Raw genomic sequence first — 72089 nt, forward strand, 5'->3', positions numbered from 1 at the left:
AAGGAAACCTGGGACTGACCAGCATGTCTGGCCATAAGGTCAACCCATCTCTGCATCCGTGGCTCAGTCTGTGGAGGTAAACCAAGTGAAACATACTATGGCTGCATCAGCGGGATCTTTTCCAAGGAAAAAGCAGTCAAAATAGAACCATAACCAAAGTTCTTCAATCTTCTGTTTTTTACCTTGGTCAGTTGTTCTTTCATCACAGAGAGTACTGCATCACACCAGTTGAACACCTTTGGTTCAAGGCATTCCAAGGCATACTACATATAAGACCTGTTCGCCACATGAAGAGCCGCACTACCAGCTAGTCTAGCAAAAGTGAACAGAATGGTCCTCCAAGACCTGTTAGTTACATCTTGGATATTGATCTTTCCGTCCTTACTCGGCTGAGATCCCTCTCTGCAGTACCGACGAATATAATCTCTCATATATTCATCCCCACGGGCCAAACCTAATAATGAGATAGGGGCACCACGCCTCGATAAGCCAGTCAAAATAGATGTCCACGACAATCAAAGGGATGGATTTGCCCCTAATCTGGAACACCTGGTTGGTAGGATCCCATGCATCGAGAAAATATTGCAACAAGTTGATTTGTTGTCTCATGCTAGAGATGCGGAAAAACTTGAACAGGCCACAGTTTTGCAGTGCATTTACCGTAACCAAATCATGTAAAGCAAGCATGTCCTCTTCCTCATGCTCACGTTCTCACCATGTAATAGGCATTTGCTCCAATGAATCTCTGAAAAAAAACAAGAGAAGAGTTAGGATCCTGATTTGGTGAAAAATAGGAAAAAATTTCCATGAAAAACTGTGCACAAGTTTCCCTCCTTGCGCCCATCGCACCCCCAGTAGTGTACTGGGTGGGATGCATGCTGACTGGCCAATGGCCAAGCCAACATGCATCACACCTTTCGATATAGGAAAGGTGTGATGGAGCCAGGGCGAATAGTTCAAACCCCAGGGGCTCAGAAAAACTAGGAAACATGCTCAGAATTCAAAAAGGGGAGAATGAAACTGAAGAGCTCAGGTTTAGCTCTTACCTGGTCCAGACGACGCCAAGAATCGTCCACAGAATCTCCTGAAATTAGCTAGTGAAAATCAAGGGGGAAAGCACCTCCAAAGCTCCAACAAACCAAAGTTCAAATGAAATCGTAAAATGAGAGGTAAAAACCACTTTTAAATTATTTTTCACGTAATTCAAGTAAAATATTAGTGTTTTGACTCATTTTTCAAGCATATATTATTCTTTTCTAACTAGTTTGATCAAGCAATTGAATAGGTAGTACAACCTTTGAAGGAACAAAGTTGTCAATGGTAAAATGAAGGTAATCAATGACCATTATATTGAGCAGTTTTTTATGTGGAGTTCAAGCTCGTTAAAAATTAAACATAAGCAGTGAGCAAATGTTTCCGCCAGAGTTTAAGCTCATTCATTAAAAAATGAACCAATTTCTGGTAAATAACCATCGTGAATTCATTATCATCAGCCTTTGAAGCCTTGGTCATGTTCTCATCATCACCTCCACTCTGTATTGGCCGATCATTCACCTCCATTTGATTGTTTACCCTTTTTGAGGAACAGCTGCGAAGAGTGATCCTATTAGCCATCCTTATGACACTACCATGATTGGAAAATTCCAAACCTTACCTAGAATTAGCTGCTACCCGAATTTATCACTCGTTCCTCAAAAAACGAGTCTCCTTTAAGCCCTTTTCATCTGACTCATAAAATATAAAAAGATTGCCGAGTAATTGGCCTCTCCAACTCGTTAAAGTGACCGGAAGTGCTATCCCTCCTTTAGATTTTAATATTTTTGGACCTGAGGGATTATTACACAAAACGATCGAGCACTTGTTTGTTCGGCTCGTTAAAATTACCGAAAATTCATCCCTTTTGTATTATTTTATACTTTTTCAGACTTAAGGGATTATATGACGAAAAAGGAGTGTTGGAGTTTTCTTTACGTCCCTTTCAGACTCTCTAAAATTGAAAAGGACCAAGTTATCTTTGTCGTTAAACTCGTTAAAACCGAATAGCGAAAAACTTGTCCATACAGACAAGAACGAGTTTCACTATCGCTAGGCTCGTTAAAACATAGCGATGGGTTTGCCCGAAGGGCAAATTATAGAACAAGAATATGTTATCCTCCTCAAGCTTGACAAAAATAAAGAGGTACTTGTTAGCACCTAAATCTGCCCTAGGCTGAAGGAAGGCAAAATTTAGGGTAACCACAAACAACGCTCAGTCTGGTAGCTAGCCCTTCCAGAACAGGAGACGGCTCTCTCCAAGTCACGCTCAGTGAATAGATAAACGAAACGGTCTGAGATGACTTACAGTGGAATATTGATCTTAGGCTAGTAAGTGAATATGGATAAACGAAACAATTTTTTATGAATGACTAAGTTTCTGGGAAGGTATGGGACCAACGAACAGCAATGAACAGAGAATTTAATACAAAGGCATAGATTACTTTGTGAGGCAAGATAGGCGGAAAGTGTAGCAATTTAGTTTGAAATAAGGCAGAATTGAGAGATTTCTTAGGAGAGTGAAAAGGGCATACGTTCATAAATCCTTTTCAACAGAAGAAGAACACTGAACATGGAATTTTCCCACATGCAGAGCAATAAAATTGAATTCTTCCTTATCTAACTCAGAAAATTTCACTGGAAATGAATATGAATTGAACTATGAACATTACAAAATACATATGAAACATAAGAGACACATTTACTACACTTGCAACCACATGAATCTCATGAAACAAAGCCGCTGCCTTTCATTAATTCTCTGTCAAAAATATACAGTGAAGAAACAGAGTTTATTTCCCACATTCTCCCAGAAGTTACTAGCCAACCAACCCTTTGCAAATGGTTTGCATACAATATATAGAAAGTGCCATGAAGAGATAGAACGCCCAAGGGTTGGGGAGTTACTCGAATCATTACAAAATGGAGATGAAGAGCCAACCATCAGCTATAGGTGCAGCATTACAAACATGACAAATGGCTTGGGTGACCATTTACCTTCTTTTGCCACTTGGATAGAAGCCAATCTGGAGAGAAAATACTTTAAATGCCACCTTAGGTGCCAAAAAAACTGAAATGTAGATGAGCGGGCCCACTTGGAGAAGTCGCGAATCGAAATTTCACGAAACGGAGGCAAATTTGGCATTTTTTCCTATATGCACCGTGCCACTTTGGAGCTTGTTTTGAGGCACTTTCAAGAGTCCAAAATGTACCCAAGTGTGCTTGTTGGAAATCCTGTCCTGTCTAGTTTCTAACCCAAGTGGAATTTCTAAATTTGGTTCTCATTTTCCCCTCCAAATCTTCATTCTCCCAAGACTGCTTCCTGTGTGTCAAAATAGGGGCAGAGAGGTCATTTTTTGGGTGTTTTTGACCTCCCGGAGACTCAGATCTTGGCCAAATTTCTTGTCCAAGCACCAGTAGTCGTGATTTTTCATGTTGAATCCAAAAATGCAAACCATTCTTCATTTGGAGCTCCCAATTTTTAGCACCGTGCCACAGGGAGAAAAAACTTGTGTTTTGACCAAAAAATTGCCATGTGACCAAAATTGACCCAAATTTCTTGAAATTTGGGCTAGAGGTTCTCTAAGAGTCACTATGCTGGGCCATAGAAGCTTCAGCCAAGATTCGAAGCTGATATTTCTCTTTTACCTCTTTTGCCTCTTTTGCTGCTTTTCTCAATTTTGCCTTCAAGCTCCTTATCCAGGCCTTTGCACTCATACCTCACAACAGAAGTACTTCATGATCAATTTCATGAGTGGAGCATACTCATATTTCAAATATTTGAATGGAAAGACTCTTGTGAGATGACTCAAGAATTTGGCCTTAATGTAAGGCTCATAGTGTTGCCTATCCACCTTCTTCTTCTTATGCCACTGTTCTCCAACATTTGGTATGCCTGTTGCCACTGAGATAGTTTCGGGTGTCAATGTGAAGTTGACCCCGGCCAAGATAGACTATCCTCCATGTAGGTGAAGCAAAAAAATACGGGCCAACTCATGATGAACTCTAACATTAGCTACCCTTTGACAAAATTCAAAACATGCTAGGCGTTGGAAACATGACATGGCAAGAGGGCATGCTTGTAATTCAGTGAGGGTAGTGGGCTCATCCCTTACATGTTTGCCACTCTTGTGATGTCTCCTGGCAGCCTGCTCTTCTGAGGATGAGTCACTTTGTGTCTCCATCTCATACTCTGATGAATGCTGTGATGCCATGACTGCTGTGTGTACTGTATTTAGGTTGCCCTTTGATGATGGTGTGAAGCTAGGTGTTGTTTGTGATATCTGCCACCAAGGGGAACAATGAAAAAAGGGAGTGTTAGGAGGGGGATAATATGATGGGAATAAGGGTCATGGGGAGAAGTTTTGTTTAGGGATATATAGGAGGGTTTGGGGATTTGATAGGGTAGGGTTTTGGGGTTTTGATAAGGTAGGGTTTTGGGGTGTATATTTGACAAATAAGAGGAGGGGAAAGAGAATAGGTTTTGGTAGTGTTTTAGGGTAGGGATAATAGGAAAAATGAGAAAGGGAGGATAGGGAAAAATGGAGAGGAGGGAAAAGATGAGAGGTAAAAGAGGAGCCTTGGCATCAATACCACAATTTTTCAACCCTAGCAACAACGGCTTTGGTGTCTTTAGGTGGTAGGGTTTAAGAGTTTCTGTGCAACCATAAGCTGCCATGAACTATCATCATACTAACATAAAAATGGATGAAACACTGAGATATTGACCCCACCTAGCAAATTCAAGGGATTGAAGGCAATTGGTTGCAAATTCTGAGCAAAATCGGTCTTGGCAGCTCTATGCGCCGTGCCTTCCATGTGCGCCGCGCCAGTGTAAATTTACACTGGAAATTTTCTCCCAGTGCACCGCGCTCTCTATGTGCGTTGCGCCCTTTTCCAGGTGACTTTTGGAGGCCTTTCCGGTGTCCAAATTAGGCAAAAGATAGATCGTTGGAAATTTATTTGAGACTAATTTCTAACCCAACCATATTTTTTCAATTTGGAGTTCATTTGTCCTATCAAAGATCAAATCTCCCAAGACTGGTCAAAATGTGCCAAATGAGGCTGCCTAAAGGCAGAGTGTTGTTACAATCAACTTTTGATGGCCTTCCTCAACTCCAAATTGAGCTCATGATAGCCCATTGGAAAGATATTTGTGTCTAGTTATCATTTGGCTCATCAAACAAGTAATTTGGCCAACTGAGCTAGAAGAAAACTTGATTTTCCCAAGGTCACTTCAGAGGTGCATCAACTCTCCCAAGGCGATTGTATTTTTGACATTTCTCGAAAACCATGACACCTGTGTAAAAAGTGAACGAGGTTTTTCTTCCTTGGAATTTTTTGGACAAAAAATTCTCTCAGTTTTCAAAAAGTCATTTTTGATTGCTCAGAAACACCATTTTAGTGAAACCTATCCCGATGTGTGGAACAAGGGATTTGTAGAAATGAAGCGAAATGAAGGGGATAAGCGGCTTCTAAATTCTTGGGAAAATTATTGGAAGTAGGGATGGATGTTAAGAAGTAGGGGAAAGTGGAATTTGAAATATTGAGTGAGGGGAAGGGGTCCAAAAAGGCAAAACACAGGTACAACCTAGAAAATTGCCAGGTTGTAGCAAGAAACTGGGTTTGTGCGAAAATGAGGAATTTGGGGGATCTCAATTATGGGAAGTGTTTGATAAGGTACTTTAAGGATAGGGGAAGGTGTATGAATTTCAGGATACAATTTTTTCCCGATGATTTGACCGTCCAAGAGAGATTGCCTTCAAAACCCTAGGAGAGGGAAATGACCATACCTAGGCGCAACTGGAGCATGAACAAGGTGTAAAATGACCCAGTGGAACTTGACATGATAATGAAAACCCTTTGAATGATGGTACACTCAACTGAATGGTGACATGGACCGAAATTTGGACAGCTTTGACAGGAATAAAAGAAAACCCTAGATCTAATTCCATGTGACCAAATTTTGCTTGAAGACTCATTGAAATGACAAAATTTGACCTCGACACTTTAAAATCACTTTGTAAGAGCATGTTTGATCTCTACAGAGGACTGAAAAGACCGACTCTAACATTGGCTCCAATGGGGGATGGTAGCTCCTTGGAGGTGCCAAGAACAACAGATCTCTCGAAGAGCTAGACAATGCCTTCGTCCATTGGGCTATGGACTCATTATTTCGACAAACATCACAAGACATCGACTCATTTATTAACTAAAACTTGATTGAAACTGACTCAATGCAAACTGACATGACTGAAAAAACTTCACTCTAACAAAAGGAAACGACCCATGACTGACTTAACTAAAACAAGAACTCACAAAACTTTTTCAATGGCAGCAGTCCATCAAGATCTGAGGGTTCCAAATCATGATGACGGCCACCTGTGTACTAATGCAATATGTACAATCATGTGTAATGTGTCTTCCAATGTAACCAATTAAGTAGATGCACTGCTGACTGATTCTCCTGATCAGATCTCTTGGTCAACAGTACATACTTGTAACTGGGTATCCAAAAACATAATTGACCATGATCCCCTTCATCACTGAATACTGCAATAATCACCTTCACTGTTGACTGCAACAAATCTGCCATTGGATCCTGAAAAACATGAAGTTTTTTCTCCTACTGAAAAAACAAGGTATCTTTCTCTCTTGATTTTGGTCTTTCTTCATAAATAAGAGGATGATCCTGGTCTTCAAAAAATTCTGAACAAATAGGTGAGTAGATTTCCTCTTCAAAGAACATTTCAAAACATGAGACATATGAGGCAGAGTCTGAAAGGGAATCCTGAATGGTCTGGTCTGCTAAAGTTTGAATATATTGTTGGTCATCTTCATATGATATGACAACCATATTGTCTTTGCATTAATCAATCATGAGAAAAGAAACCTCAAGTTATTCTTGGAACCCAACACATTCATTTATATCATCTACCATAAATTCACCCAGATCTTTTTCACTTACTTGAACAAAGATCTCATCTCGCTGTTCATAGAGGGAATGAGCTACCTCCTCATGAAGGTCTAGTTCTGGTGAGATAAGGTCAGTTAGGTCTGTACCTCTGTTTTCTCCATTTGAGGCAGCCTCAACCATGCAACTCTCTTTTTCCTCCTCACCATCTGTCTCTTGATCTGATTTATCATCCCCATTATCTGAGATTGGAACATCATTTTCTTGCATATCATCTTTTATTTCCACCAGATCTGAAACAAAACTTCTTCTTTCATCATTTCCAGCCATATGGAAATCTTCAGCCTGCTGATCTATAAAGTTGCCCACAGGACTGTCGTCCTTTTCAGAAGAGGAAAAATTTCCACCATCACCTTCTTGACCGGGTGCACACTGCAGATCTGTGTTAACTTGAGTTGGAACATGACTGTTCAAGAGTTGATCCATTTCATCTTCAAACAAAGGAGATATGGCTTTTCATTTTCTCTTGCATGAACAATGATTTTCTTCAATATTTTCAAGTGGAGGAGTGTACAAATTTTCCTCAGACTACTGATCCATTTCATGTAATTCCTGTTGACTGTCAAGATGCAAAATTCCTTCATCTTCCACCGTACTACAATCTTGATTCTGCTGCAAATTTTCGTGATCATCTTCATGCTGCTGAAATGGGTTTTCACACAGGGCTTCCATGATCTCATCATCCATAAAATTATCATCCTCATAGTATTTTTCAAGGCTTTCAATAAAAGTAGAAGCATGTTTGCAACAGTCGTGAACTAGATTTAATGATGGATAAGATTCTTGATATCTTTCAATGAACAAGGCATGAAAATCCTTTAAACAATAAATAGAAGCAGGCAACAAAATTTCATACCAAGATTGGGCTTCACCTTCTAGAGTGGCCATGAATATCTTCATTAAGCAACCTTCAGGAAAATCAACCTTCAACTTGCGAATATGCATGTGAAATCGAACTAGATGTAAAGCAGTGTCCTTCTTACCATCATCTTTAAACGTAGGCAAATTCTTTGACCAATCTACTTTCGTAATCTTATTTGGAAAGCCTGGAATGTGATATCGGCTCATGGGAGCGTATCTTCTTGCAACCCGATCCATCTTGAAAATCTCAAAGCTACTGACCTCTCTGCAGTGGAGTCATCATGAAGCACCGATTGCTGGATTCTTCAATGAATGGAGTCACCAGGTGAATGATTTCAGCCTTCTTATGTCCCTTCGTTTTTCACCATAAACAATCAGCTCTGAACTTGAGATATGTACTGGGGAAAAAAAATATTCAAGCAAACCATTTTCGTCCCAAGTATGGTTGCCGCTATGTTAGCACCTAAATCTGCCCTAGGCTGAAGGAAGGCAAAATTCAGGGTAACCACAAACCATGCTTAGTTTGGTAGCTAGCCCTACCAGAACAGGAGAGGGCTCTCTCCGAGTCACGCTCAGTGAATAGATAAACAAAACGGTCTGAGATGACTTATAGTGGAATATTGGTCTTAGGCTAGTAAGTGAATATGGATACAAGACACAATTTTTTATGAATGACTGAGATTCTGGGAAGGTATGGGACCAACGGATAGCGATGAACAGAGAATTTAATACAAAGGCACAGAGATTACTTCGTGAGGGAAGATAGGTGGAAAGTGTAGCAATTTAGTTTGAAATAACGCAAAATGGAGAGATTGCTTAGGAGAGTGAAAATGGCATACATTCATGAATCCTTTTCAACATAAGAAGAACACTGAACATGAAATTTTCCCACAGGCAGAGCAATAAAATTGAATTCTACCTTATCTAACTCAGAAAATTTCACTGGAAATGGATATGAATTGAACTATGAACATTAAAAAATACATATGAAACATAACATAAACATTTACTACACCCACAACACATGAATCTCATGAAACAGAGCCGCTGCCTTTCATTAATTCTCTGTAAAAAATATACAGTGAAGAAACAGAGTTTATTTCCCACAGTCTCCTAGAAGTTACCAGCCAACCAACCCTTTGCAAATGGTTTGCATACAATATATAGAATGTGCCATGAAGAGATAGAACGCCCAAGGGTTGGGGAGTTACTCGAATCATTACAAAATGGATATGAAGAGCCAACCATCAGCTACAGGTGCAGCGTTACAAACATGACAAATGGCTTGGGTGATCGTTTGCCTTCTTTCGCCACTTGGATAGAAGCCAATATGGAGAGAAAATACTTTAAATTCCACCTTAGGTGCCAAAAAAACTGAAACGTAAATGAGCGGGCCCACTTGGAGAAGTGACGAATCGAAATTTCGCGAAACGGAGGCAAATTTGGCATTTTTTCCTATATGTGTCGCACCCTTTTCTGTGTGCACCACACCACTTTGGAGCCTATTTTGAGGCACTTTCAGGAGTCCAAAATGTGCCCAAGTGTGCTTTTTGGAAATCCTATCCTATCTACTTTCTAACCCAAGTGGAATTTCTGAATTTGGTGCTCATTTGTGCCTTCAAATCTTCATTCTCCCAACACTGCTTCCTGTGTGTCAAAATAGGGGTAGAGAGGTCATTTTTTGGGCGTTTTTGACCTTTTGGAGACTCAGATCTTGCCCAAATTTCTTCTCCAAGCACCAGTAGTCATGATTTTTCATGCTAAATACAAAAATGCAAACCATTCTTCATTTGGAGCTCCCAATTTTTAGCACCGCGCCACTGGAGAAAAAACCTGTGTTTTGACCAAAAAATTACCATGTGACCAAAATTGCCCCAAATTTCTTGAAATTTGGGCTGGAGGTTCTCTAAGAGGAACTATGCTGGGCCACAGAAGCTTCAGCCAAGATTCAAAGCTGATCTTTCTCTTTTGCCTCTTTTGCGTCTTTTGTTGCTTTGCTCAATTTTGCCTTCAAGCTCCTTATCCGGGCCTTTGCACTCATACCTCACAACTGAAGTACTTCATGATCTATTTCATGAGTGGAGCATACTCATCTTTAAAATATCTAAATGGAAAGACTCTTGTGAGTTGACTCAAGAATCTGGCCTTAATGTAAGGCTCATAGTGTTGCCTATCCACCTTCTTCTTCTTATGCCACTGTTCTCCAACATTTGGTATGCTTGTTGCCACTGAGATAGTTTTGGGTGTCAATGTGAAGTTGACCCTGGCCAATATAGACTGACCTCCATGTAGGTGAAGCACAAAAATATGGGCCAACTCATGATGAACTCTAACATTAGCCACCCTTTGACAAAATTCAAAACATGCTAGGTGCTGGAAACATGACATGGCAAGAGGGCATGCTTGTAATTCAATGAGGGTAGTGGGCTCATCCCTAACATGTTTGCCACTATTGTGATGTCTCCTGGGAGCCTGCTCCTTCGAGGATGAGTCACTTTGTGTCTCCATCTCATACTCTGATGAATGTTGTGATGCCATGACTGCTGTGTGTACCGTATTTAGGCTGCCCTTTGACGATGGTGTGAAGCTAGGTGTTGTTTGTGATATCTGCCACCAAGGGGAACAATGAAAAAAGGGAGTGTTAGGAGGGGGATAATATGATGGGAATAAGCGTCATGGGGAGATGTTTTGTTTAGGGATATATAGGAGGGTTTGGGGATTTGATAGGGTATGGTTTTTGGGTTTTAATAAGGTAGGGTTTTGGGGTGTATATTTAACAAATAAGAGGAGGGGAAAGAGAATAGGGTTTGGTAGTGTTTTAGGGTAGGGATAATAGGAAAAATGAGAAAGGGAGGATAGGGAAAAATGGAGAGGAGGGAAAAGATGAGAGGTGAAAGAGGAGCCTTGGCATCAACACCACAATTTTGCAACCCTAGCAACAATGGCTTTGGTGTTTTTAGGTGGTAGGGTTTAAGAGTTTTTGTGCAACCATAAGCCGCCATGAACTATCATCATACTAACATAAAAATGGATGAAACACTGAGAGATTGACCCCACCTAGAAAATGCAAGGGATTGAAGGCAACTGGTTGCAAATTCTGAGAAAAATCAGCCTTGGCAGCTCTATGCACCGCACCTTCCATGTGCGCCGCGCCAATGTAAATTTACACTGGAAATTTTCTCCCAGTGCACCACGCTCTCTATGTGCATCTCGCCATTTTCCAGGTGACTTTTGGAGGCCGTCCCAATGTCCAAATTTGGAAAAAGATAGCTTTTTGGAAATTTATTTGAGTCTACTTTCCAACCCATCATGAAATTTTCAATTTGGAGTTCATTTTCCCTATCAAAAATCAAATCTCCCAAGACTGGTCAAAATGTGCCAAATGAGGCTGCCTAAAGGCAGAGTGTTGTTATAGTCAACTTTTCAATGCCTTCCTCAACTCCAAATTAAGCTCATGATAGCTCATTGTAAATCTCTCTGTGTTGTGTTATCATTTGGCTCATCAAGCAAGTCATTTGGCCAACCGAGCTAGGAGAAAAGTTGATTTTCCCAAGGTAACTTTAGAGGTGCATCAATTCTCCAGAGGCGATTGTATTTTTGACATTTCTCCAAAACCATGACACCTGTGTAAAACGTGAAGGAGTTTTTTCTTCCTTGGCATGTTGTGGACAAAAGCCTCCCTCTGTTTTCAAAAATTCATCTTTTATTGCTCCGAAACATCGTTTGAGTGAAACCTATCTCGATGTGTGGAACAAGCGATTTGTCGAAATGAAGCGAAATGAAGGGGATAAGCGGCTTCTAAATTCTTGGGAAAATTATTGGAAGTGGGGAGGGATGTGAAGAAGCAGGGAAAAGTGGAATTTCAAATATTGAGTGAGGGGAAGGGGTCCAAAAAGGCAAAACACAGGTCCAACCTAGAAAATTGCCAGGTTGTAGCAAGAAACTAGGGTTTGTGCGAAAATGAGGAATTTGGGGGATCTCAGTGATGGGAAGTGTTTGATAAGGTACTTCAAGGATAGGGGAAGGTGTATGAACTTTAGGATACAAGTTTTTCCGGTGATTTGACCATCCAAGAGAAATTTCCTTCAAAACCCTAGGAGAGGGAAATGACCTTACCTAGGCGCAACTGAAGCATGAACAAGGTGTAAAATGACCCAGTGGAACTTGACATGATAATGAAAACCCTATGAATTATGGTACACTCAGCTGAATGGTGACATGGACTAACATTTGGACAACTTTGACAGGAAGAAAAGCAAACCCTAGATCTAATGCCTAGTGACCAAATTTTGCTCGAAGACTCACTGAAATGACAAAATTTGACCTCGACACTTTAAAATAACTTTGTAAGAGCATGTTTGATCTCTTCCAGAGGACTGACAAGATCGACTCTAACAGTACTAGTCAGCAATGACTGGCGAAAAATTGGGAAGGAAACTTGAAGAAACTTTATTGGTAGCAAGTCGCTCTTGAACATGACACTTTCGCTCCGCATCCAAGTCGGGTTGGGTTGTTCCGTTCACTGGTCATATACCCATTGGTCCATCACACCATCCACATTTGGGGTTAATGCTACCAATCCATCATGTCAGTGCCGCTGATATGTTAAAGAGAAGTCGCTTAGAGAATTCACCTGTGTCTCATCCACTGCAATACATTTACACTCCATTCTTTCATGACTGCCACCCTGAACCTTATATCATCAGATCATTTTCACCTCCATTAAAACCATTTGCTTCATTCTTTGTCATAGATGTGGGATTCACTAAGGCCCTCCTATGACGAATCACTTCTTGTTGACATCAGCTTATTATCCAGGAAGTCGATCTAGGAACAACCCTTTCAGTACTTTGAAGCTTGCATGCCTCAATGGCAAGTTTCTCACTTCCGGCGACAGGTTTACATCAATGGCCTTTGACCGAAAGATTTTGTGTGGTGTTCAATGCCAAGTCCCTTATTCACACCACGTGAATTGTATGGTAGTGCCTTGAGGGTCATCATCATTATCGGTGATTCCTCTCACACCTGTTAATAGCTTACATCATGGGTTGGTAATCAGGTGATGTCTTTCCATGTTCGACTCCAGAACATCTCTCACATGGATCGACTTGTACTTCGAGTGAAGATCGAATGAGATTGAAGACCCCAGATCTAGTTTCATCCATTCGGGCTGCGATATATATTCAGGAGAATAAAGACATCAATTGTACATCATTGCTACACAGGAAGGGATGATGGCTCTACCAGAATCATCAGTCTGCACTCAGACGATTATCTGTCTTATGTACATAAAAATGAATTTATAAAGCTGAGCATGGGAATGCCCGCCTCAGCTGGATCATGAAAATTATGAAGATAATGTATTGTATTGTATCTTATTACAGGTCGCCTTCCAGCTCAAGAAGAACTTTATATCCTCATGATAAAGCATTTCACCCGAAATCAAAAGATTAACAACCTCATGCTTCAGGGGGCAACTGTTATAAAAAAATTTGGGCACTGCAACCCCAATAAAACATGTCCAGAAACCAAGGGCTCCTAAGTCCCTAGAAGTTTTGTTCCATCCCCTAAAAGAACAAGGTCAGCTGATTACATCATCTTCGAGAAGTTCTCCATGAAAAACTACTCAGAACTAGTCAAAACTGGACCATCTCACATGCTCTATGGTCAAAGTGTGCTGCATCCCACCTAAATGCACACGGGAGGTGTGATGCATATTGAAAAGCCCTTCTATGGGGTGTGATGGGCGAGAGTGGACAAATGGAAGAGTCAATTTGCAAGGTGGATGTTCATGGAATCTTCCAGAAACTTCTCCTGTGACACTTACCTCTCTGCATTCGCCCAGGGATGAGTAAGAGATCATCAATCTCCAAGTGGAATCAAGAACTATCAGAGAGAGGACACTAATCAAATCTCAGAAGATGACTCACCCCCCTTGCAAACATCTATATATGGATCCCTCATCCCAGAGATCCAGGGGCTAGAATTCTGTATCTTGTAAGGAAGTGTTGCTGGTTTCTTGGTGTAACATCATAGTGTTGGCTGATCTAAGCTTGTCATGAGGTGAAGAAGGGCTTTCTTGCTGAGAGGATGATGTTGGGTCAGAAAAATTGGTTGTAATCCTCTTTTCTATTCTTGATATTAATAAATCTATTCAATTTTTCCTCCACATTCTTGTATGATTGATGATATATGCATTTGTGTGGTCAATATATATCTGGTCCTATATTGTTTATGATAGTAGATCTCTGTTCTTGGATAGTGTTATGCTACTTTGATTCCACAGGTGCTCTTTGAAGACGGGTAGATGAGGAAGCGAGTGGCGAAGATCTATCAGAAGGGAGAGGAATCAAGAAAGGAACCAAGCGCAAGATAGAGGTTGGTCTCCTTTGTTCCCCTCTTATCTACTTCTCATAAAGGAAAACGAAAGTAGTTTTAGTTTGTTTGTTTCTAAGATAGCTACCAGTCTTAGTGGGACTAGCAGCTCTGCATAGACACTAGATTTCCCGATAACAGTGTGGAAAGCATGGATCACCTAACCACGTTTGTGAGTCGGTGGCTGTCGAAAGCCGAAAAGAAGTACTCAACTACTAAGAACGAAGGGATGGCAATGGTGTACGCACTCTAGAAATACTGACACTATTTACTTGGCGGGCACTTCAAGATGTATACAGATCATTACACATTGAAATACCTGGTGAAAAAGCCTGTGTTGGGGGGGCACATATGCAAATGGCTGTTACTATTTCAAGAATATGACTTTGAGGTCATCGTAAATCCGAGACTCCTAAATGCAAGACCAGATCACTTATCATGAATTGAGATAGGCGAGGAGCCAATGAATTTGGATGAGGGACTACCGGATGCACAACTCTTTGTTGTGTGCATCACGGATGACCACTTACAAGATATAATCCATTTTTTAACCAAAGAGACTGCACTGAAGGAATATTCAGTCTAACAAAAGAAGGAATTGTTGGTGTGCACAACTCATTTTTCTGTCATCGCGGGGCACCTCTACAAAATGGGAAACAATGAGATATTGCGAAGATATGTACCTGAATTTGAATGAGGACAGATCGTCATGGAAGCAAATGGGGGGGCTACAGGAGGACACTATGCAGGACATGTGATTGCAGAGAAGATTCTTCGCGCTGGGGTCTAGTGGCCAACCCTGCACCAAGATTCGAAAGCACACTGTCGGGCCTACGACATATGTCAAAGGATTGGAAAACCATCACGAAGGGATGAGATGCCACTCAATCCACAGATGATTCTACAACCATTCAAAAAATGGTAAATCGACTTTGTGGGACCCATCAAACCTCAGGGAATGACTGGTGCGCACTACATCATCACTGCGACAGAGTACCTAACTTGATGGGTGGAAGCACAGTGGGTTAAGGACTGCATGGCTTCCACAGCTATGAAATTTTTGTTCGACAACATGTTGACATGGTTTGGTTGCCCGAAAATATTAATGAGTGCCCATCAAATGTACTTCCTGAATGAAACCATCAGTGCACTCATCGGGGAGTCCCAGGTGTATCATCAGCAAAGTACACCGTACCATCCGCAAGCTAATGGGATAGTAGAAGAATTCAACAAAATTTTGGATACTACGCTGACCAAAGTATGTAATGTGTTGTGAAACGACTGGGACCTATGCATACCTGTCGTATTATGGGCATGCAAAACCATGTGCAAAAAATTCATGGGTCACACACCCTTCATATTAGTCTATGGCACAGAAGCAGTCATGCCAATGGAATACATTGCACCCAGTTTGCGAATAGCAGCACTTATAGGCATGTCAAACTGTGAATCCTTGGAAGAGAGGCTCACGCAATTGGAAGAACTCGAGGAAGAATGATTTCTGGCAGGATTTCATCAACAGGTACTGAAACGGTGTGAGAAAGCCTGGCACGACCACCATATCAAGTTGCACAGCTTCAAGGTAAGCAATTTAGTGCTGTTCTATGATAGCAAGTTTGAAAAATTTCCCAGGAAATTCAGAATGCATTGGTTGGGACCATATGTGGTAAAAGAGGTCACAGACGAAGGCGTGGTCCATCTAGTCAAACTTAATGGAGAACCCTTCCCAGGAAAAGTAAATGGCAGCCACCTAAAGCCCTACACGGGAGGGGGGCCGACTGTTTGATTAACCGACCAAAGCACATTCTTCGCAACCCGAGTAGTTGGACAAGGGTGCGGGGCTATAAATACAAGTACTAGAAGCCGACACCTAAGAGGTGTCCTGAAGATCTTCTTGGAGAATGTTGTTAGAGATGCAATAACATACACAAAACGCACTAGGAGAAACACTGTCACTGCAGAAATGGAACAGATCTAGCCGACAACAGCACGGTATGTTGTGGACCTTCATGCCGCATAGGCCCCGTTGGATGGACTTCACACAAAGATCAGTACACCAACAGAGTGACTCAAGACGAGTCACGATGATTATGTTGGGGGCTTGTTGGGTAGCGTATCCCTCCATAGCAAGTTTTTGGGGCTTAAAGCCCATGTTTTGGTCAATGTAATGTAAAGACCCTGTGAAATGCGGGCACGGAGCGTGAGTGTCTAGGGTTGTTCACCCTAAAATAATGTAATTTAATGTAAGGTGTGTTGGCCTACCCATGGTCTGCAGACCATGGGATTGTATAAATAGAGTGAGGCTCTAAGGGTAGAGTCTTAGTTTTTTTGGTTCACAAGTAATGGCTAGATGCGAAGGCATAGTTAGAGGATAGAAGTGGATCTGAAGGCATTAGGTTGTAGTAGTAGGTAGAGGCTCTGTAGCTAAGTGCGTAGATGCCTGGTAGAGTCTACAGTTGAGTGCGCAGACCCCTGCAGCTGAGTGTGTAGGGAGGAGTCAGGTCTTCATCGGACTGAACTTGAGAAGGTTGATTAATAAAGATAAGTTGATTCAGAATATTGTGCATCTATTGGTAGATTTGGAATTTTATGAGATGTTTATATTTATGCATGTATATGTGTTTTGGTTATGTGCACTGATCTAAAAGTAAATAAGTAATAAGAATATTGGGCTCGCACAAAATAAGTTAAAGCATTAATAAATTAGCACAGTAAGAATCGGGATCAGGATAATATTGTATTTCCAAAGGTGTGCACAGGTTGCAAAGGATAGAAAGCTGCACGGGGAAACACAGCGCACTGGTTGGGATTGCACACTTTCAGAACCTTCATCAAGACATCCGTAGGGTGTGGAAACCTGGTTCCAGCACCCTCCCATACTACTTCAGGTGAGACCTCAGTCTACACTTTGTAGACTGTTGCCAAAAGGGCCAGTAGTACTGGGATTTTCTTGGCTAAACTCACTGCTAAACCTGGGTTAGGCCCCACATAGCCAACAATGAGTATGAAAGGTTTTTCATTGACAAGGTTGGCATCAATCATGTATTGTCCTTGTTTTGCCAACTCTAAGAGGAGGACTGTGCATAATGGACTTATTATTGTAAATAATTGTAAATATTGGATTATCTTGAACTACATGGGATTGAATTGGTTGCCTCAACCACAAATATTTAAAGCAACTATGTGTTTTTCAATTAGACCTTTGTCCTCAAGGAGTCTCTATTGTTGCTTGATCATGATAGAGTTCAATGACAGCTCTGACTTCCTACTTTTTACAAGCCCATCCAAGCCCAGTTTTAAACTTCGATGCTCTCATACCACTCTATAACATACTCGACTCCTCAGGTTACCATTAGGGGAATGGGGTAATTTCTCTATTATCCAATCCATGGAAAAATATGTTCTCCTCCTCTTATCATCCTTCTAACAATTTCTAGATTACTGAACAGGGGTCACAAATCAACCACTAACAGTCCATTGACTAATTGTTTATAAGTTTCTTTAGATCTCTATCCAAACCTCTATGGATAGTCCACCAAAATCAACTCTTCATGTCAATCCATTCTTCATATGGCACATTTATTCTGCTCAATCTTCTTCTAGGATCCACCCTCCTTTGGATATGATATATCCACACATACTTCTGCAAACCATCTTCCAGATCTTCAGTCTATATTGTAGAGATAAACCTCACTCTAATGGTCAAAACCCCTCTTCTTCTACACATATTTGTCACAGTATTAAGGGCATACCTTATGGGTTAAACATGTTAGGAAATTTCCCTAACTATGGAATTTTACTTCTATTCTAGTTTCTTTAGAACAAAATCTATCCACCCATAGAAAAAAACAACTCTTTCCTCCATAAGGGACTCGGCCTAACTCATATAGATCCATATAGTCTGGGCATTTCTTTGGCCAAATCTTGACATTAACTTCAAATCTATATGATCCTCAAATTAGGGTTACCTCAGGAAATATTACACATGCAACTACTTATGTTCTAGCTTTAAATTCTGGTGTGGGTTGTCCTGCATTTGTGTTTTTCTTTATCACAGAACTTATAGACTACTAACCACCACAAGAAAGGACCTAATCCTCTCTGCTATTTCAAAATTTATTGTGTCCTTCACACAAAGACACCATTGAAAGCACATGCCTAAATTCTCATGAACAAACTCTCCTCGGATCGATTTTCAAAAGAGAACCAAAAATATGCCATCCTACTTCCTAGTTCAAACCCATTAAGGTATGTGGCATTCTTTGGAGCTCTCACGTGATGATCTTGCTCTTGGTGGATGATCATGGCCACCCTTTAGCAGCCCTTACTCAGCCCTCTAACTTGACCTAATTTAGGACTACATCTCTCCTAGTATGCTTAATCAAATGAGATCTGTCTCACTTGATGTTCTTTCCTTCATCATAAAGCCTCCTTAAATAACTTTTCCTATGCCTCTTAGGAACCCTATAGAACTTACGGGTTTTATCCACTCACACCTTAGGAAATATTAATTTTCATTTTTAATTTTCTTTTATATTTTAAACCCCATCTTGGGCCCAAAACTCCTTCATTTGGGTTCTTTTCCCACAAATCCTTTTGTGACCAAACACACACAAATTGATCTCAATAGGCTTGTGGAGTACCTCCCAAGCTACACAATTCAAAAACATAGTCTTATTGTAGTATTCGTAACCCAGTCAAGTGAGGACTTGGTTGGGTTCCCAAGTTGTAAATTAAGGGTAGTTGTGAGGGCATGATAGAAAGTCAGGGTCAGGGTATGCCAAGGAATGAAAAGGTGTGCTAACACATGCGATACAATGTTAGTTCATGTTGAGGAGTGTTAAGGAGTGGCGAGGAAACAAAAGGGAGAACTAGGTCAAAATGCATCGGAAGGAACGAATAAGAGTTTGTTCCAGGGAGTATCAATGAAATCAAGTGTGCCAAGGATGAAGTGTTAGGAGAAGTCTAGAATAGGATTTGCTAGAGGAAAGACTACAATTGTGATAAATGGCTCGACATAGGAGTTTCAGACAAAGGGAGACTTTTTGCTGGGCACAACACCATTTTTCCTTTAGAAACTAATTTTATATGAGATGTGGCACACTTTGGTTGAATACTAATGTTTTAAAATATTCTAGATAATTGCATATTGTATGTTGCTGTGTATAATTTTTGGGGCACTTGGCTTTTTTTAGCTTATATCTTGTGTGTCTTGTTCATGTTGTGGTTATTGCAATCTCTTAGTGAATGCTCTATTGTTTATATGAACTGGACATACATGTGAAATATTGCATGTGTAAGCTATGTTTCTTAGTTTTCTTATGGCCATGGCTATATGTAATCCTTTTTTTTGGTAATTATTTAAGTGGGACAAGTTGAGTTGGTGTCGAAATTTAATGTGTAGATTCCAAACTAGTCATGAAATTTACTAGATCACAAGGCTTTAAGTTACACTACTCATCTGCAGAAATGAAATCAATATCAAGAACACAAATAATTAAAATGTATCATGATTCAAAACACATACATGGATATTTATCTAGGGGAACACAACTACTCGAAAAACCTTACTATCTATATTGCATTAATAAAAGAATAGAGAAGAAATATAATGCTTGCTCAAGCTTGAGCAACCTTTGCACTAGTATAACTTATTTCACTGCCTCAAAGGTTCACCCGAGCCAACACTTAGCCAATTTATCATCCTTCCAAGCTCTTATTTCCTGGCATTTCTCCCTTCGGAGTTAGGCCCCTATTAATTAGGAAATTCACCAATTTGGTTTGCGCAATTTCTTTAGACCCTTCTTTGACTGCATGCAACACCTTTACAACTTGGAAGAGTTTACAACTGATAGTACACTTCCCTTGAAATCCAAAATCAACTTGGGAACCCAAATTCTCTACATGCATGAGTTAATTTGGGTTGATTGATCAGTTTAACTGGATGACCACTTAATGTGAAAAAATTTACACACCCTTAATTGAACCTCCACTAGTTCTACTAATAGTGAGAACTAGTTACACTGACAATAACTCAAATTAACTGAAATAGATTGCTACAAGTTAGGAATCATTCATGTAGAACTGAACTAGTGTCCCCAACTCAAATTTACTGAGTTAAATTATTGACAAGACCCATTTCACCTTAGTTAACTCCCTCAAAGTATTTTACTGAAATTGAAATTCGAACTTCTCCTAATTTAATCAAGGAAAAAATAAATTAGGAATTTCTTGCTACGTTTTCAACAATCCCTCTCACCAAGAAATGGATTATCAGATACCCCAATCCTAATTCTATGGAACTCAAATTTTCCTCTTGAAAAATCCTTTGTCAAAATATCTTCATCCTATTCCTTTATGATAATGTACTATAACAACACAAACCACCTCTACACAAAATCTTGTAGATGGTGATACTGGATGTTGATATGCTTGAATTGGTCATGAAATAATCAATTCTCAGAGAGTTTGATACAAGTCTGTTTGTCATAGTAAATAACTATAGGATCCCTCTATTGAAAAAATATCCCAACATGAATCTTTCTCATTCAGATAGCCTCACATGCTACTTGACTTTCATCCATTTATTCTACTTCTATTGAGTTGAGTGGCACAAATATTTGCTTGTTGTTGTACCAAGAAATTGCTATTGACCCAGCACTAATAATTCCTCCTGAAGTGCTCTTCATTTTTGATGGATTCTGCACCAAATCTGTATCCGTGAAGCCTTGCATCTTCACTCTCTCTATCTATATGTACCAAATACCAAACTGAGTAGTGACTATGAGGTATCTCAATGCATGCCTTGTTGGCTTCCAATACATTTTGGTTGGATTAACCTTGGCTTAACTAAGTTGGTTAATTGCAAAACACATGTATGGTCACGTGTTCACCAAATACATAAGTGAACCCACAAGCTGCCTATAAATGGGAGCTTCCACTTCCTCACTTGAAGTGGCATCCTCTTTCCTCTAGTTACCTGCTAAAGGAGTGTCCATGGGTTTGCTACTCTCCATGCAAAACTTCCTTCGTATCTCATTTGCATACTTTCCCTAAGATACAAGAAATTACCCATCTCCTTGCCATACTTCCAAATTGAGGAAATATTGCATGAGTCTCATTTCCTTCATCTCCAACTCTCTTTCAAGGTAGTCATTGCAAGATATGATCAAGTTCTCATTACCAGTAAGGATAAAGTCATAGACATATGAGAAAATAATAAATAATTTACCTTCTACCAAAATGTGATAAAGATTTTCATTTGCTTCACTTTTGGTGAAGCCAAAATCATTGAGATATCTATCAATCTTGGTATACCAAGCACGGGGTCATGCTTGAGTCCATACAATGCTTGTTTGAGTCTTCACACATGCGACTCTCTGTCAAAGGTCTAAAAACCCTATAGCTTCTCAATAAACACCTCCTCCTCAATAAGTCCATCGAGGAATGTTGTCTTCACACCCATTTGGTGGATCTTCCACCCTATCTGTGTTGACATTGATAGAATTGACTTCATGTATGTGTACCTTAATACTGGATCAAACATCTCCTCATCGTTAATTCCCTCCAGCACAAAGGATCCATTGGCCACAAATTTTGCCTTGTGCTTCTCTATGCTCCCATCTGCTGCATGCTTTACCTTGTAAAGCTATCTTGAACTAGCTAGTGGTTTGTCTGTTAGTATTAGGACCACATCACAAACAATTATTCTCACAATGTAATCATATTCCTCTACCATAGAATCAACCAATACATGTTGTTGCACTAGTTTTTCGAATGAAGATGGTTATGTCTCAAATCGCTCACCCATCAGAGCCATGTACCCAGTGTATCGATCTGGTTACCTCCTCTACCTATGTTGTGGTGTGGGTGCTACCACATTCTCTCTAACATCTTGCAATAATTTATCAGCTACCCTGGTCTTCTTCTACCTTATTTGTAAGTCTCTTCTTGAGTGGATGTCTCCACTCTCTGCTCCTATGCTTGTCACTACTCCACAAAATCCTAATGTTCTTCCTTTGGAGACAAAAGGTTTTGATCAGGCTGCAACTGAAGCTCCCTCTCAAGAGAACACCTCATTTCCTTATCCTCATCAAACTTCACATCCTGTTTGACCACTGTCATCCCGAGGGACGGAAATTACACCTAATAGTTGTGAGGTGTATCAGTGTACCCCACAAATATGCCCAACTCTGTTGTCATCTCTATATTTTTTATTGCTTTCTTGGGAACATGATATTAAATTGATGATCCAAAGATCCCAAAATGTTACACATCTCATTTCTTCCTTGAAAAAGTTTCCTTTGGTAACTCATGCCAAGAATATTGCGAGGACTCATGTTCTGCAAATAAACCATTGTATTGCATGCTTCAACCCACAAATGTAGAGGTAGTCTTTGGTCATGCAACATCACATGTTCTTATCCCACAATACTTTTGTTCTTCCTCTCAACCACTCCATTCAATTGTGGGTTATGAGGTGTTGTCAACTCTCATCGAATTCCTTCCTTTGTACAAAAAATTTTAAACTCATTCGTCACGTACTCACCACCGTTATCGCTCATGAGAGCCTTCACTTTCTTGCCAGTATCTTTCTCAACAAGTTCTTTAAACTCAACAAATTTGGAGAATTTCTGGTCTTTCTTCTACATGAAGTATATCTAGAACTTCTGTGAGAAATCATCCACAAATATAACATAATACTTATGCTTGGCAGTGGAGGTTGTCGAGAAAGGTCCAGATACATCTAAGTGGATCCATTAAGGGATTTCATGCATGCTATTGTCTTGATCATCGAAGGTTGATTTTTTTTACTTCCCCAATGTACAACCTTTACATCTATCCTAACACTCTAGTGCCCCACTAGGAAGGCGTGTAGAAATCTGTTGGATGATCTTCAAAGTGCCATGATACAAATGGCCAAGTATTTTATGCCATAATTCACCGAAATCTTAGATCTGCACCTTCTCTGCTTTTATTCTCAATGTAACATAGTCTTCCACATATAATTTGTAGAGGTTCTTCACTTGAACCTCAATTTTCTTCACTTGTCTCATGGCGATGTGTCTCAAGAAAGCATTTCTCTTGTAGAATATTACATCTTACCCATAGTCTTCCAACACTACGATGGTAACTAAATTCTTTTTCAAACTCGATACATACATCACATCCTTGAGCTTGAGAGGGGAGCCAAAATCCCTCTAAAAAATAAGAGTACCAATGTTTTTTGCATTATACCTTCCATCATCTCCCATCTCAATGTGCATCTGGAGATCCTTTTCCTCTAAGTCATTGAAAAATTCTTTGTTGCCTATCATGTGGAATGAGTCACCGTTGTCGATATACCACATGCTACCCATCAATGTGCTTTTCATGGATGCAATGAGAGTAAAATCAAGTTCTAAATGTGAAGAAAAGGATTCACCCACTTCTCCTCCTACATTTTTTTTCCTGCTTTCTTGTGTGGACATTTCATAGCATAGTGTCCCAGTTCATGATAATGAAAGCATTTGATTTTGGACAAGTCTTCCTTCTTGTCACCTTAACCCAATTCTACTTTGAATTGGGATTTCTTCCCTTTACCATTCTTTTCCTTTTTGGCCAAGGAACAATTCTCCTAATCATCACCCTTGGATGAGGTTTTGTCTTTGGTGTTCCACCTTGTCTTCTTCTGTTCCAAATCAGACTAAAGTCATTCCCAATTTGGTATGTTATCCCCCCCATTGACTGAATCCTGGTATTTATGCCACCTCTGGGAAAGTCCTAGAAGTGCTAGGATCATGATATCATGCTCTGCTACAATAACACCAACTTCACCAAGTTCATCACAACATTGTGTGACCCTTCTGAGGTACTATTGAATTGTGTCGCCCTTTTGCATCTTGAAATTCCAAAGCTTTTGCATCTTGAAGGCCTACCACATTGCATATGGAGTCTCTTTCCCATGGATATTTGACACAATATGGTTTTGACTCCCTCTAATATGGTTCTCCTCGCCTTTCCTACACACTTCTTCCATTCTATTAGATCTTGAGCATCAGATGTTGGACACTTCGAGATATCATTATCTTTGTATTCCTTCACCCCATTATCTTCCAACATTTCCTCCATCTTGTCCTTCCAAGAAACTTAATTTGAGCTACCCTCAAAGGAATACTCGAGCCTTAGTCCATATAAATCCATCATGCTAGCTCTGAAGAATTGATCTTGCAAATTCAATCCACCTACAAAGACAAATTCGAATTTTCTTCTCTATTGTGACTCCTACTCTGATACCATGTAGAAATTTAATGTGTAGATTCAAAATTTCTCAAGAAATTTACTAGAACAAAAGACTTGAATATACTCTACTCATTTGCAAAAAGAAAATCATGATCAAGAACACAAATCATTAACATGCATTAAGATTTAACACACATACAAAGATATTTATCTAGCAGAAAGAAACTGCTTGAAACCCCTTACTATATGTATTGCATTAATAAAATAATAGGTAAGAAATACAATTCTTTCTCAATCCTAAGTAACCTCTACACTAGTATAATCTATCTCGCTCCCTCACAAACTGACTCAAGCCAACACTTATCCAATTTCTCAACCTACCAAGCTCCTATTTCCTTGCATCATTCCCTTGGGAATTAGGCCCCTATTAATTAGGAAATTCACCAATTTGGACTACGAAATTCCTTTGGGCCCTTCTTTGACTGCATGCACCACCTTTACAACTTAGCATAATTTAGAACTATTATTAAACTACCTTTGATCTCCAATGTCAATTGGGTAACTCGATTTTTTTAGCATGCATGAGTTAATTTAGGTTGATTCATCAGTTTAACTAGATGGTCACTCAATGTGAAAAAAGTTATACACCCTTGATTGAACCTCCACTAGTTCTACTAACAGTGAGAACTAGTTACACTGGCAATAACCCAAATTAACTAAAATAGATTGCTACAAATTAGCAATCAATCATGTAGAACTGAACTGAAGTGTCTCCAACTCAAACTTACTCAGTTAATTGAGTGACAAGACCCATGTCACCTGAGTTAACTACCTCGAAGTATTTTGCTGAAATTGAAATTCGAATTTTTCCTATTTTAATGAAGGCAAAATTAAATTAGGAATTTTTTGTTGCATTTTCAGCAACTTGGACATGAGTGACCTAAGATGAGTTATAGGAAATTCTTAGGTGAATGGGGCACAATCTACTTTTAATAGGTGAAATCCGTCAAGTTGTTGCGGTTGAAGCAAGCTAATGTCACATGAACTATAGTACCCAAGGACATGTTTGGGTTCCCAAGTCATAAAAAAATGTGAGACTAGCTGTGAGGTCCTAAGTGCCAACTCATGCTAGGGAATGCTATGTCATGGTAACATGTTCCCTAGTATGTTTGAAGTGCTAAGGCATGCTAATATGTGCAAAGGTGTGACAATGTGTTGTAGGTATTGTCAAGACAACAAAAGGGAGAAACATGTTAAACTACAATGCAATGAACACATAAGAGGGTTAATAAGTCATCAATTTTCCTTTTCTAAGAGGGCCATGCTAGGCACACCAACACTAGATTCTAATAGGTGCCAAATGCCAAGTATTAGTGCATTGTATTTTCCAATAATTGTTCTCAAATAAATTTAATATTAAAGCATGCCAAAGAATACCAAGGCATCTCAACACATACCAGACATGCTAAGACCTTCCAAGTGCCAACATGTGCCAAGTGCCAAACTATGTCAGGGAGTGTTATGCATGCTATGAAGTGGAAGGGAATGTCGAAGAGTTATAAGGTGTTCCATAGAGTTCCAATGCATACTGAGTGTTAGGGAGTACAAGGACAACACAAGGGAGCAGTAGGTAAAAATGCATGTAAGCGAATGAATATAAGGGTGTGTTAGGGAGTGTCAATAATTGCTAGTTGTCATTCTAAGGAGGGAGTGACAAGGTATGATAAGAACTAGTAAGGCATGCTAGGGAATATCATGGCATCCCAAGAAGTGCGAAAGTGTGCTAGGGAGTTCCAAGGTTTTTTGACATGTGCAAAATAGTGCCAAGGCATGCCAAGATATGTAAGGTGCTAAGTCATGCTAGGATGTGCAAGGTGTGAGGGTATGCCAATATGTGTCAAGGAGTGTCAAGGCAACAAAAGGAATAACCAAGGTAAAATGAAAGGAAATGAACACATAAGAGGGTTAATAAGTCAGGACTTTATCCTTTTCAAAAGGGGCAGGCTTGACACACTAATAATAGTTTCTAATAGATGCCAAATACCAAGGTTTACCAAGTTCTAATGTATGTCAATAAATGCCAAGGTGTTCTAGGGAATGGCAGGGACTACAGGGCATTTCAACACATGGTAGGAGAGTGTTATGATCTTATATGGCATGCCAACATGTTCTTGGGCATCCATGTCATGGAAATATGTTCTAGGAACAAATATGTCCCAAGATGTGCGAGGTAGCAAGGAATGTTAGTGTGTGCCAAATCATGTTAAGGTGTGCCAGGACTATTCAGGAGTGCTAGGTCTCTCTCATTAATAGAATTGGCATAACTTGATTATTTATTAAATAATATAGTTCCTACACACACTCATGGAACTTTATCGAAAGGGAATTTGGTAGATAATAAACTTGATAGAGATGAATCATGGTTTGACTCATAGGAAAACCATATTCTCATTACTTGAGGGAAATGATACACACTAATTACTTCTTACCAAATTGACTAACTCTAACCACTATGGTCTTGGACACATAATGAAAAAGACTCCACAGAAAATGTCTTAAATCATTATCGTTTGATAAAAAATATAGTAATAGGCACATAGCATCATCAAAAACTCATTGGAATGATCAATGATGACGAACATTTTTTTATCATCACCAAAAGTAACCAAAAATAGCATTTGTGAGGGTCAATAAAAGATCGTTATTAGAGTTGTCACCAAAGAGAGAATTAACGATGGGCCTTTAATGACCCTCACCAAAAGTTGCATTAAAAATGGCTTTGGTGATAATCCTGAAAGGACCATGGCTATATACACTTACAACAATGTTTTTTTACAAACTGTCACCATATGTGACATTGGTGACAAACCCTAAAAGTTTGTCATAGGAATGAAACTCACCAATGAGCCCTTTTGTTGTAGTGTACATATATATAAACATTAGCATTAAACAATCATGATTTTTGATGACCCTATCAGACAATGCCATACATGCATGCATATATATATATATATATATATATATATATATATATATATATATATATATATATATATATATATATATATGTATATATATGTATATATATGTATATATATGTATGTATATGTATGTATATGTATGTATGTATATGTATGTGTATATATATATATATATATACATACATATACATACATATATACATATATATATACATATACATATATATAGATAGATAGATATAGACATGGGCATAATCATTATCACAACATCATTATAAAATATCATAAGGTCAAGGTTAAGATAACTCCCTTTATCCGCGCACAACATGCACAACATTGACAACAACAGTTCCTAACTTAGCCAAGGCATATGATGCCTCAAATCCATTTACTTTACCTTTCCTAATTATTTTTCTCATGATTGTCCTACCACCATCTATTTACATCAATGACACAACCAATCCAACTAGATTTCATAGTTTGGCCTTCATCATCCCTTCTACATGCATCAAGCTTCATCAAGGTTGTACACCACCTATTAGGTTTCCTTCAGCTCTTCCTGAGCTCCATTAACTTCCCCTTTACCAACCAATTCCCAAGACACTCAAAACATAAAGGAAAGAACAAGAACCAAACAATAAGAAAACCATGAAATGCCAATAGTGACAATACAACAAAAAAAGTGGTAGGGCCTTGCACTAGATGCAATCAACACCCATAAATGAAGCTCAAAAAAATCAGAAAATACCGAAGGCGCACAACTCCAAAAAAATACCATGAATCAAACCCATGTGTTCCCAATTCCTAAAACGGAAATTCAACCTCAGCCTTCTTCAAGATTTCATGGCAGGCTCTTTTTCCATGCAACCCCTACATCATATTTTCATAAACATATAATTGTCATTGTATAAATAAATATAATAATAGACTAGTTACCTTACGTTGTTGTACCTAACACACTTACCTGTAGCTAAACTCGTACATATATAATCTCTCAAGGTACTTTATTCCCTTGAAAAATGCATCCATCACTGAAAACCAACTTAATATATTTGTTAAATACATGTTTAGGAATATAACACATATCCAAATAATATCATACAAGATATAGGTTAAGAATACTCCCTGTTTTCAAAGCATTCATTTGTTTGTAATTGAAGTTCCCAAACATATCCAAGGGAATTCTCACCCAATTCCTTTCTTTTACCTTTACCTTCTTGCAACTAAGTCTTACTATGCACTGCCACATCACCTAATGGATAGTTATATAAAAGAATCAACTATTACCTTGTCATGATAATACCAAGCATGCTTCCCTATAATTGTTTACACATGTCATCCACATGTTCCAAGGATCAAAACATCACGTCTATTAATTGAAATAAACCTTTTCCAAGATTCAAAACTGTGTCATAATCAAATAACAGTCATTACTCATACTACTACAACTATCACCTACTTACACTCAAGCACATATTAGTTGTCTCAACACATATTTGTTAATGAAACTGTCTTAAGGAAATATTATTCCTTCATGCAATCTTATAGACACATACTCATATCATGGAATTAATAAAGTACTCAGACAATAGATAGATGACATAATAGAAACCAAACACTCAAAAAATAAACAATATAATCAAACATTCAAACACTAGGTAGACTACATAAGCAAACACATACCTTAATGTATCTCAGGGGTGGTTATCTTCTCTGCACAATCAATCTATATTAACATGATATAAATTCATAACACATAAAATAAAACATAAATAATCTCACGATATCCATGAAACTAACTATCTAACATGTTCACATCATAATCTCATAAACAATTGTCATTCATGCATAACAATCACATATGCACAGTCAGTCTAGATTAGTACAACACAATATCACAAATATGTCAGCTCATATCTGAATATGATAATCATAACCATCTATGGAAGACAATGTATATTAGAATGGTACATATAAAATCAATAAATCAATGCAATAACCATACTCATCATGGATATGACCAAAATGCATACAATAACAAGTTACTATCATTCATGACTATCCAAGGCATATGCATATAACTACACTAATTAACTAATATATATCATACATGTAACCACAACAACCATAGACTAACAAACATGTACATGACCCTAATGATTATAAAAACCATTAACTAACATACCTACATACCTACCACATAAACCTCTATGACAATCTATTCTTACCTTGAGGTATAGTGTTGCAACCTCCCTTTGATGATTTGCATCTCCTACTCTATCTTAGCCAACACATTAGAATCATAGAAACCAAAAACATCATGACAACACAACTACATACAATGACCACACAATGCATGTTTGACCTACTATACATGCATATTATAACCATGACAATGCATGCAGAACGACATATAGACACCGGCATGTATAATAAATGCATATAAAACTGATATGCATTCATGAGTAAAGAATCCCAACAACAAAATCATCAACTCCTACATGGAAAAAGAATTGTAACATTGACCGCTACCCATATATACATAACAATCATATATGTAAACTACATGCATGCATGACAATCAACATTCCACCCATCCAGTCTAAGTGTTGAACCATGCCCTGATACACTCTGTAACTCCCTCTTCCCATATTTACCCAAGTTACCAGCCTACTGGGGTAAAATGTGATGAAGAGTTACTATGATATGATTCAACCTCCTAGATCACCTTAAGGAAGTGGAATCTACAACCCAAAACTCTTAATGACTTTCCTATTAGGTACTATCAGACCCCCAAGGGTTAAACCACCCTTCTAGGAGCCCTAATGTTGAATTAAATCTCTTTTTTCAACATCTTGATCTCCTAGATTCTAGGACAACACTGCTTGATTTGGACAAAAACCCTCCAGTCACATGCATGATTCCTACAATGGAGTGACTAGAGTCCTTTTCACCTTATTTTGTTCCTGCGTCCATGGGATTTAAGCCACTTTTTCAGGCTAGATCTAGACCTCTTCCCAGAACTTATTGAAACTTTCCAGAACCATGAATGATAAAAGGACAAAGCCTTCCATACAAATCTTAGACAAGAACTTGACCTAACAAGGCCTAGTCAACATTACTTCAAACATACGATGAACATGAAATCTGCAGGTCATAAATACACATCTGAACATAGGGGTATAATACTTATTTGAAAATCACTAGGAACGTCTAGTTCCTTCTCATAATAGATCCAACAAAATCTATTAGTTCATATATTTATTTTACATTCATTTGCTAATTAAAACATGATGACAACCATACATCAAGTATGTCATAAAACATACTCATAACTAGCATATAACCAACATAAATAACAAGGATATAACAGCCATAAGAATCACATATGAACTAGTACATTTACAAATGAATACCAAGGAGAAGGAGCTCTTATTAATGAATGCATAGGCCAACCAGGCCTAGACTTCCACGAACCACCTGACCATAGATTGGGCTAAACCAAATCTTTCTTTCAACCAATCACCCTTGTCTCATATTCCAAGCATGAATGTGGGACTCACAACAAAACCAATCCAGGTGTCTTCAAGATTTACTACAATCCTCACTAGATCACCAGGCCCTAAGCCAGCATGGATTCCTCCAGATTTCTCCACCCACAATGTGAGGAATATTCCTACCTCCTAGTCTTTGGGATTTACCGTATATTCTGCCATTCACTAGTCAAGGGTTTTGAGGCCTAATCGAGACTCCACCCTCCAGGCTTTACCATATATCCCTCCATTCACTGGTTGAGTACTCCTAGGCCTAATCAAGGGCACACTCCTCTAGGTTTTACAATATATCCCTTCATTCACTCATTGATGATTCCTAGGCCCACCGAGGTACACAAAATCTGCCATTACCGCAATCCCACCTTCTCCAGTCGAGGGATTTATAGGTCTTGTTTTCTTCTTTAGAGACCACCTCACTTAGTTTCAAAACCATTTGGAAATCCACCTTAACCAAATAAAAGAGAACCAATCACAACATGGCTATCCATAAATGGAAAGGCAAGGCAAAAAATCATTGTCACACCTCACAAAGCTCATGCCATTGACAAAAAGAGAACCAAATACAGACATGCATGTCCCACACATGCCAAATCTAGCAAGGAAATCACACACGGAAATAAATATCTACAATTAATCATGATATAACCTCTTGATCATACCCTTCCTTACTCGATATTTGCTTCCATTTTCCTTCTTTTTCCTTCCTTTTCTTTCCTTGATCCAATGTTAGAGTGCTCAAAGAATACTCTAAGTGTCCAAGCATATGCGAGAGTAGAAGAGAGATAGCTCTACCTAAAATCTATCAGAACGATTTTGAAATGATCCTCAAAAGCCTTTTTATTAATCAGGCCTATATTTTATTCATTTTCCATTATTTTCCTTCAATTTCCTCCTCACATGCAACCTGTGACCTTTCACGTTCATTTTCTTCTAATTTATTTTATTTTCATAAATATAATGCCAATTAATACCTCATGCCTTTCCAAATCCTTTGCCTTTACCTTTGCCAACTTCCTTTAGCCATAATGATTGAAATGAACACCCACTAGGATGTCTTTCCCAACATTCAGCTTGGAATACGTGTCCCATGACCTTGGTTATTATTTTACCTTTATTAAGCTTATTAAATAGATTTTTAACTAGGGCTATTACACAATAGTTATCTTTTGTTGTTGTGTGTTGTCCTTCTTGTGAGCTAAAGTAGTCTTAGATGAAATTTGTTCCCTTTGGATATTTCCATCCACAAATGTTTTACTTAGCATCATGGTGGGAAGGAATTTTTATGATGACTAGGTTGCGAACAAGTCTTGCAATGAAAAGAAGTGTTCCATATTCCACTAGTTGCAAATAAACCCTACCCATCCACTCGGGAAGGATTTTTTAGGAAACTCTTCACTGAGATCCAATTCAACACATACGTGAACAAACATAACAATTCCTTTTACAATCCTTTTAGTGTATATTTTGATGAAGTGGCCTAGTGAGTTTCCTATGTTGGCTAGGATATTTTGTTGCATTAAATGAATGGATAGGTTAGAAAGCCTTACCCATAATAGAGTTACCAAAGCTTTCATGGAATGAGGGTTAAAAGAGAAAACCCATATTTGAAATGAGATATCAAAATGACCCAAAAACTAGGGTCTCTGATCAAAAAGCTTTTTCCACTCTAGATTTTTGAAGAGCACAAATATGAATCCTTTTGAACAAAAATGTCATTTTCTATTTTTACACCAGTGCTAGGGCACCCATTCCATAAGAGTAGACATAGATGGCCAAAAACCATTGAAATGTTAAATAATCACTTTTTGTTTACAATCAACAACCAATAAGTGGGACACAATGCTATCCACTTTAAGAGATGGGATTTCCTCTACATTATCCACAACAAATGTTGGCCTTAAGAGATCATTGGGGTTCAGAGGTGCAAGCCCTTACTTTAGGACATATTTAAAATATTTATGTTGGGAGGAGGATCCACCCTTCTTAATCTTGATACTATATGAGTAAATACATCCTTTGATATGCCATACTCACCGAGGGATTTCAGATCCTGAAGCTACCTTCAACCATGTAGGAGCCAAATACTTCCATATGGGATTCCCCTCTAATCTTCTATCCTTACTACAAGTGAGGATATGAGATAAGTGGTCTTTTGACCTATAGACATAAGGATCCTGATGAGGTCGGTCTCAAAAAAACCATAAAATATGTTATTACTAGGGTAATAACCCCATCTTAGGTGTAGACAGAACCCTGCAACAGAAAATATTTCCCTCAGATTGTCTCTGTCAAATAGTTAGAAATATTGGCAAGAATTTTTTCTATGAGATAGCTAATACTAATAGAGATAGACACATAGGGATAAAATACGAGTCGTCGCAATGATTGAAACCCTAGTTGCAATGAAAAATTATCAAATTTATTATTTAAATACTTATTATAAAATAATTATTATAAAACAATTATTTTTTCTTCTTGTATATTACAAAAGAGATATAATTATTAAACTATGATATTCGAGAAAAATAATTATCATTATTACATTAGTATTAGAGAAATGTTAGTAATACATTTTTTTATTAAGTATTTTCCAAGTTGAAATTCAGAAACAATTACTATGAAGACATAACCTAAATAAATGAAATAACATTCAATGTATCAGTTGTAACTATAGGAACCTAGCTCAATAATTAAGGATTATGAAGTTGTGAGAATCTCTTTTTCAGGTATTTCAAATGGATGGAAAATCAATACGCTTTAAAATAATTTTGATAGCCACCATAGTTATTTATTGGACATAAGTTATTTTTTCAACATAATTAAATTTTATATCATATTGCTTATTTTTTACAATTTAATTAAAAAAAATATATATATATATATATATATATATAATGAAATTCGAAAAAGATTATTACGAAGACATTACCTAAATAAATAAACTAATATACAATGTATTAGTTGTAACTATAGGAACCTAGGTCAAGCATTAAGGATTATGAAGTAGTGAGAATCTTTTTTTCAAGTATTTCAAATAGATGGAAAATGGGTATGCTTTAAAATAATTTTGATAGCCACAATAGTTATTTATTGGACATAAGTTATTTTGTCAACATAATTAAATTTTATATGATATTGCTTATTTTTTATAATTCAAAATATATATATATATATATATATATATATATTTGTGTTTATTTAATAGATTTGAATGGAATATTTCAAGGCATGTTAGAAGATTGTTTTTAGTTCTACTTTAGTTGATGTTTAAGCTTAAATAGTTCTTATCAAATGAATAACTATTATTGTGTTTGGGAATTGAGCTATCTTCCATTTGGATATTCTACAAAAGAGTGGGGAAGTTATATTTTTTTCCTTCACGTATGTATTTGTGTGTGTCTTGACCCAAGTGTGTGAAGCATTCCATTGAATTTCTTTACTAATTACAGTTCGAAATAATATTTTAATATCTTAATATTGATCCACTAATCTTGTGACAAGGCTTATTGCATTATTTTTTTAACAACCTTGGGCCTATACAATCTTTCTAGTGCACCCAATTGTTGGTTCCCATGCTGTATAACCTTCATATTATACTCTCTTCTATTGAAACTATACTTTATTACACTAGTAATTATGTTCATGTAGTCTATCCTTGGCACTTCACTATGCCCTATTGCTCTATTTCTTAGTCCATACAAGTCCAACATTTGGACCCTGTCCTGAGAGATTCATATCTGTGATGTATCTCTAGCCTTCCATGCTTAGTATTTGAACCACAACTCTAATAGAACTTCTAACATAAAAAACCTATTTAATTCATGATTAAAGATGTAGGATATCCATATCTAACCTCCTTGGTCACCTTAAAGAAGTGAGGGTATCAAAATTTTATTTTCCAAAAACAAATTTAGAGCTCATTTCTAAGATTATAATCATCTTACTCTCACCTAAAGATTTCTAATGATATAATTTGACCTAATTCTGAGCTATGGAGACAAAGTTATGACCATTTGAAGATTTTCCTCCAAAGACATGTCAACATCAATAACATTCCACTTGATGAACACATGGCACCCGTTTTCCAATTCATCTCCCTCATATAATGCTTTGTTACTTACCACCATGGATTTCCTAGTATGTTGGATGTTATATCGACCATCGTCCCCTTCAACAATACTTCATCATGTTAAAAATTTTATTTTATATCTACCCAATATTAGAATGGGTAAGCAATTTATGAAAGCCGACATTTTTGTCACTTTACTTATCTGTCTATTTGGTCATCGGATCCCTTGGCCCTCAAAACATTTAACTTACATTTGTCTCAATTCATCTCAATGGCTAACAACCTAAGATCTTGATAGTTGATAGCTTGGAGTTTTGATGTCCTAGTGCTAGATCTCGTGATAAGTTGATAGTTGAGCTACTCGACCAACAAGGAAAACCAAAAGAGTTTTTTCAATACTCAGTTAATCAAAATCCCTACAGTCTAACATCCATGTCACCTCTTTCCTAGATGCCACTTTGTCACCACCTAATCACACCTTAGTAGTTCAAATCCACATTATCTTGTGATATTAATATGTTATGCTGACACCATGTCAGTAGACCACAACACCAAATATTCACCTTCATGCCACTGATGGGCCTCTAAATTAGACATAAATTTAGGACCATGTCTATAAATTAAAACATAAATTAAGGCCTATGACCATCCTTCAGCACATTAAACCTCTCTTTCTGAATTAGATAATTTATTTTTAACTTTAATATATTCATTAAGAAGATTTATGAATAATTGGATGTTTGTGCCTAATATTATTTATTTTTGTGGAATATTATGAGAATATTGGGCAGATTATGAAGATTTGGAGGAGGAGATAATTTAGGGACTTGTTCCCTACTATAGGAGGATCAATAATAAATAATAAATCAACAAGATATTATGGAATTATAGCATAGATTGTGGAATTCAAATGATTTGGAAAATCTAGGGATGTGTTCCCTACCATTTAATGCAGATTCCTAGTAGTGGGAATTAGATCCACTAATCAAGAGATTTTGGTGGGAAAAGATTCCTCCATTCATGGCGAATGATTCCTAATCATTTTGTATTAGTACCAAGTCGAATTTACAAGGCACAAATTGTGGAACTACAATGATTGAGAAAATATATTAATGTGTTCCACTAATCAAGGTAGCAGATCCACTAATCAAGGGACCTATTAGCTCTGTTATATTCTCTAAAGCTGGAGGCCAACTTGGTCCTTGGTCGTGCTCAAAGAAAGGCTTATGGTGGTTGCCCTCACCTTCTCCCCTACCTCTCTTTCCCTCCTTCTATCTCCTTTTCCCATGCCTTTTTGTTGGAAATCATATTAAAGCCCTTTTCAAGCCCGGAAGTTAACTCACAAAACCTTATAAAATTATGACCCGCCAGACTCCGCGCCTCCATAAACCCACCGCCGTAGCCTTGGCTATTGATCTCCACTACCTCCGATCCAATGGTTCTCCGCCACATACGATGAAAATCCACGTGATCTAGTCCTCTCCGTCTGATCATCTCTACTGCCATCGGACGACATTCGCCCCCTCGCGCCCACAAAATAACATTGCGTTAACGCATGATGGAGGGTCGTTTCCGTCCTTTCCTCATCACCACGCATCACCTTCTGAATGGTATCACACGCCCTTGTACCTTTACTGCCCATCGCCTGAAAGTGGTGCGATCAATACCGCCTACCGCTGAAACCACTTTTCCCACCCATTAAATCCCGTGCGCCTACTCCGTCTGATGACCGTTGGATCTGCCCTCCCAAGATCCAACGACCCACACTCACTCTGCCTCTGTATCTCCCGATACCCTCCACCGAGTGATTCTCACCATCTATCCATTTGATCCAATGGCTAATGTCTTTCCTCCACCCTGCTTGTACATTTTCCATGCAGTCCGCTTGCCCTGACCATTCTGTGCACCCGAAGGACGAAGACAACCGCCTACCAGTACCCGATGCATTTCCTCCTCAACCACTACATTCAATAGATTGTATACTTGAGAAGAAGAAGGAAAAAGCTCGAGCAAATAACTCCATTCAATAGGTATTGGATTTCATCCTATACGACACTCCACCTACCCGAGAGGACAGCAGAGCACAGGAAGGATCAAATTCACCGCTACAACAAGCAACCACACTTAAAAGTCCTGCCAAGTAGTTAAAGCGGTTGGTTGTCAATTATGACCCCTCCACACCTAGAATGGCCGAGTGCCTCTGTAATGAAACTCCATATATACCCAGAAATCAGATGTAATCAGGGTTGATGGTTGTTGTTTTGATGTAAGGTTCAACTTCTGGAGACTATAACTACCTTGATACATGCAGTGTCTCATCTTCATTTTCAGCTAATACAAGCTTCTTTTACTGTTAATTTCTCACTTTCCATTTCTATTTTGTTCTAGGCTATGCCTGATATGCGGTTTTTCCTGAACTCTTGATGTTTGGCATTAGATGAGCTGTCATCCTACCTCTGTGTTAAAGTCTTGTATGTATCAGTGAATGAGTTATTCAGGTTTCTTTTCACTTAGTGATAGAGAGCTGTCATCCTCTCTGTACACTAGGGAATTAGATTTGCAGACCTCTTTAATGGTTGCAGCCGGCCATCACAATGTCTTATGCATCTGCTGGTGTGGTCAGTATTCTCCATATTCACCCAATCTCTGAACTAAGAGTAATTGGTGGTCTAAAGCCTTGTAGTCTGGGGGTGTTCATGCATGTCTAGAGTTAAGCATAGTAGAAGTGGTTATTTGGCTTGATCAAGCATCATTCCTTCCATTCATCAATTTCCAATATTAAGTTGAGTTTGTAATGTTCCCGAGCATCTCCAAGCTACAACCTAGGAGAGTTTCTTGGGGTGATAACATTAGTTGGCATTGTTGCTGGGGAGAGGAGATTGAAGCTCAGCTTCCCTGGGAGAACGACACAGATCCAGCTTTGATGATAGACAAAGTCTGGAAACATTTCTGGTTTTAATCATCTATTTGGCGACTCTACTAAAGGACCAACCTAGTGGGGACTCCACATTAAAGTTTTGGCTCAGTTTGTGAGGCATACCCAGAGAAATCCTCAGAAATCACCAGCTGACCCAGTGTCTGACCCTGAGAAGATTGCTAAGCAAAGGAAAACATCACATAAAGGAGCATCAGGATCAGGTAAGCCTAAGAAATCTTTTGTATCTCGGCAAGAGAAGATTATAGCTGAGGATATACAATTTAAATATTTAGAGCCTAGAATTGCTAGCAAAGAAATACCTTCAAAGATTCGTAAAGCTCCTTGTTCAGTCAGTTCCCCTTTGGATCTCAGTCTAAAGAAAACCTCCCATACAGTCCATCATATTCCTTTGTGTATGTCATCTATTTCATTGCCTCCTGCTATTCAAGCTGCTAGTATCCTTCCACCTATCCCAGTCATGGCAGGTTAGCAAGATCCCACGAAGATGGAAAGAATCATAGCTGCTAGGTATGGACCCCTGGTCTTGCCTGTTCCTTTGAATGCCATGCCTACAGGAGAATATCATAAATATATGCCCAAGCTCACTGGTACAGAGGGAGTAACAGCTAAAGAACACCTTGAGTCTTTTTATAGTTATGTTGATAACTTAGATATCAGTGAAGATGATGTGTGGATGAGAGTGTCTGTCCAGAGCCTTGATGGTGAGGCTAGAAAGTGGTTCAGAGAATTGCCCCATAGGTCCATAGCAGACATTGAAGCATTGGATAATGCGTTCCTGAAGCAATGGGGGGATAAGAAAGACCTGCTCTATTACCATACAAAGTTTGGAAACCTAAAGAGGGAGAATGGGAAATCATTGACTAATTTTAATAAAAGATTTAATTGTATGTACAGTAAGATACCAGCTGAAGTAAAGCCTACCCCCACCTCTACCAAACTCACTTACGCTAATTCTTTTGACTCTGATTTCTACCTGCTTTTGAGAGAAAGAAGATGTGCCACTCTAGCTGAAATGCAAGATGTAGCTCTAGAGGTAGAATCTAATATCATGGCTACAGAAAAGCTCAAAAGTCATGCTGATAGAAGGAGGTAGAGAGGTGAGGCTTCTTCTTCCTCTGCTTCATCTTCAGAACCCAAATTAGATAAGATGACTAAAATGATAGAGTCATTGGTTGCTGAGATATCTAAGTTGAAAGTTGAGCAGAGCTCTAGAAAAGCAAGGCTTCAAAACACGTTTGCTCCAAAAAATCCAAATCCTTTCAGAAGAGAAAATGAACAATTGAAAATCATTCAAAGGGGTAAACAAACAAACGAAGAACAAAGAGTGAATGATCCCTTCCAGAACGTAGTCATGGAAGAGGAGCAAGTCGAAGAAGAGGATGAAATTCATTGTATGGAAGATAAAGGTAGTGTTACCTTTTTGACATTGGTTGCATACGAAGAATCACTACTCCAAGACCAAACCAGTCAAGAGTGGGACAAAGAGGTTGTTCTGTAGACTAGTGAGTAGCAAAGATATAATCTGAGGTCAAAATCAAACAATGTCAAGGAGAACCCTGCCCAAAGAGCTGCTATTCAAACAGAGCAACAAAATATCAGACAGAAGAAGCCAGCAGCTGATCCAATCATCCTCAAAGCACCAACTCAAGAGGTAAGAGGTCCTGACAAGTCCCCTTCCCCTTTCAACTTTGAATCAAAAGTCCAGAAGTTAAAAATATCTGTGCCTATGATAAAACTTGTAAAGAGTGAAGTTTTTAGAAAGCCTATCCTCGATTCTCTTGAGATGAAAGCCTTACAAGCCCCTACTAACTACAACAATTCGCAAGATGATAAGCCTGCAGTTGTGCTTAGCCCAATAACTAAACCTACTAATGATAATTCTCCATCATTTTATGTCTCCTTGACCATTCATGACAAAATCCTCTATAACTGCCTGCTAGACACAGGGACCAGCCACAATTTGATGTCTAAAGCTGTCATGGAAGAGTTAGGCCTTGATATCACTAGACCATATCATGACTTATTCCCATTTGATTCAAGAAAGGTACAATGCCTAGGATTAATCAAAGACCTAGCCATTACCCTAACTCAGCTACCCATGAAGAGCATGATTATGGATATTGTGGTAGCAGATGTCCCTCCCAAGTTTGGCATGCTATTGTCCAGAGGGTGGATCAAGAGATTAAGTGGGACACTACAAAATGATTTATCCTATGCCACTGTCCCAGTCTTTGGAGGGGAAAGTAGGAGATTGTATAAAGAAGCACAACTGGCCTACATCATTAGTGATGAGAAGAACCCTTTAGTCATCCCATTTATGCCATGGACACTGATTTCGGAGCTTGTATTCTCCAAATTGAAGAATCCCAGAAGGGCTCAATGCGAATCAAGAAACCAGTGGTCCAGGCTGAGGAAGTGCAAGGAAGTCTGGTTTGGGAGATGTTCTTTGATGGAGCATGTTCTAGGGGGACCACAGGAGCAGGGATGGTGCTGTTATCTCCAGAACAAGAAAGCACACATCTGTCTTTTAAGCTGGCCTTTCAAGTTACGAATAATATAGCAGAGTATGAGGCTCTGATATTGGGTCTCAATGAAGCTAAAGACAGAGAAATCATGAACATAAAGGTGTTCGAAAATGTTGATCTTATCATTCAACAAGTGAATAAAACATTCCAAGCAAAGCATCCAAGGCTGAAAGTGTACAGAGATGAGGTATGGAGACTTAAAGATTCTTTTGATAATTTTTGTATCTCATATATCCCTAGAGTAAAAAATCAGCTTGCCGATTCCCTTGCCGTGTCTGCTGGCATATTTATCCCTCCCTTGCCTCCTGGGCTAGTTTATGAAGTCTAGATGAAATACAAACCATCCTTGCTTGATAATGTCGAGCATTGGAAAGTTTTTGAGGATGATGATGAGGTAAATAGATTTTTGCAAGTCATTGATGAATTTTCTGAAATGCAAATTGACCAAGAGAATGAAGCCTTGGAAGAAAACCCCCAGTCCCAGCTTAGAAACAGAATTGGTAAAGAAAGCATTGTCCAACTGCCCAGCAATCATATACGTAAGGGTCTGGTTCCATTAGAAAAGCTATTTGACCAAAATGATGTGCCTTATAAGGCTGCCTAAAAAGAACACCAATCTGCAGTCTGTAAGCATAATATAGGGAGTCCAGGACAAACAAGATATATAAACCTGTCCACTCATTTATCTGCTACCCAGAGTTCTGAATACTGCAATTTGATGAAGCAATTCGCTAACGTCTTTGCCTGGGAATATAGTGACCTAAAAACTTATGACAAAAGGATCATCCAGCATAAAATCCCTTTAGAGAAAGACACCATTCATTTCAAACAGAAACTGAGACCCATAAATCCTTTGCTTCTTCCTCTAATTGAAAAAGAAATTAAGAAGTTACTGGCTGCCAAAATCATAGTCCCTCTCAAATATTCAAAATGGGTAGCCAATTTGGTAGTGGTGAGGAAGAAAAGTTGAGAAATTAGGCTCTGTGTTGATTTCAGAAACTTAAACAAATGTTCTAAGAAAGACAATTATCCTCTGCCCAAGATGGAGCATTTGTTGTGGAAAGTCTCAGGAGCCAAAGTAATGTCTTTCTTGGATGGATTTTCAGGGTATAATCAGGTTGTCGTACATCCAGATGACCAAGAGAAGACTGCATTCACCACTCCTTGGGGCACTTTTATGTATTCCAAGATTCCTTTTGGGTTGATGAATGCTGGAGCCACCTTTCAAAGAGCTATGGATATAGCATTTGTGGGATTGAAGGATAAGTTTTTCCTTATCTACCTTGATGATATAACGTTATACTCCAACAGCCATCAAGACCATTTGCAGCATATGAAGAAAGTTTTCTTGAAGTGCAGAAGGTTTGGGATTTCAGTCAATCCTAAAAAGTCACAGTTTGCTTTAAAGGAAGGCAAGTTGTTAGGACATGTTGTTTCCACTACAGGTGTTGGAATCGACCCAGAAAGAGTAAAAGCAATACAGACCTTGTTTGTCCCAAGATCAAAGAAGGATATCTAGTCCTTTCTAGGCAAAATAAATTTTGTGAGGAGGTTTATCCCAAATTTTGCAGAACTTGTAAAGCATATTACCCCCATGTTGAAAAAGGGGTCAGAAATCAAATGGACTGATGCAGCAAGAAAATCTTTTGAATCCATCAAAAGGGCTATTATGGAAGCTCCTACATTAATTAGTCCAGATTATAGCAAGGAGTTCCATATATTTTCATTTGCCTCTGATGACACCCTTGCAGCAATATTTATGCAAGCGGATGAAGAAGGCTTAGAACATCCAGTGGCTTTTTTTAGCAAAACATTAAGGGATGCTGAGCTAAAGTATAATATCATTGAAAAACAGGCATATGCTCTTATCAAGTCTTTGAAAGCTTTAAGAATTTACATTCTGCATTCCAAGATAATTGCATATGTACCCTCTGCTTCAATAAAAATATGTCCTAACGTAGGCCGATGCTGATGGGAGAAGGGCTAAATGGATTGGAAAGCTTATTCAATTTAACATAGAATTGAAGCCCACCAAACTGGTCAGAGGTTAGGGCCTTGCCAGACTTATGGCAGAAGAAAATTGTAGAACGCTGGACATAAATCTCATGAGCATGATTTTAGAGAATGGTCAGACAGAAGAAGGAACAGCTAAACTACGAAAAAATCAATCATTGGCAGAAAATTTAGCTTCTTGTGATTGGTACTCTACAATAGCTCAATTTTTGTTGAAGCTAGAAATTCCTCCAGGCCTTAGTTCAAGCCAAGCCAGAATGGTTAAACTCAGGGTAGACAAATATTGCATTCATGAAAATCTGCTCTACTGGAGGGACCCCTCAGGAATTCTTTTGAGGTGTCTAGACAAAGAACAATCCATTGAAGTCATGCAGCAGTTTCATTGCAGCATGTGTGGAGGGCATCATTATTGGAAAACTATAGCTCACAAAATCCTCAGAGATGGGTACTTTTGGCCCACCTTGTTTGCTGATGTCTTTTCATTTGTTAAATCCTGTGACAGTTGCCAAAGATTTGAAGGGAAGCAGCAATTGAAGTCCCAACCCTTAAAACCCATACATGCTAGTGGCCCTTTTCAGCAGTGGGGCTTGGATTTCATTTGAGAAATCAATCCACATTCTAGTGGCCAGCACATATGGATCTTAGTAGCCACAGATTACTTCACTAAATGGATTGAGGCCATCCCTTCCAGAAAGGCTGACCATAATGTGGTCATGAAGTTCTTGACAGAGAATATCTTCACCAGATTTGCTTGTCCACATAAATTGATCACAGACAATGTAGTAGCCTTCAGGGCAAAAGAGTTGGTGGACATGTGTGACTCAATGGGCATTAAGCTGGTTCATTCCACCTCATATTACCCTTAAGGAAATGGTCTAGCAGAATCTTCCAACAAAAGTCTGATAAGGATAATTAAAAAGCTATTGGAAGACAACAAAAAGAATTGGGATTCTAAACTCAAGTATGCACTGTGGGCTGATAGAGTAACCACCAAGAAATCCACAGGGAATTCTCCTTTCAAGCTAGTATATGGCACTAAGGCTGTATTCCCAATTCAGTTAACCCTCCCTGTGGCAAAATTCTTGCAAGAAGAGCAAGATGAAGAAGAAGACATGGCAAGAAGGATCACTGATTTAGCAGAGGTACACCAAATCAGAGAACAACTCGTTGAAAGGTCTGTGGCACATCAAAAGAAGATCAAGGAAGCTTTTGACAGAAGGACAAAGACATATAATTTTCATATTGGAGATTTGGTTCTTAAATGGGATACACTGAAAGAGAAGAAACGAAACCATGGGAAGTTTGATGCCTTGTGGATAGGGCCTTTTATCATTTCTCAGATCCAAGGGAACAATACCTTCATGCTGCAAAGTATGGAAGGGGAGACAGTTTTTGATGGCCCAGTTAATGGCCGTTTCATGAAAATTTATGTTATTTAAGGTCTTTTGGCCTTAAAATTGTAAATATGTTGTTCTATATATTTTAGTATATGATCAGTTAGACTCCATGCCCAATGGAACACTAGGAAATTTTTCTAATTTGTTTTCATAGGAAAGGCAATGACCTGCAATTCTTGAGACCTCACAGGGAGGATCTCATCCCCAGAAGGAGCTAGTGTTAGCTATGCTATATTATCTAAAGCTAGAGGCCAACCTGGTCCTTGGTCGTGCTCAAAGAAAGGCTTATGGTGGTTGCCCTCATCTTCTCCCCTACCTCTCTTTCCCTCCTTCTGTCTCTTTTTCCCATGCCTTTTCGTTGAAAATCATATTAAAGCCCTTTTCAAGCCCAGGCATTAACTCACAAAACCTTATAAAATTACAACCCACCAGACTCCGCGCCTCCATAAATCCACTGTCGTATCCTTGGCCGTTGATCTCCGCTACCTCCGATCCAATGGTTCTTCACCACATCCAACGAAAATCCACGTGATCTAGTCGCCGCCGTCCGATCATCTTCACCGCCATCAGACGACGTTTGCCCCCTCGCGCCTGCAAAATAACGCTGCATTAATGTGCGATGGATGGTGGTTTCCATCCTTTGCTCTTCGCCACGCATCACCTTCTGAATGGTATCATGTGACCTTGTACCTTTACTTCCCATCATCCAAAAGTAGTACGATCAATACCGCCTACTGCCAAAACCGCTTTTCCCGCCCGTTAAATCCCGTGCACCTCCTCCTTCTGATGACCGTTGGATCTGCCCTCCCGAGATCCAATGGCCTACGCTCACTCCGCCTACATTTCTCTCGATACCCTGCACTGAGTGATTCCCGCCGTCTATCCGTTTGATCTAATGGTTGATGTCTTTCGTCTGCCCTGCTCGTACATTTTCAATGCAGTCCACTTGCCCTGACCATTCTGTGCACCCAAAGGACAAAGACGATTGCCTTCCAGTACCCGGTGCATTTCCTCTTCAACCACCACATTCAATAGGTTGTATACCCAAGAAGAAGAAGGATAAAGCTCAAGTAGATAACTCCATTCAATAGGTATGGGATTTCATCCTATATGACACTCCACCTGCCCGAGAGGACAACAAAGCACAAGAAAGGATCAAATTCATCCGCTATAGCAAGCAACCACACCTAGAAGTTTTGCCAGGTAGTTAAAGTAGTTGGTGGTAAATTATGACCCCTCCACACCTAGAATGGCCGAGTGCCTCTGTAATGAAACTCTATATATACCCAGAAATCAGGTGTAATCAGGCTTGATGGTTGTTGTTTTGATGTAAGGTTCAACTTCTAGAGACTGTAACTACCTTGATACTTGCAGCCTCTCGTCTTCATTTTCAGCTAATACAAGCTTCTTTTGCTGTTAATTGCTGACTTTCCATTTCTATTTTGTTCTAGGCTATGCTTGATATGTGTTTTTTCCTGAACTCTTGAAGTTTGGCATTAGAGGAGTTGTCATCCTACCTCTGTGTTAAAGTCTTGTATGTATCAGTGAATGAGTTATTCAGGTTTCTTTTCACTTAGTGACAGAGAGCTGTCATCCTGTCTGTACACTAAGGAATTAGATTTCCATACCTCTTTACTGGTTGCAGCTGGCCATCACAAGGTCTTGTGCATCTGCTGGTGTGGTCAGTATTCTCCATATTCACCCAATCTCTGAACTCTGAGTAATTGGTGGTCTAAATCCTTGTAGTCTGGGGGTGTTCACGCATGTCTGGAGTTAAGCATAGTAGAAGTAGTTATCTAGCTTGAACAAGCATCATTCCTTCCATTCATCCATTTCAAACATTAAGTTGAGTTTGTAATGTTCCCAAGCATCTTAGAGCTACAACCTAGGAGAGTTTATTGGGTTGGTAACAGGACCATATCCACTAATCAAGGGAATTTGGTGGGGAAATCTTCCTCCATTCATGGGGAATGATTCATAATCATTTTTTATAATTACTAAGTTGAATTTTCCTATAGGGATGGATTTTCATTAATGTTCTTATGGAGAGAACTCATATTTTTCCAGCGCCATTGTATTTTCTTGCAGGGATGTAATTCTAGTGATGAAAATAATGAATATTTGTGTAATGTTTAGCTTCTAAATCTTCTTCTCCTACATGGATCTCCGATTTTTCTTGGTCTTGGCTATCCCAGGAGCCTCAGAGCCCTTATGTATCATTTTCTTTCCTTCTTTTCACTTCTTATTGACATGCAACTCTTGTTTTTTTAATTTCTATTTCTGCATTTAGTATTAATGATATCTTGTTGTAGGATTGAGTTAAATGGTTGATGTAAGTTGTTTTGTAGGATCGAAGGAACTATTTCATCCTTGAAAAAGCTTTGGAACTTCATAGTAATCATTGAGTTGGTTGGATTAGTCTTCTTATTCCCAAATCTAGATTGTTGAACCTCTTTTTTTAGTAAAGAATAGTAAATTTCTGCTAATTTTTATAGCATGCTAACAAGCTTCAATCGAGCTGGTTCCACTTGCATTAGATCAAAGAAAATTCTGGTTCATAAATGAAATTACCCCATTGCATTTTCACTTTATTTAGTTACACTTTTTTTAGATTTACTAGCTCACTAGTTCTCAAATTTCCATATTTTCGACTGGTATTATTTTCTATTTCTTTTGCATGGGTTAAAGAGGTCTTTTTGAGTGATTCCACTTGGAATAGGGATCTAAGACATCCTAGTTAATAAAATATTGGTCCCATCCAATTTTTATTTGATTTTTTTGGTAATTAAACCCTCACCAATTTCATCATCTCACAAGGAAACTTCTCGAAGCTTTTCGAGCAAGTCCATCAATCTCCCAACTTTGGTTTTGAGTTCTAAAGTGGTCTTAGGCACTCCCTTGCCTCATTCCATCCACCGTCCACCTTCCCTAGAATTTCCATCACCTTCAGCATCCATCCTTTTTCTCTCGACTGTATCCTATAGGTTTTTAGGGGACCGTGTAGGTTTCTAGTACATCCTGTAGGTTTTCCTCTAGTGGCCTGTTTTGAGGTCGAATTGAGGGAAAACCTCCAAGAGGCCATAGAAGGTCAGATAAGGGTCTTCCAAGCCTTCCAACCATCCACCATCAACTCCAAGCCACCTTCCACATCACCAAAGGAGATTAGATTTCACAATCTCACATGAAAAAAAGAGAAATAGAAAAACAAATTTATTTTATTCATTTACATGCACAGCAGTAGAAGGTTTGATGGTTTGAATCTGCATGCTTAGGACAATAGGATTGCATACATGTTAAATTAGCATTATTTTTAAGCAAAACCTCTTAGTATTTAGTTCAAAAATGGTGTTTTAACATTTGATTTCAGTCTCTTTCCTTGTAATTTATTTCTCTCAATAGGTTAAGGTTCCATTTCAAACATTTCATTTTTTGCAATTAGTTTAGGATGTGACTCTAGTACATGCACTCCATTACATCATCACAAGAAAGGAAGTACACATTGTATGTTGCACATATAGTACCAGTAACTCTTAAGTTTATATGAACCACGGCAAATAGAACCAAAAAATGATGAGCCTCGGTATTGCAACAATAACAAAAGGCAGAACAATCACTTTTATTCTTGTATACAACACTGTCACCTCCAAGTTTGTATGAACCCCAGGTTGATAAAGTAAAGCTGGTAGCCCAAGAGTTGTAGCCTTCTTTCTACAATATTGGTGCTCATCACATTTTGTTGAAACCTATAGGATTTCCCAGAAACAGTTCAAAAAAGTGATGAGCCTCAATATTACAACAAGAATGTTGCAACTCCTAAGGCTACTGATTAATTATCAACCCGTGTTTCATACAAACTTAAGAGGTATCGATACTATATGTGTAGCATACAATGTGCCCTTCCTTCTTGTAGCAATATTCTGCCTTCCTGTAGTAGTCATTCCTTCTTCATTTAGAGTCTTTTAACTCTATGGGAGTGATGAGAAATGATGAAGATGGATTGGATGATGATGTCAGGGTTCAGAGGGAGTAGAGTAGGTTTGTGAAAATGGAGAGGATGCTTTGTTTGTTTTCTTTTCAAGAATGAAATGGGATGGATGAATGATGAATAGATAGTGAATATGAAGTGGATGGAGGGCTTGGAGTGCTATGGCGACTTTGCCTTTGCAAAAATTTATTCTTTTAACTGTTGTCCTCATTCCTTGAAATAATCACCCTTCATAATTTGATTTTTCAACATTGCATGAGTGAAGGAGTGAGTTGCAATTAACTAGTTGAAGGCGGCTAAGACAGGTGACCCATCCTTAGCTTATAAAACCTCATCTCTCATGCATTAATAACAAATTTCCAGCTATAACATGCTCGAGAGAAGAGGTCAAGAATATTGCATACCTGTACCTACCCGATAGTTGTTGGAGAGACCTGCATGTTGTTGTTGAGTTGATGCTGATGAGCATGTGTTGGATGGTGATGCTAATGAATCATCACTATACTAATGGGTTTCCCCTGTCATTTTTCTCTGATGGATGGAGGTTTGTATACGTCTGATACCAAATTTAAAAATTCCATGTATACAATTCCCTTATGCTGCAATCACTTTCAACAAACTAGAAGGGTTTTTTATGTTTGTTTCACTTGGAAAAATGTGAGGAAATGTAGAGACTACCACCTCAACACTTCTCGATGAAGCCAACCTCTATTTTTCCCTTTTAAAACTTCTCATTACCAATCCTGTAGGTGTTGTTCTGTATCATGTAGGATCTTAGGGAATCTTGTAGGTTTTAAGGACAATGACTTGTTTTGCCCATATCTCCCAAAAGGTAGAATGGATTGACCTGAAACTTTCTGAGCATGTTGCCATCATCATTATGCACCTCCCCATAAAAGAAATTTGGTTAATGGATGCAGAGATCTCAAGAAAAACTAAAAATGGCTGAAGGTGATGGAGGCCAATTTCTTGAAAATCGTTTACTGGAATTTGCTGAAATATCTTGGGCATGTTACCATCATCCATATGCATCTCCCCATGAAATAGAATTTTCAAATGCATGTACGGATATCGAGAAAATGCAAAAACGGTTATACGTGATGGAGGTTGATTTCTCAAAAACTGTGCACTGAAATTTGATGAAATTACTTGAGCATGTCACCATCATCCATATGCATCTCCCCCTAAAACATCTTGGAAAATGGATGCATTGTTCTCAAGTTATGGCAAAAACAAGTTTCTTCTCTATGTATTTTTGTATCCTTTAGTACAATAGAGCATCCTGTAGGTTTTTAGGACAACAAGAAAATTGAATGGTAGAAGCTTGAGAATGATGGGTGGATGGTGAAAATAAATGAGGGTGATGGATTGGCATGGCCTTGGCCTTGTTGGATCATTTGAGCAATGAAGAGAAAGTCAAAATTTGACTTCTTTTGACTAGGCTTGACCAATTTTTTCTTTTGGTACCAACTTGTTATTTTTCCTTGTAGATGTTGGAGGGAACCTACATTCATCAAAGAGATACATGGATCAAGGATTTTTTATTTTTTCTCTTTTTTTTCTTCTAGGCCTACTAGCCACCTCAAGGAGGTTTCAACTAGTAGGTTTGCCTAGGAGCCAAAAACGAGGTTTTCACCTAGGATCTTTTCTTTTTTCCCTCTTTTTTCTTTTTTCCAACCCATTGACCACTTCATGAAGGTTTTCAACCAATAAGCCAATCTTAGGCGTCTCAAAGGAGGTTTTCACCTTAGATTTTTTTTTCTCTTATTTTTCAATTTTTTTTTTTAACCCTACTCTACTTGAAAAACAAAATCACTTTCAAGTATAATAATACTTCCCATGGATCCATGTGCACATTAGGATGACGGATAAAATGATGTGGAGGCTTCAAATGTATGCTTTGACATGTACCTAGATTTGAAAGATCATATGATTTAACTTTGATGATATCAAGCACATTTGAAGAAGAGGGTCTTGCTGCAACTTAATGACTGTCTGGAACCATATTTTAATATAGTCATGATGCCCTTGGTCCACTTGCTGATTTGGATCATCTTAGATGTCTTCTTCTTCCATGACCTTCAAATCTTCCTCTTTTTATTGATTTTTTTCTTGAACGCATGGAGGACTTGATGGTAACCATGAGGGATCTTTCTCGATCTCTGATTTTGATGTCTGCTCTTCATCAAGTGCAACCCATGATTATTTGATATTCTCTTTTGAATCTTATTCTTCTGGATGTAGTCCTTTAATGATATCAATATAATCTCTTTTTTGCAATAGTCTTCTCGAGCAATGGTGAGTACCATTGAGCTCAAGAGGAGATGTTTGTAATTGTTGTACCTCAGCATTGTAAGTGGGTCAAGCTACTTCAATGTGTGGGTTTGGAAATGGTGGCACATGTAGTTTAGTGGGAGTGTATATTTGAGATGGACATGGATGGGGTTGTGGTTATGGTGGAGGTGAATGGTAAGGATAAAGTGGAGCTTGGTATGGAGGATATTGAGGAAAATATTGAGGATATTGTGGATAGGTCCAATAAGTTCCTTTCCAACCTTGTTTCCAAGATTAGTTATGGGGTTGAGATAGCCAATGTTGCCAAGGAAAGGGTGTGTTCCAATTACTTTGAGGTGGATTTGCATAAGCTTGAAATTGTGAATTAGGCTCTTGCATCATATCAGGCTGAATAGGTTGCCATGGTCCTCTTGGAGCTACACAACATTGTTGCATTGGAAATTAACTTGCTCCATTGTCCTCTTCGTGAACTTCCTTCAACCTTGGTAATGAGGAGGAACATTTAACATGATGTGATTCTGCATCGAAAACATAAACACCCTTTTTCTCATTTTGTATTCTTAACATTTCTACTTGTTTGGTTAGATTGCTAAGAATTTCTTCTTTGAAATCATCAAACAAATTTCCAGGTGTAGCTTGACTTACCAACCATGATATTGATTTACCTACTCTTGCCTTTTCTCTTGATATGTGTTTGCATGTTTCGAAAATTTCTTCAAATGATAATTGGTATACATCACCTCTAATCATAAGATCAAGGAGATCAATCTAATCATCCCTAATTCCTCTAAGTAAGAGGGTTTTTAGTTTGTTGGATCCTAAATCATGTAGTTTTTCCCTCTTAACATTATACATGAACCTATCTATTAGATCCTCAAGGCTCTCATCTTCTTTATTATTCATTTTAAATATTTCCTCTTTAAGATCATGATCTTTATATTTTTCTATAAATATCTTTTCCATATCATTCCATGATCTTATTGAATTAGTCCCTAATCTCGTGAACCATTTAAAAGCTCTATCCTTCAATGTTACTAGAAACAATATCATTTTTTGAGTTTTTAATAAGTAACCATAACATCTACAAACAATCTTAAATTCAAAGAGAAAGGTTTCCGGATCCTTTGGTCTTAGACCATGAAATTTTGGAAGAAAAGATGGATGGATATTCTTCATGTGCACACTACCATCAGTATCTTGAATGGGAAATCTTAGAGGATCTTCCTCATCATATCCATCCATTTCTTCTACATTCTTTGTCATGTTCTTCATCTACGTGCAAAAGTGAACGGTGATATGGCTTTTTGCACCATGTGATCAAATGGGGGGTGGGTTGGTGTTGGAGATTTTTTTGTTTTTATGATTGAATGAAAACACTAATGCAATGCACTTCTCTATTTTTGAAATGAAATATTCCTAATGCAAATATTTTTTGGTTTTCCAAAATGTAAAAAGTAAATGAATCAACTAGGGAAGAAAAAAATGCATACTTTGACACCTCCCCGGCAGCGGTGCCAAAAGAGATTAGCCTCGCACACTTGATTTTTCATGAAAAGCATAAAAAGACAAAACATATTTATTACGGTGCTTTACATCCATAACAATTGTAAGACTCTAGCTATTTTTGAGCTCCATACTTGTGGAAGATTTGATGTAATTTTCTGTTTTGGTAATAAGAATGAGCTTTTTCTTGATTTAGTATTGAGTTGAACTCAGAGGGCTGAAGATCTTGGATTAGGGCCCAACCCTAGCATCCAAGGCTCCTCTTGTTGTACCTTTATGCTTAGCTTAGTTTCATATATGCACAGTTAAATTGTTTTTATAAGTATTTAATTACAAGTAGTGTAGATTTGATTAATTTCTTATTAGTTTGCTTCCATTTGTGCCTTACCTCAGTAGCAAGACACAAGGGATAAAAGAGGCACTAGAAAGCTGTTAGTAAGTGTCTTGGCCTCACTTCTTCCTTATGGGATCATGATTTGAGGAAAAGACATGTATGCATCCCAAAAAGACAAATTTCCATTTCTTTCATGATATTTAGAGATTTTTGTATTTAAACTAGCATTTGATTAGTTTTGCAAAGTAGGATTTCATTGCCATCTCTTCTATCTTCATTCTTGTAGTAAAACAGAGCATCCTGTAGTTTTTTAGGACAACAAGCAAATTGAATGGTAGAAGCTTCATAATGATGGGTTGAAGGTGAAAATACATGAAGGTGATGGATTGGCATGACCTTGGCCTTGTTGGAGCATTTGGGCAAAGGATGAGAAAGTCAAAATTTGACTTCTTTTGACTAGGCTTGACCAGTTTTCCTGTTGGTACCCACTTGTTCTTATTGTTTGCAGATATTGAAGAGTACATGAATTCATCAGAGAGGTACATGAAGCAAATATTTTTTTATTTTTTTCTCTTTTTTTTCTTCTAGGCCTACTAGCCTCCTCAAGCAGGTTTTCAACTAGTAGGTCTGCCTAGGTGCCTCAAAGGATGTTTTCACCTAGGATCTTTTTATTTATTCCTCTTTGTCCTTCTTTCCCAACCCATTGATAGCCTTATGAAGATTTTCAATCAATGAGACAATCTCAGGTGCCTCCAAGGAGGTTTTCACCTAAGATTTTTATTTTTTATCTTTTTTTTCATCATTTTTTTTTTCTTCTACCCTACCCTACTTGAAAAACAAAATCACTTTCAAGTATAAGAATACTTCCAATGTTGTCGTGTGCACATCAAGATGACAAACAAAATTATGTGGAGGCTTGAAATGTATGCTTTGACATGTACGTCGATTTGAAAGATTAAATGATTTGACTTTGATGATATCAGACACATTTGAAGAAGAGGGTATTTTTCCAACTTAATGACTGTCTGGAACCATATTTCAATATAGTTGTGATGCCCCTGGTCCACTTTCGGATTTGGATTATCTTGGATGTCTTATTCTTTCATGACCTTCAAATCTTCCTCTTTTTGCTAATTGTTCTCTTGAACACATGGAGGAATTGATTATAACCATGAGGGATCTTTCTCAATCTCTAATTTTCATGTATGCTCTTCATCAAGTGCAACCCATGATTCTTTGATCTTCTCTTTCGAATATTCTTCTTCTTCTAGATTTAGTCTTTCAATTATATCAAGAGAATCTCTTTTTTGCAATACTCTTCCTAATCTATAATAAATACCAGTGAGCTCAAGAGGATATGTTTGAAAGTGTTGTACCTCAGCATTGTAAGTGGGTTGAGATACTTCAATGTGTGGGTTTAGAAATGGTGGTATAGGTAGTAGAGTGGGAGTGGATATTTGAGATCGATGTGGTTGCGGTTGTGGTTGTGGTGGAGGTGAATGGTAAGGATAACATGGAGTTTGGTATGGAGGATATTGAGGAAGATACTGAGGATATTTTGGATGGCTCCCATAAGTTCCTTGCCAACCTTGTTGCCAAGATTGGTTTTGGGGATGAGATGGCCAATGTTGCCAAGGAAAGAGTGTGTTCCAATTAGTTTGAGGTGGATGTGCATAAGCTTGAAATTGTGAATTATGCTCTTGCATCATATGAGGCTAAATAGGCTGCCATGGTGCTCTTGGAGCTACATAACATAACTACTTTCAAAATTGAATTTCTCCATTGTCCTCCTGCTAAACTTCCTTCAACGTTAGTAATGATGGACAATGTTTAACAACATGTGATTCTGCAACACAAATATCAACATTTTCTTTTGCTTCAACTTTAATTCTTAACATTTGTACTTGTTTTCTTAGATTGCTAAGAATTTCTATTTTAAAATCATCAAACAAATTTCCAAGTTTAGCTTTACTTATCGATCTTGATGCTGATTTACCTAATCTTGCCTTTCATCTTGATATGTGTTTGCATGTTTCACAAACTTCTTCAAATGATAATTGGTATACATCACCTCTACTAATGAGATCAACAAGATCAATCCAATCATCCCTAATTGTTCTAAGTAAGAGTATTTTTAGTGTGTCAGATCCTAAATGATGTAGTTTTGCCCTCTTAACATTATACATGAACTTCTCTATTAGATCCTCTAGACTCTCATCTTCTCTTTAATTCATTCTAAAGATTTCTTCTTTAAGATCATGATCTTTATATTTTTCTAGAAATTCCTTTTGCATATCATTCCATGATATTATTGAATTAGTCCCTAAAATCATGAACCATTTAAGAGCTTTATCCTTCAATGTTGCTGGAAACATTCTCAAATTTTGAGTTTTTAATAAGTAACCATAAGATATACAAACAATTTCAAATTCAAAGAGAAAGGTTTCTAGACCCTTTGACCTTAGACCATGAAATTTTGGAAGAAAATATGGAGGGATTTTCTTCATGTGCATACTACTATCAGTATCTTGAATGGGAAATCTGAGAGGATCTTCCTCATTGTCATCATCTCCATCCATTTCTTCTACATTCTTTTCAATATTCTTCTTCTACTTGCAAAAGTGAATGGTGATGTGGCTCTTACTACACCATGTGATCAAATGGGGGGGTGGGTTTCTGTTGGAGATTTTTTTGTTTTTATGATTGAATGAAAACACTAATGCAATGCACTTTTCTATTTTTGAAATGAAATATGCCTAACGTAATTATGTTTTGTTTTTTCCATAACCTGAAAACAATGCGTCCATTTGCCAAGATGTTTCAGGGGAGATGCATATGGATGATGGTGACATGCTCAAGCAATTTCAACCAATTCCAGTGCACAATTTTCGAGAAATCAGCCTCCATCACCAACAACCATTTTTGCATTTTCTCAATACCTTTGCATCCATTTAAAAATCTATTTCATAGGGAGATGCATATGGATGATGATAAAATGCCTAAGAAAATGTAGAAAATTCCAGTGCACAGTTTCCAAGAAATTGGCCTCCATCACCTTCAACCATTTTTAGTGTTTCTCGAGATCTGTGCATCCATTGACCAAAAGTTGTTTATGGGGAGGTGCATAATGGTGATGGAAACATGCTCAAAAAGTTTTAGTTCAATCCATTCTATCATTTGGGATATATGGACAAAACAATTCATTTTCCTCAAAACCTATAGGATTCCCTAAGATCCTACAGGATAGAGAACAACACCTACAAGATTGGCAGTGAGCAATTTTAAAAGGGAAAAATATAGGTTGGCTTCATCAAGCAGTGTTAAGGAGGTAGGCTCTACATTTCCCCACATTTTTCCAAGTGAAAGGAACATAAAAAACCCTTCTAGTTTGTTGAAAGTGATTGCAGCATAAGGGAATTGTATACACATAATTTTTAAATTTGGTATCAAACCTATACAAACCTCCATCCATCAGAGAAAAATGACAGGGGGAACCCATCAACATAATGAGGATTCATGAACACCCTCGTGTACTCGAGATACTCATAAGGCACAATTGGATGAGTTTCTTATAAAAATTTAGGGGTTATGATGATGAAGTAGCGAGAGATTTGCAGTCAGCTTCAACATGGAGATCTAGAGGTCAAAGAAGCTCCTTCAGAGCTTACCAGCAACATCAAGATCATTAGCATCACTGTCCAACCCCTACACATCAACAACAACTTAGTAGCAGCATGCAGGTCTCTCCAACAACCATAAGGTAGGTACATGTATGCAATATCCTTGACCTCTTCTCTTGAGCATATTGTAGTTGGAAATTTGTTGTCAATGCATGAGAGATGAGGTTTTATAAGCTAAGGATGGGTCGACAATCTCACACACCTTCAACTAGTTAACTACAACTCACTTCTTCACTCATGCAATGTTGAAAAGTCAAATTATGAAGAGTGATGATTTCAAGGAATGAGGACAACAGTTAAAAAAACAAATTTTGCAAAGGCTAAGTCACCACAGCACTCCAAGCCCTCCATCCACTTCATATTCACTATCTATTCATCATTCATCCACCACATTTCATTCTTGAGAAAAAAATCAAACAGAGCATCCTCTCCATTTTCACAAACCTACACTATTCCCTTTGAGCCCTAGCATCATCATCCAAAACCTCTTCATCATTTCTAATCACTCCCATATAGTTAGAAGACCCTCAAAAGAGGAGGAATGACTACTATAGGAAGGAAGAATGTTGCTACAAGAAGAAAGAAATGAACAAATTATGCCAAACCCCAAGATGGTAGAGCTTAAGAGAGACCTAATCAAAACAGAGAAATCCAAGGCCATTAGGCAATCATCTAGGCCACAAGAGAGAAGAAGAAGGAAACAAAAGGAAATGAGGCATCCACCATCAAAACAGAACTCAAACTATAGTGATGAAAAGAGGCTTTCCAAGAGGTCTCTAATCTCTTTCTAGCTTTTGTCCGAGGCCTAAAATATGTTATAGAAATGAGAGAAACATATGGGAGTCAAGTTGAGGGCCTGTACTAGGCTTAAACTATCATTTATGCTCAAAAATAGTTTCATGTAGTTTTAACAGAGATTCATATAGTTTTGAATGTGTTAGAGGTGTCCAAATGGCAGAACAAGGTAGCAGAAGGTTGATGAGAGTGTGGGAGACCTTGGCAACTGAAAAATATTCAAGAACCCATCTTGAATAAGGGGAATAAGGAAAGCTAATGGTCTCAAGAAACAATGAGTTTTCTTTGCACAAATATGTTTTTGGGCTTGTCCTTGCAGAACATGAAGCCAATATTCTTAATGCACAAGAGAGAGGCCACTAGGGCCATGGAAGAGGAACAATGACGTCACTAAGTTGCTCAGAGGGTGAGCAACACTTTCAACATTGGGGTATGATGTGCCTCTAAATTAAACATAAATTAAGGCCCATGCCTCTAAATTAAAAAATAAATTAAGTCCTATGACCATCCTTCAACACATTAAACATGTCTTTCTACATTAGATAATTTATTTTTAACTTTAATATATTCATTAGGAAGGTTTATGAATAATCAGATATTTGTTCCTAATATTATTTATTTTTGTGCAATATTATGAGAATATTGGGCAAATTATGAAGATTTCGAGGAGGAGATAATTTAGGACTTGATCCCTACTATAGGAGGATCAATAATAAATAATAAATAAACAAGATATTATGGAATTATGGCACATATTGTGGAACTCCAATGATTGAGAAAATCTAGGAATGTGTTCCCTGCCATTTAATGCAGATTCCTAGTGTTGGGGACTACATCCACTAATCAAAAGAGTTCGGTGGGGAAAGCTTCCTCCATTCACGGGGAATTATTCCTAATCATTTTGTGTGAGTACCAAGTAGAATTTGCATGGCACATATTGTGGAACTCCAATGATTGAGAAAATTTGGGAATGTGTTCCACTAATTAAGGGACCAAATCCACTAATCAAGGGATTTTGGTGGGGAAAACTTCCTCCATTCACAAGGAATGATTCCTAATCATTTTGTATAAGTACCAAGTCGAATTTTCCTCTAGGGGCATATTTTCATTAGTGTTCTTATGGAGATAACTCGTATTTTTGCAGCGCCATTGTATTTTCTTGTTGGGATGTAATTCTATTGATGGAAATAATGAAGATTGGTGTCATGCTCAGCTTCCAAATCTTTTTCTCCTCCATAGGTCTCTTATTTTCCTTGGGATTTTCCACTCTAGGAGACTTAGATCCCTTTTGTATCATTTTTTTCCTTCCTTTCACTTCTTATTCACATGCATCTCTTGTTTTTATTTCTTTCTTTTTCGGCATTTAGTATTAATAATTTCTTGTTGTAGAATTGAGTTAAGTGGTTGATGTAAGTTATTTTGTAGGATCAAAAGCACTATTTCATCCTTGGAATTTTTTTTAAATTTCATAGTAATCATTGAGTTACTTGAATTAGTCTTCTTATTCCCAAATCTAGATTGCTGGACCGCCTTTTTAGCAAATAACAATAAATTTCTGCAATTTTTAGAGCATGCTAACAAGCTTCAATCGAGTTAGTTCCACTTGTAGTAAATCATAAAATAATTCTATTTCATAACAAAAATCACCCCATTGAATTTTCACTTGATTTGATTAGGCTTTTTTTATATTTACTAGCTGACTAGTTCTCGAATTTCTATATTTTCGACTAGCAATGTTTTTTTTTTTTCTTGCATAGGTTAACAGAGGAATTTTTTAGTGATTCCACTTGGAATATGGACCTAAGACATCCTAGTTAATAAAAAAATTTGTCCCATCCAATTTTGATTTGATTTTCTTGGTCATTAAACCCTCACCAATTTCATCATCTCACAAGGAAACTTCTCCAAGCTTTTAGAGTAAATCCATCCATCTCCCAACTTTGGTTTTGAGTTATGAAGTGGTCCTAGGCACTTCCTTGACTCATTCCATCCACCAACCACCTTCTCTAAGATTTCCATCACCTTCAACATCCATATTTTTTCTCTCGACTGTATCCTGTAGGTTTTTAGGGGATCTTGTAGGTTTTTAGTACATTCTGTAGGTTTTCCTATAGTGGCTTGTTTTGATTCCAAATTGAGAGAAAACCTCTAGGAAGCCACACAAGGTCACCTAATGGTCTTCCAAGTCTTCCAACCATCCACCATCATTTCCAAACCACCTTCCACATCACTAAAAGAGATTAGCTTTCACACTCTCACTTGAAAAAAAGAGAAAAAGTAAAACATATTTATTTTATTCATTTACATGCACAGCAATAGAAGGTTTGATGGTTTGAATCTGCATACTTATGATAGTAGGATTGCATACATGTTAACTTAGAATTATTTTGAAGAAAAACCTCTTAGCAGTTAGTTAGAAAATGGTGTGTTTTAGCATTTCATTTCAACCTCTTTCCTTGTACTTCCTTTCTCTCAATAGGTTAAGGTTCCATTTCATTTTCTGCAATTAGTTTAAGATTTGACTTTAGTACTGTAATCACCTGGATTGAACCTCAGGCTGAAGGAAGGCAACGCCACAGTAACTACAAACCACGCTTAGCCAAGTAGCTAGTCCTACTAGGCTGGGAGAGGGCTCTCTCCGTAAGGATCTTAGCCAAGATGACTGGATTAGGAAAATGATTTTAGGCTAGGTATATTAGCATGAAGTTTTGATTGGATTTTGAATGGGTTTTGCTGGATCAGGAGGAGTTGGACAGTTTAGGCCTAGGAAATTAGGTCAAAATTGCAGGGTGTTCAATGGGGCAAGGTAGGCATAGGCTTTAGCACTCTAGGTCTTGATGGGTGAGGTGCTTAAGACTGGTGGGAAGGTAAGAAGGGCATGCGAAAACCATGGATCCTTCCTGGACTACAGAAAACATGAAATGGTGAAGGGTTTCCCAATGTAGAGCACTGATGCAATGAATTCTGCCTATCAAACTTGAAAACATTCAACTAGAGCAAATGAAATGATTAATTGAATTAATAAAACTCATTAACATATAATCACAGAAGAAGAAACTGTACTAAAACTCCATACCACAGGGATCCCATAAAAATAGCTACAATTCTTATTAATCTGCTGCTAAACTGCATACAAATGGTGTACAATCAAGCTCTGATCATTCAGATGAGTCCAATCCTATACAACGAGGAAGAAGAAGAAGATATAGGCATTGTTTCAACCTCCTCCCGTCCTCAGGGGTCGAATCCCCAAGATGAGGAGCTAACCTAACCAACATTGAACAAGAAAACAGGAATATAGGCATCTCAACAACTTGCCTCTAAAAGTAAAAAATTGATTCATATGGGCTCAAACTAACTCCTAAGCAATGAATATACCTTCTATTACTATTTATCCATCATATTTACAAGCCATGACATCATTTACATAGGTAAATTATCCAATATGAGAGAGAATCCATGAAAAACAGTCAAAACTCAAAAATTGATCATCCTCAACAAAATTGCCCAACATGCAGTGCCACTTTCAGGTCCCTTTTGGAGACCTTCCCGTCATCCCAATTGCACTCATGATAGCTCATTGGAAAGGTATTCAAGTATAATTTCTAGAACACCTATAATTGAGAAATTTGGAGCTTATTTACCCCTCAAAACTTGACTCTCCCAAGGCTACTTGTGTGTGTCCAAAAGTGGCAGAAAGGTCATTTTTAGGGTGTTGTTTGACCTTTTGGTGGACTAGTTTTGCCCCAAAAACTTTGAAACTTACTAAGGTGCATGTCCTCATCGCTATGAATCTAAAAATCCAATCAATTTCCTCATTAGGTGCCCCTAGGAAGAGTGAAACGCCAGTGGCACTATGTGTCTAGACAGTTTTCTTGTGTATAAAATTTCAAAATTTGGGAATGACAAAGTTTCCTCCAAACTTGCCAAAAATTGGTGAGAAAGACCCTCATAAAGTGTCTTGATAAGCCAAGGAATCTTCAACAATCATCTTAATCCTATCCTCCTCCCTCATGTGGTTTTCTCTATTGCCTAGCTCTATCTGATGAGGTGTCACTGCCTGTGTTTTCCTCCTCCTCATAGTCTCAGTCCTCTTGGTCTATGTTTGTAAGGTTGAGGTTATATGAAGGGGATGAGTGAAAGTGTTTTAGGAATTAGGGGATGGGATATGAGCTTATGGGCTAAAAATGAATGAGGGAGTAGGAAATGAGAGGGAGGGCTTGTTTTGTTTGAGAAATTGCCCTTGGGGAAGAGGGATAAACGGGTAGGGAAATATGGAATAGGGATAAAGGGAAAAAAGGATAAAGGGATAGGGAAATAGGGTTAGGGTTTAGAGATGTAGTGAGTGATAGGAGGAACAATGATGGTTTAGGGTTTTATGCATAACTAGGGGAAAATTTAGGGTTTAGGCACTTGCCATGGAAAATATAGCTTAGAAGTTAAATTGCAAACCAATCAATGTAGTATGGAGGACCACTTAGTTGTATGCAGGTGAGAGAGGTAAAATTTGAGGTTTATATGATGTTTTGAGGCTTTTATAGCATTCGTTATCAATGCCCAATGCTGGTGCATAGACGCATAGCGCCACCCTAGAAGCGCAACGCCAGTGTAAAATCACACTGCAAAATTTTGCCAGACGTGTAACGCTGGTCTCAACGCGTAGCGCCAAGTTCTAAATAGGTAGCACTACTTTAAGATGACTTTTTATTACCTTCCTAGTGTAAAAATTAGGTGTGGGATAGCTTGTTGGAAATAATATCCTGTCTACTTTCTAGAAAATCTTGAATTTTTCAATTTGGAGCTAATTTTCCTTGTCAAAATCTCAATCTCCTAAGACTGGTCAAAATGTGCAGAATGAGGCTACCAAAATGCAGAGTGTTGTTCCAGTCAAGTTTTTGAGGTCTTCCTCAACTCCAAATTGAGCTCATGATATCTCATTGTAAATATCTCTGTGTCAAGTTATCATTTGACTCCTCAAGAAAGTCATTTGGTCACTCCAGCTAGGGGAAAGCTTTATTTTTCCAAGGTCACTCTAGAAGTGCAACAATTCTCTTGTAGCAACTGTATCTTTGACATTTGTCTAAAACCATGATGCATGTGTAAAAGTTTAATGATTTTTTTCTTCCTTGGCCTTTTGTGGACAAGAACCTCTCTCATGTTTTCCAAATTCTTCCATGTTTGGTCTAAAACAAAGTTTGAAGAAAAAGCAGCCCTATGTGTGGCAAATAATTTGTCCCTTGGAATGACTTATTGAAAAATGATGGAGACATGATGTTAATGAGTTGGAATGGCCTCATACTCACTAAAATGACCTCCCTTATGCCTCATATACTCAGATGTCTCTAATTCCATAGCCAACCCTAGCTCAATGGGTGAGGAAATTATGGTTTAGTGCTTGTGGAAAATGATGATTTGGACACCCTTGGGAAAAAACAACTCCCTTTGGCATGCACTTAACCCTTTAAAAATTTACCCTTTCACTTGACTATTTCCTTTGAAAAATTGATCTTTGATGGTATGGCATCTTTGGAACACTGAGTTAACAGCTTGGGATGGTGAAATTATTACATTTGAAATACATAAAATTACATAATGAAATAAGAATTTCTCTTTACAAATCATCTTCACATGGTGAAAGGATGTTATTTGATCACCCTTTACTTGTTGGTCTTATGCAATTGAATGGAAGCTTGGAAACCATAAAGACCTAATGAGACCTTGAAGGACTGAATTTCAAGATGACATAATCACCTCATGACTGATACAAATGGCACAATAAAAATAACTTTATGGATGATGTACAATAAAAAAGATATGAAATTATGCCAGCAAGTAATCACATTTAGGGAAGAGTGATGTTTTTGGACTAGGACTACCATCAGTGACTAATTTTTTGCATGACCTAGTGGAATGATAAAAATTGCTTAATTAGACCCTTAAAATGATATGAAAAGAGGTTTTTGATCACTGATGGCAAGATGCAAATACTGAAACTAACATCGGCATTATTGGGGATGGAAGCTCCTTGGAGGTGTCAAGAAAACTGTAGACCAAGTGCCTAACCATGTGGTCCAATATGGTCAAAAGCATAAATTGAAATGCATGACTAAAAACTGACGACTGACTCACAACCGACTCTAAACTTGACTAAAAAAAATAACTCAAGACTTACTTAGTTGAAACAAGTACTTACAAAACTTATTAATTGGTAGCAGACCATCGAGATTTGAGGGCTTCAAATACTGATGACAACCACCTGCCTACTGAAGAAGTATGTACAATCATGTGAAGTGAACTTTCCAATGTAACCAATCCAGCAGATGGCTACTCACTGAAATTTTGCTCTCACTTTCCTCAAGCAAGTAGAACGATGTACATGTAGGCAACTCACAATAACAACTGAAACCAAGGCTTATGCTAATGAACCAGGCAACATTCATCTTCTCTAATGCTTGCAAAAGAATGTCAAAGGGATCTTGAAAATCCTGAAGCACTAGCTTGTCTTGAGATCTAGCAACAAAAATACAAGTACTCCCTTCATTCTGATCTGAAAGAAGACTTGGTTGCTAATTAATAGGAAGGCATAGAGAAGTATAAGCTTCTGCTATCTGAGTGTTGGCTGTAAATTCCTCGAGCATGAGAAATTTTGACTCGACTTCTGGCATATTTTCTCTCTCAGGGTCATACTCCTCAATTTCATAGTCTAAGTCATTCTTAAACAGAAAACATTCTTCAATATTATCAAACATGACAACCCTATCATCTTCATGAAAGAAAACAATATCTATTCACTGATCTATAAATCTAATTTCAATACTGTCCTCATTTTTAAAAGTAGAAGAAGCTTCACTAACACCTTCTTGATAATGGGAACATTGTAGACTTGCATTAGCTTGGGCTGTAACATGACCTTTCAAGAGTTTATCTATGTCATCTTCAGACAGAGGAGATAGTGCCTTTTGTTTTATTTTGACAAAACAATAACTGTCTTCTTGAAATAACAATTCACAACATGAAATATGAGAAGAAAAATCTCAATGACAGTCCTCAATTCCCTGGTCTTCTGAAATTTGAATACATTATTGATCATCTTTATATGACATGGCAACCAGATTGTCATGTTTCTTATCACACTCATTAGTCATATGAGGGAAAACTTCAGATAGTTCTTGAAACTCAAAACTAACACATCTATCATTTACCACTGAGTTATCGAAAGAAGACTTTTCACTTACTTGAACAAAGATCTCATCTTGTTTTTCATAAAAGGACTGAATTACCTCCTCATGAAGGCTTTGTTCTAATGAAATGAGAACAATTATGTCAATAACTTTGTCTTCTTCATTCCACATGATCTCAACAACAGAGTTCTCCTTCATGGGATTCAGAACAAGGTACTCTTCATCATCACAATCTAAATCTAGATCTGAAATAGCCAACTTGACTTTATCACAATTTGAAATTGAAACTTGATTTCACTGCATACTGTCTTTTGCTATGAGGAGATCTATAATAAGACCTTGTCCTCCATCACTTTCAATTGTACTAAGATCTTGAACCTGCTACAAATTTTCCTGAGAATTTTGATAAGTATCCTCTAAGCTCTCTTTATGCTACTGAAATGGATTTCCATACAGGGCTTCCATGATCTCATCGTCCATGAAGTCATCATATTCATAAACTTTCTCAAGATATTCAATAAAACCATAAACATGTTTACAACAGTTCTGAACTAATATTAAGGATGGACAAGATTCTTTATACCTTTCAAAGAACATGGTATGAAAATCCTTTAAACAATAAATACAAGTAGGCGACAAAATTTCATACCAAGATCAGGTTTCACCTTCCAGAGTGGCAATGAATATCTTCATTAAGAAATCTTCAAGAAAATCAACCTTCAACTTGCGAGTATGCATGTGAAATCTAACCAGATGTAAAGCAGCATCATTCCTATCATCATCTTTAAACATAGGCAAATTCCTTTTGCCAATATACCTTAGGAATTTTATTTGGGAATCCCGGAATGTGATCTCGGCCCATGGGAGCATACCTTCGAGCAAGCAAATCCATTTTAATAACAATGAATTCAACAAAAAATTCTTGAGGCTACTGGGTCTTGAAGAGTGGAGTTGCCATAAAAATTCTAAACCTTGGGATTTTTTGACACTGGAGTCGCCAGGTGAATGATTTTAGCCTTCACATGCATCTGACCACTGTTCACCATCAACAATTACATTTGAACTTTGATGATCTTTCCGAGGTCATATGAAACCTTTTGCTCGTATTCCCCAATATGGTTGCCACTATGTTATCACCTGGATTGAACCTCAGGCTGAAAGAAGGCAATGCCAGGGTAACCACAAACCACAATTAGCCAAGTAGCTAGCCCTACTAGGCCAGGAGAGGGCTCTCTCCGTAAGGATCTCAGCCAAGATAATTGGATCAAGAAGAGGATTTTAGGTTGGGAATAGTAGCACAAAGTTTTGATTGGATTTTGAATGGGTTTTGCTGGATCAGGAGGAGCTGGACAGTTTAGGCCTAGGAAATTATGTCAGAATTGTAGGGTGTTCAATGGGGAAAGTTAGGCATAGGATTTAGCACTCTAGGTCTTGATGGGTGAGGTTCTTAAGACTGGTGAGAAGCTAAGAAGGGCATGTGAAAACCATGGATCCTTCCTGGACTACAAAAAACATGAAATGGTGATTGGTTTCCCAAGGCAGAGCAATGATGCAATGAATTCTTCCTATCAAACTTGAAAACATTCAACTAGAAGAAATGAAATTATTAATGGCATACATAAAAGACATTAAAATATAATCACAAAAGAAGAAACTGTACTAAAACTCCATACCATAGGGACCCCATAAAAATAGTTGCAATTCTTATTAATCTCCTGCTAAACTACTTACAAATGGTGTACAATCAAGGTCTGAGCATCCAACTGAGTCCAACCCTCTATAATGAGGAAGAAGAAGAAGATATAGGCATTGTTTCAACCTCCCCCCATCCTCAGGGATCGAATCCCCAAGATGTGGAGCTAATCTAACCAACACTGAACAAGAAAATAGGAATATAGGCATCTGAACAACTTGCCTCTAAAAGTGAAAAACTTATTCATATGGGCTCAAACTAACTCCTAAGTAAGGAATCTACCTTCTATTACTATTTATCCATCATATTTACAAGCCATGACATCATTTACATCAGTAAATTATCCACCATGAGAGAGAATCCATGAAAAACAATCAAAACTCAGAAAATGATCACCCTAAGCAAAATTGCCCAACGCGCAACGCCACTAGCCCAATGCGCAATGCCATTTTTAGGTTCCTTTTGGAGACCTTCCCGGCATCTCAATTGTGCTCATCATAGGTAATTAGAAAGGTATTCAAGTATACTTTCTAGAACACCTATAATTTCGGAATTTGGAGCTCATTTGTCCCCTCAAAACTTGATTCTTCGAAGGTTGTTTCTGTTTGTCCAAAAAGTGGCAGAAAAGTCATTTTTAGTGTGTTGTTTTAACCTTTTGGTTGACCAGTTTGGCCCCAAAAAATTTGAAACTTGCTAGAGTGCATGTCCTAGTCACTCCAAATCCAAAAATGTAAGCCATTTCCTCATTGGGTGCCCCTAGGAAAAGCACAGCGCCGATGGCGCTGCATGTCTAGACAATTTTCCTGTGTATAAAATTTCAAAATTTGGGAATGAAAAAATCTCCTCCAAACTTGCCCGAAATTGGTGAGAAGCACCCTCATTAAGTGTCCTGATGAGACAAGGAATCTTCAAAAATCATCCTAAGCCTATCCCCCTCCCTCGTGTGGTTTTCTTTGTTACTTAGCTCTATCTGCTGAGGTGTCATTGCCTGTGTTTTCCTTGTCCTCATAGTCTCCGTCCTCTTGGTCCATGTTTGCAAGGTTGAGGTTCTATGAAGCGGATGAGTGAAAGTGTTTTAGGAATGAGGGGATGGGATATGAGCTTATGGGCTAAAAATGAATGAGGGAGTAGGAAATGAGAGGGAGGGCTTGTTTTGTTTGAGAAATTTCCCTCGGGGAACAGGGATAGAGGGGTAGGGAAATATGGAATAGGGATAAAGGGACAAAAGGATAAAGGGATAGGATTTAGAGCTGTAGTGAGTGATAGGAGGAAAAATGAGTGTTTAGGGTTTTAGGCATAACTAGGGGCAAATTTAGGGTTTAGGCACTTGCAATGGAAAATTTAGCTTAGAAGTTAAATTGCAAACCAATCAATGTAGTATGGAGGACCACCTACTTGTATACAGGTGAGAGAGGGTGAATTTGAGGTTTGTATGAAGTTTTGAGGTTTTTCTAGCCTTCCTTCTCAATGCACAGTGCCGGTTCATAGACGCACAACACCACCCTAGAGGCGCAGCGCTAGTGTAAAATTACACTATGAAATTTTGCAAGATGCGCAGCACCAAGTTCTGAACGTAAAATGCCACTTTTAGATGGCTTTTGACTACCTTCCTGATGTCAAAATTAGGCATGGGATAGCTCGTTGGAAGTCATGTCCTGTTTACATTCCACAACAACTTGAATTTTTCAATTTGGATATCATTTTCCTTGTAGAAAGCTAAATCTCCCAAGACTGGTCAAAATGTGCAGAATGAGGCTGCCAAAATGAAAAGTGTTGTTTCAGTCAACTTTTGGAGGTCTTCCTCAACTCCAAATTGAGCTCATGATATCTCATTGAAAATATCTCTGTGTCTAGTTATCATTTAACTCATCAACCAAGTTATTTGGTCACTCCAGCTAGGAGACATCTTTCTTTGCCCAAGGTCACTCCAGAAGTGCAACAATTCTATTGTAGCAACTGTATTTTTGACATTTCTCTAAAACCATGACACAGGTGTAAGACACGAAGGAGGTTTTCCTTCCTTGGCCTATTGTGGACAAGCACCTCTCTCACTTTTTCCAAATTCTTCCATGTTTGGTCTAAAACATAGTTTGAAGAAAAATCGGCCCTATGTGTGGAAAATGATTTGTCCCTTGAAATGACTTATTGAAAAATGATGAAGACATGATGTGTATGAGTTGGAATGGCCTCATACTTGCTGAAATGACCTCTCTTATGCCTCATATACTCAGATGTGTCTAATTCCATAGCCAACCCTAGCTCAATGGGTGAGGAAATTAGGGTTTAGTGCTTGTGGAAAATGACGATTTGGACACCCTTGGGAAGAAACAACTCCCTTTGGCATGCACTTAACCCTTTTACTTGACTATTTCCTTTAAAATATTGTTCTTTTGATGGTATGGCATCTTTGGAACACTGAGTTAACAACTTGGGATGGTGAAATTATTACATTTGGAAGATATAAAATTACGTAATGAAATAAGAATTTCTCTTTACAAATCATCTTCACATGGTGAATGGATGTTATTTGATCACTCTTTACTTGCTGGTCTTATGCAATGGAATGGAACCTTGGCAACCCTAAAGACCTAATGTGACCTTGAAGGATTGAATTTCAAGATGACATAATGACCTCATGGCTGATACAAATGGCATGATAAAAATAACTTTATTTATGATGTACAATCAACAAGATACGAAACTATGCCAGCAAGTAATCACATTTAACGAAGAGTGATGTTTTTGGACTAGGACTACCATCAGTGACTAATTTTTTGCATGACCTAGTGAAATGATAAAAATTGCTGAATCGAACACTTAAAATGATATGAAAAGAGTATTTTTGATCACTGATGGTAGGATGAAAATACTGACACTAACAAGTACATGCACTCCATTGCATCATGACATCAAATGAATGAAACATTGTATGTTGCACATATAGTGTCGATACCTCTTAAGTTTGTATGAACCCGAAGTTGATAATTAAAGTCGGTAGCCTTGGGAGTTGCAACATTCTTGTTGCAATACCGAGACTCATCAGCCACATCATGTTTCTATGCCATCAATCACATGTTTGATAAGTGGCATCCCTATTCCAAATCATCTCACTATGTTAGCTTCCACAAGGAATTCCATATTACAATACCTTGCATGCTAACATGTCATACCCTCTCGTGCACACCTGCAACTTATTGGTATTTAGTGGTAATGGAAGGAAATATCAATACTTAACCATTGATAAAAAAACTTTTATTTATGTATGTAATATATCATCAAACATCTACCATCTATTAGCATTTCAGGTTTTGTCTATATCAAGCCTATATCAACATATTATCCATTAGCTCATCCAACATCTCGATCTCAATCTTGATTGGTTAATTGTTAGCTCCTAAATCCTTTGTCTCAATCAATTAATATATATAGTGGGGTCTCTTAGTATTAGGGTGCGCTCATGATGGATGGGTTGTGGGGTCTAGGTTCCCGTCACCTGATAGTTTAATAACACATCTTATCAAGGATTATCCCCTTTCGAATGAGATCCTTGTTACAACCCTTATTTTCCATATGACTAGGGATTGAAGCTATGGACCTTTATCCCCACAATTTTGAATATCCCAAAAGTGAGAGGGAATTAGTTTTTGAATCTCTCCATGAAAAAGAAAGCTAGAAAATTAGCCTTATAGTGAGAAATTTTTAAGACTTCGCAAGAGCATGAGCTACCTATAAGACCTATTAAGACTATAAGGGTCTTCAAAAATTATGAAGAGATCTTAATACATATTATATTATCTATTTAACATGATTTTTTGCATACTCTTCAACATAATTCCACCAAATTCAACATTCTTAAGTGAACTCTTTGAAAGTTTCAATCAAATGTTCTAACAAGATTGTTTCGCCTTCACTCTCACTTTGTTGATTAAGGCTCTTACCCTTTCATCTAAGTCCATGTCATCCACAAGGATCACTAATCAATTAATAAACCTAGAGCTTCTCCAGTTTATCTAATAATAAATCATGGACACTATCCATAACTAGGGATAAACGTATATGAGTTCCATTCTTAAGTGAATCATTTAATTCTTGTCCAGAATCATGAAAATCACATTATAAGAGTACATCAAATATTGATTAATAGGCATATGAATTTTATACATCCATTTAATGAGATATACTAATTCATATAGTTGTTATTGGGTATTTGTTACATTCTTTGCATGATTAGTGACATGTATTGTATGTTGTGCCATACGTAGTGGGGAGTTGTATCACCCCTAACTCGTTGGGTTTAGGGGTGAAATCCCCCTTGCATGGGGTTTGTGGATCGCTTCTGAAAAAAAAGGGGCAATTTTGAGCGCACAATTTTTTCACTAAAAGAAGTTTTGTGGTGCATGGTGATTTTTCCTATGGTTTTGTAGTTTCAGTTAAGAAGGCATGGTTGGATTGGAATTTCATGTATGTCATGTGACACATATTGTATTGTAATATTTTGACATATAATAATATATTGAAAATAAAAATCTATTCATTTTCCCACTTTGGATTTTAAGGATAAAATATTTGTGTAGAATGATTGTGTTTACCATATCATCTTTCCTATTTTATTCAGAATTGGTTTGAATGATTAATTGTATAAGGTTAATACCTACATTTGTTATTAAAGTAGATTTGGAGTTAAGGGGACGCCTTTGTGGCTAATGGATTTGGGTTAGACATGTGGTAGATCCTGTTATAGTGGGTGATCTACAAAAGTGATTCTTGTAAGGAAAATGATTGGCAAGTAGTTTGGAAATAGAGATCAAGAAATTCAATGGGCATAGTTTTGACCCATCAAAGATCAAAATGGAAGACTAGTTTATGGATAGAGTCACGTGGATTACAATGGATCTAGGTTTTGCACCAAATTGATATGTCAACAAATGGCTTAACCAAGTTGGATCTAACTGAAAAGAGCATAATATGATTGTGTTTCTTACTTTCAATATTGAAAATGTTACCAATTTAATGACAACTATAACCTTAAAATGAGAACTATAACCTCAAAAACCTCTATTTTTTTACTAAAAGCATGGAAAAACTCTCCAAAATTGAAAAGTGGTGTGTTTATGTCACCCTTTTTTAGGGTTAAATTTTCAACATTTTTCAGACATTGTATTAAAAGAAAAAATCATGACCATGAAATTTTTTAAAATTTCAACAATTTTAGACCATGGCGTTAAATATCAAATAGAATGACTTCAAAAGGCCTTAAAATTTGACACCTAAATCAAATAATATTTTACCAACAGCATTTTTTTCCGTTTTTTTAAAAGGTTAAAATTATAGCCCTTTTGGAATCTTCACCTAAAAAAATTTTGAACAATTTTTAATGGGGCACTAAAATTGGAATATTTTTGAAATATTACTTATAAACTCATGATCTATCTATCTATCTATATATATATATATATATATATATATATATATATATATATATATATATATATATATATATATATATATATATATATATATATATATATATATATATATATATATATATATATATATATATATATATATATATATATATATATATATATATATTCTAAGAAAATTAAAATATTATTAGATTGTTTTTCCACAGTAATGAGTACATTCCATTAGGCACATTAGTAACTTCATGGAAATGACTTCCCTGATTGCACCATTAGTCGAACTATTTCATAAATGCCACACAAGCCAACATGTCTCAGAAGACTTGAACCCACACAACTTGGGACACAAGTCATGAACCATACCACTTGAGCGAAGTTCCTCTGACGATTAAAAATTTATTAGAATTGAAATTTTAACATATTTTAAAAATCGAATTTTAAAAAAAAATTAGAAAGAAAATATAGTAAATTTTTAAAAGTTATTTAAAAAAAAAAATAATTTAAAAAATATATATAGAAAAAAATATTGAAAGAATAAAGTTTTAAAATATGCATATATTCCAGCAAAAATAGAAAAACAACATAACATCAATATATATATATATATATATATATATATATATATATATATATATATATATATATATATATATATATATATATATATATATATGTTTTAAACGAAAATGGAACAAAAATATATATATTAAATTTTTTTAAAATGAAAGTGAAAAAGCGTGTTGATGAGGTGTAAAATAGATGGTGATGGGGTGTCCGATTAAGGCATTCCGTGATATGAAGGTCACCAGTTGGAAACTACATGGACAAAAGTCTATCCATGTTAAGGGTTAGTGTGGCCCAGACTCAGTGTAAGCCCTAGATGATGACAATTTAGATGCCTGTAAGTCACAATATCTCAAGCCAAAGGGTAAGTGTGTGGTCATCTCAGGACTCACGAAACATAGGAAACAAAGAAAGTAAAGTAAAAAAAGTAAAAAAGAAAAAAAAAATTAATGTATATATATATATATATATAGATATAAAATTAATATATATATATATATATATATATATATATATATATATATATATATATATAGATATATATATATATATATATAAATTAAAAAAATATATTAAATATTTTAAATAAATAAAAATAAAAGTAAAACAAAACTTATTTAAACAAGGGCCACATGGTGGCATGTCATTGCTTTTTTGTATAGAAGAATTTTGTGCGTGTATTTTTAGTTTTCTTAG

Source organism: Pinus tabuliformis, chromosome 3_2 (assembly GCF_031772625.1).
Source record: "Pinus tabuliformis cultivar Carrire ecotype Pingquan chromosome 3_2, CPIR1, whole genome shotgun sequence".
NCBI classification, from domain to species: Eukaryota; Viridiplantae; Streptophyta; class Pinopsida; order Pinales; family Pinaceae; genus Pinus; species Pinus tabuliformis.